Raw genomic sequence first — 72,089 nt, forward strand, 5'->3', positions numbered from 1 at the left:
TTTAATCTTTGACAGATCTAACAGGCTTCACAAAAGTTTTTCCTCTTTCCAAACTTCTTTTCTTATTCACATCATCTCAATGACACCTTGTAAATAGAAATGAAAAAACAGCAGCGGAAAGCCACCTTTACGCAATTTTTTCCTGTCAAGAAGAATTCATTTTTTTTACCGAGGATGTAGAAAATCCAGCAAAAGTGCATTCTTTGAGGTGGGGGTGGGGCTGCAGCGATGGGGCAAAGCAATACAAATTATTTTACTTCTTTTAGGTCATACACGTTAGATTATCAGTCACTGCTAGTTACATTGCATTTGGTTAGGTTCTGGATGAAAAGTCCTTGATTGTGTTTTGAAAAATATACAGCTTTAGCAGCCAGATGTTATCTGGAAAACAAAACCAAATCTCTGCTCTCCTTAGATTGAGTGAATCTTTGACCTTTTTGTAAAAACTGGTTTCATCATGGGAATAATCACCCTGGCAACCAAGCCAATGGACAAAGTTTGTCATTTTCAATGGTAGTTGAATATACTAGAAGCTAATTTATATCTGCATCTACTAATATAGTGTTAATAAGTCATGCCTGTTTATCATTATGTATGTATTTTGTTATACATATTTTAGAGCAATATCCATGTTATCCGTTAAAGCACAGCAATGAGATGAACAAGCAGAGATCCAAAAATGGCATTCCCTCCATTAGTCATCAGCAAATATACACTCAACATGTACATGGCAACATGTGTTTCCACAAAGGGGAAACATATTAAGAGATTTCTCAGCATGCTATCAGTAGAGAGCATGGAGGTGTGGTATTGAGACAAACGCCACACTCCCTGGCCAAGGTTCATACAAAGCATGGCACTATGAACCTATCAGGGGTACTGCACATGCAGTTAAAGACAATGAAAACCTCCTCAGAAAGAACAATAAGGGAAGTATTGCTCTCAGTTCTCACACTCTCACTGTCAAGCTAAGGTCCAAATCCTGAACACAAACAAAGGCCAGGGCAGAGCCACCTACTGCAAACACCCACACAACCTGCATAACTCACACAGTCATAATTCACACGGTCACTATCAGCGAGGACAGTCAAAGAAAATGTCCTCTGCACTTTAGCAATACATTTACTGATGTAATGAGATTTGTTTGTGTTGGTCACCAAGTTTTAGCTGATACTGTTTCATGTCAGTTGTCTGTGCTTTCAAATATTTTCTGTTGTATGAAGCAGAATCCTAGTTCTGTCCAAGTTGAGCTTTGAAGTAAATGTGAAACAGCTGCATGTGCATTATCACACGCACACGCCTGCCTGTCATGATTGTGTAACTGGACAAATGATAGACAACATAAGTATCATTCGCTCTCCTGTCTATCTCTCAAAGCTTTATCATAAGATGAGTTAAGTTCACTCGGTTTGTTGAATTAAACTAAGTAGAGGGATTTAAAGGTTTTACTTTACTTTGTTTATTAGGGCTTGACCTATCAAGACAGTGCTGTCAAACAAGCCTTATAGGCAGGGCCCAGCATGGCTAATTGTGGAATTTCACCAAGACAGATATCAGACTTACTGTGTCTGCAGTTTTTGCCTGCTCTGTTCCATCCCCTCCCGCATGTAGAGTTAGCCTGAGGCGTCTGATCCTCCTCTGAAATGCAAACAGGCAAAAGTTAAATAAATGATGTAAGCAAATTAATTTTGCATGATGTCATAGAAAAGACATGAGCTTGTATTAAAATGTTACTGACACTGAATCATTGTGAGGCATCAGTTACGGACAGTCACCAGCACTGCTGATTATTTACAGACAAAGAGCAATAATCAAAGTTTATGTAAATGCTCTGAACTTGTGAAAAGGCTACATCTGCCAGACTATGTACAGGACAGTTGTTGTTTTCTGTTATTTTAATTTCAGAACATTTTTACACATAATTCAGTACAAAAAATAACCTACATAGTTTATAAAATGTTTATAAAAGGGTTGTGTCATGAAACATGAGAGTCGTGGAACATTAGAGAGCTGTTCAAATAAACACTACATCTCTCCCTCTTGCATACTCAGCTTTCATTACACGCTTGAGTAAAAGAGCACATCCACATATCCTCCAACAAACTGCAACTCACAAACTCCAAGATCAGGAGAAACTGAATGTTAGCTGAGAAAATATATCTCACTGTAAGACCTGAGTGGTCACAGAGTTAAAGGGACAAACAACAGGGAGGAGAGAAAACACAGGACTGTTTTCGAGAAGAGAGGGGAATAAAAAGAAAGGGGAGAGAAAGAGGGCTTCTTTGGGACTTCTTACCTCTCTTAAAAACTCTGGAGAGTCCTCTGTGGTGGTGGTGGAAACAGTTCGTCTTGAACCGTTGCGAAGCATGTCTCCTCTTATGTCCACTCCTCGCTTCTCCTTCTCTTCCTCTCCAGCCCTCCTCCCACCCTTCCTCTCACTCTCCTTCCTGAGTTCTGCTCAGGCTCTCAGAGTGACCATCTGCCCCCGGCTCCAGACTGGGAAGAGGAGGGTAAATCCACTTAGTTGAGCCTGCTGGTGTTGAATCCACAAGGCCCTGAGGTTCAGAGGTACCTTCCCTCTCTGTCAGAGAAATGATCAGCTGCAGTCCAGTCCCACACTCAGTAACACTTCTGTGTCATGTTTTTAATTCCAGCCAGACCACTCTGAGTGAAAATCCTCTCGGCTAGCAGGCTTGTCAGTCTCTCAGTTGCCTCCCTGCATCTGCTGACCTGCTTGCTGACTCTCTCTCTCTGTTTTCCTATCAGACCTGTCGGGCTACATTTCACCTGCCTCCCTATTCAGCGCCTCGTGCCCTGAGAGCAGGACTTTCACAGGGCGGGACCTTTTACTGGGGCTGGGACAGGTGGATCACCACTTACTAGGCGGGAGTGGCTAATAGGAGGAGCACATTGTGCACTTTACTGAAAGGAATTTAACATTAATTAAACATTAATAATATCTTATAATGTGCAAAACAATCTTCTTAGTGGTGAACGTACAAATGTTCTTTGTCTAGTTCTACTAGTTCATTTTGATGGGAAATAATTTAGGTTTATTTTATGACTCTGTAGCTACTTTAATTCAGTTAAATTATATGAGATCCTGTACCTCTGCTTGGGACAACATATTTTTGCTACTCAAAATGTCATTAACATGTTTCTACAACAGATGCAGCATGTGACTTGTGGGGTTTTACAGGCGATAAATTATTGATGCTGCTGATAGTTGATATTGATGAAAGAGTATCTCAGCAACCATTACTTTTTAATGCCTTTGCTGCATGCTACCCTACAACTACACATTTTACTTTGTGTTATAATATGAATCAGTGCACATTTAATCATCCTGACAAATATCTTTGAAAATGGACAAACAGGCTTCCTAAAGTTGGATCATAGTGCTACTATGAATAGCCTGCTGTCACTCCCTTTTATTAGAAACTATAGACTCAAGTTGCCTGGCAATAGCTTGTTTGGCTGTGTCTTGTTCTTTATCAAAGCTATGTTGTCACTTAATGTCAAAATACGTCAGTAAATAGGAAAAGAAAGTTGTCAGAGCAATATGAGAGGCATTTTTGTAGGACTGTGTGGTTAATTAGTAACCACACATCAAACAAACTGTGTTTTTGCAATCTGTGAGCCAGTCACTGAGCTGGGCCTCTGTTCTGGCCCAGCATCATGTGGTCATCCATGTGGCTGTCTTCTCTAATAAACATTTGATTTTTATCTGTCAGGTTTGCACTTTCACTGTTTGTGAACAGATGTTGATTGGTTTAGGTTCAAGAGGCTGGTACAACAGAAACAACCAGTTCTCCAAGTTCAGTACAATGTCTTACTCCTGCACGTCAGTCACACCAACAAGCCTTTCATTGTACTTCATTCTTTTACGTTTGTATGATTCAAGAAGAAAAACTGTTCTTTCTTACGTGACTATAATGATCTGACATCTACAGTTTTAAGTTATTTTTTTAGAACAAGATAAATCAGTAATTGATTAATCAGTCAGTGATTCTCTCGTGAGAAGTGCTTACTGAATAATTAAATCATCCTTCATGGTCACAGATTTCTTGTTGAGAGGAGCTGTTTCTTATGTTAAATTATAGTAACCTGATTAATGTGGTATTTGTAATATTCAAAGGTGTCTCTTTTTGGCTCTGGGAAACTGTGAAAGCATGTTTTTGCTCCCCTTTTCCCAGCAATTTCTTGATTGATCAAGTCATTAATAGCTGATTAATCAATAATGATTTTAAATGTTAAATGATGCTCACATACTGTATTGGAACAATCTTTTCGTAACACACCCAGTTGCTACTATCACACTGAGATTTAATCGGGTGATTTTTATTTTGTTTTATTTATTTTTTTACTTTTGGTACATTCTATAAATTTTCTGAACAATCTAAAATTTTACTTGGAATGGCGTTCTTAGCATAACAAGTATCTGAGTATTCTGTGCAGCCCTGGAAGACACTTTCAGTTAGGAGCTGACTTTGCCCCAGTTGTGAGGTAAGTCTATTGTTTGCTGCGTGCAGGTCAGAGTGTGCTTATTTTATCCTGTCTCCTGTTTGGAGTCAATTGTTTGAGCAAGATTTTGTTGTTGATACTGACAACAGGAGTTTGTTGTCTGCTCAGGATCAACCCCTGCAGCTTTGAACTCCAGGTTTTAGCTACTGTTAGAGGAAAGCTTTTAGCAGACAAATGTGCTACGTGATAAAAATGATGCAGCATCATGGCGTATTATTGTCTGCAGAGATGTACAGAAATCTGAAATTAAGATAAAATGTGGTATTCATACACATGGCCTTTTCAGTCATAAGTAGTAAAATATAACACACTGTTATCTACTTCAAGACTCTTCATACATAATTTGTGAGCCCGTTCCTGAAAAGAAAGAGCATTTGACAGTTCTCATATTTGCCAAACTTCATCTTAATAAGTAAAGCTTACTAACTTTTTGAAGTAATGCAGCACACACACTCAAAAAAATCAGTTTGGATCAACAGCTGTGACCTTCTTTACTTTGGTGCATTTTTATAAAGATGCAAACTTTTGCCTAAGCAACAATTGCAATGCTTCTGTGAATCGTGCAGGATAACCTGCTGTAGCTGGAGAAACATATAGGTAGACATTCGAAGGGAAACTTACTGACCAAACTCAGTGATACATAAACAAAATTACTACTGTAATACAATTTATTGAAAGACTCAGTGGCCATGACAACAGTTCTATAAATTATTAAGACTCAGATTAATTACTTATACAGTTAATTAGTGTTCTTTTACTTTTAGTCTTTTTTGTTGTTATTTAATTAACCTCTTCACCATTACCATATTATTTCTTGCCTTTAATGTTGCCACGCCCTTTCCCCAGATGAGCCAAGGTTGTAACAACACTCTTGTTATTACTCACAATCCATGCTGGAAAACATAGGTGACCTCTGCGTTAACAACACTGATGTTTGTCCTACCCTCAAATGAAAGCAAAGTGCAGGTCACATTTATTTGTCTATGTAGTTTGAAAAATTTACAACACCAACATTTTGTGTTTCTAATTTTAATGTCATCATGCAAACGCCTTTTTTTGAATGTTTTTTTTATTTTACGGAACTGGTTCATATGCATTTATCTCTAAAGGTATTTAATCATAGAGATTCTGACCAGCACTGTACCACAACTGCTTCTCTCCTCTCAAAGGATCTGTAAATAATCATTATGGAGACATGGGAGCTAAAACAAATAAATAAATAATAAAGCTCCTTAAACCTTTTAAAAAATCCATGCATGAATAAATGCACAATTACACAAACTGAGAAACAGAAAAAAACAAAAGGGCAATGACAAAACCAGGTGAGAAACTCTACAACTAAATAAAATTCATGTTTATCTTTCCACAGAAAGAAATCTGCATTTTAAGAGGAACTCCATTACCCCATTAAACAAACCACTGATCTTGATAAATAAATAAACATTCATGAAGTTTGCAAAAGACCACTTGGATATTCCACTGCACTTGACAAATGAGACAAAAGTTTAACTATTTTTCCAATTACGAACGCCACCATGTTTGGAACACCGAACCTTTGGAGAGAACGTTATGGTGTGAAGCTGCTCTGATGTCACAGGGCCTGCAAACATTCCTTAAATATGCGGCTCCCGCATTGGCCTTTTTAGCCATCAAAGAACTCACCACTGAAGGACACACGTGTACGTCATCATCAGATTCGATGGAAAACCACTAAAACTATGCTCACTGACTGAATTCAGACAGTGTCAAGAAATTCACGAGGAGAATATCAGGGCAGCAATTCAGAACTTGCAGCTATAAGAGAGGTTATTTGATACAAAAAGACCCCAATAAAAATAACAAAAAAGAGACCAAATTTGTGTAATAGATGTGTATTAGCCAAGTCAGATTCCTGACATTAACTGGGTTTAGAGACTGCAGAATGACTTGGAGAGGATTGTTCAGTCAGGATATGCCGATGAAACATGTCCAGGAAACATCTGATAGTGTTTGCTGCTTCTGAAGGATTTCTGAGTTGAAATTCCAATGTTCAGATGCTGTTTTAAAGCTTTCATTGTGAGTTTTTTTAATATACAATTGATGCCAAACACATCAGTTTATGTATCATCAGCTTACCCAGATTATGTTTCTTTGACTAAGATGGATATCAGATCATGTTTTATAGTCAATCAGTGGAGAAATTCAGACATTCCTGAACATTTACAAACATTTTCTATCATGTGAGTACAGTACTTGATGTCTTTCTCTGGTGACACACAGAAACCTTGAAAACAGGTTTTACTTGCTGCCCTGAGACATTTGACACCTGAGGCATCCGCCGGATGCTTACTGTGGTGTCTTTGATCTGATCCTGAGAAAAACAAAAACACAAAGTATTTTGTGTCAGAAAACATGTAAACCACTGAATCTGAGCATCATATTGATTAAAGAACATGGAGCTTACCTTATCTTTAAGCTGTATTCAATGGACAAGCAGTAAATCACAATCACTCGCAAAACTTTCAACAAAGCTATTAATCATCGGGATGGAGGTATGTGGGACTTAAAGAGTTGCTTCACTGGGAAACTTCCTCCCTTATGTCCCTCTGGGTCTGCAGAGGTCTGACAGCTTGACTAGATGATAAAAAACAGCCACCTCTCCTACTCAAAAAAAAAAAAAAAAAAAAAAAAGCTGGCCTCTGCAGTTTTAAAGCTAAAACCAGTAGATATGGAGCAAAGAAAGAAGTAGGCATTTACTTTTGCACCATTGCACACCCCAAATTCATATTAATTTTTTCTTTTATTATTATTATTTTTATTTTATTAGTTAATATTGATAACTTCTTTGTAAAGCGATTAAATCTGGTGCATTTGCCTGTTTCACAGCTAGGGGGCAGCGTGGCACTGTGACATTTTTCACTATTTTCCAGAGAAAGTTGCTCAAGATTCCTGTCAAACTTGTAAAACTTGCTTGTTTACTAAAAACTGTGAAACACTGATATAGCTGTAAATAAGGTTATACAGCTTCCTGACAGCAAACAGCCACAGCTCCGCTCTGAGACAAACCTCTCAGCTGTCCACTTCTTCATTTCCTTGTCATCACTTGGGCCGAAGTCACTCAAGCACACAAAGGAATCTCAAGAATGATCACCTTGTTAAGCATACACAGCTTTTGCCTCTTAAGCCCTGTAGCTCACAGCCCTCATTCATTTAATGCTTGGCTTGACACAGAGGAGACAGATAATGCTGTGGCGCTCAAAAGGTCAAACTGTTTGTCCCTCAACGAAAGACAACAAATGAAGGTCATGCCCTGTCAACAACAGCCAGTGAGAATAAGAAACTTCCATCTATTTCTCACCTCCTTTCTCAGGCTGTTTAGACAAAGTCCCCTTAATATATATGTAGGGATTTTAACTGAATAACACAATCCATCTGGAAACTTCTTCCTTGCACCAGGATATTTTCTTCTTCACTGCAAAGGGAGGTCAAAGCTCCAGGTTGAAAGGTGATTAGGTCTAAACACAGGACGCATGTGCTTCATATGTTCCAGCAGGAGAAATACTGACCCACTGAGCACAAAATTAAAGATGGAGCTGCTGTTTACGCAGCTGCTCTCAGCCACACAGATTTTATCTGAGGATGAGTGAAGTCAGTGGTGATAATTACATGCAGGACTGATCAAATCATTTCAGTAAAAGGCAGAAGTGAAGTGTGTCTAAAGCGCTGCATGTAGGCTCACAGTTGAGGTACATCTCTCCTACTTCTTTCAGTTCTCTGATATTTTATTTTATGTATACATTGACATGAAAAACAGTGATCTGTTATTCGGCTGGTAGCCCAGTTTACTTTGTAATCACCATTTTAAATATTGTAAGTCATTTAGCTTACCAAGTAATTAATATACAAAGAAAATAGTGAAAAATCTAATAAACTAACTTCTTAACTTTACTTATTTTGAGACTGATTAGATATTGTCAGTTTTATTTTAGCTGTTCACAAATACATCAATGTTACAGTGGCATGATGAATATAAAATGTGTGAACTTTCAACTTCAACTTGAATGAATTTACCACTGAATTGAAGAAAGGTTTCCGGGAACAGAGCTCTTAAAATGGTGAACCTTCTTCTTCATGCTTTTAAATGTAGCTGGATAAACTGACAAAAGCTTTTTGACAGACACGCAGATTTTTCTCAATCATTTCTTAGTCAGTTTAGCAAATAAAACATCCAGACATTATTTTTTTATATTGCTTATGGAAGTTGTCGCCTTGAAACAACAACATGCAATTGATTGTTGCAATCAGTCTCCGTTCAAGTGTAAGACTATATCCACAGAATGGAAAAACAATACAAATCCTTAGAGAGCTGGTAAACTCGCCAAATCAACAGTTTGGTCAATTCTGAGAAAAATGTATAAAGAACTGATGAGTTCAGCATTATCTAAAGGTCTTAGACATTTAAGCATGACAGCAGAGGTGGATGATTACAGGATCCTTTTCACGATAAAGAGAAAAACACTCCATGGGAATCATACACATAGTTGCACAAATACAAACATAGTAGAGTTCATGAAAGCAAATACAGATTCACCAAACGTTCCAAACCCTTCAGATGCTTCATGAGCACAAATTCCAGGTTGGACTTTGTCACAAAACATCTTAAAAAACAGATCAAACTAATATCAACCTGTACCTGAATGAAAAGAAAGAAGAAGCACATGGAAACTGTTTGGCATCAGCATGCATAGCTTCCAGTGGTTTCAGACTGTTGATTAATGATGAGACAGATGACAGAAGCAGCTGGATTCAGTCTAAAATCTAACAGCAGAGCATCGCAGAACATGACAAAACATAGTGAAAACGCAACTTGGGAGCTTTTGAAGGTGAAGAAGTAGAATATTTAGCAATCGTGGAGACAATCTTGGTGATGCATTACACGTATACACACATGCAAACATACATACACACACACACACATACATACATACATACATACATACATAAATGATGAACACTACATTAAAGGCCCAGCATTTCAACAGAAGTAAATCTTTATTTGGTGATTTCAGAATGCAAATACATGGGCTTCTTAAGTTTGCTGGTTATAATCTGCATCACTTTACAAAAAAAAAAAAAAATTGAATATTTCTTAAACCACAGATAAAAACTACATTATTTGTTTTTAATTTTTAACTAAATTTTAACTATGTTTTGCCAGTTATTTTATTATAAAACGTGAGCTTCTTTGCTCCGAATATTGTTTGATATTAGAAGATATTACAAATTTGATTTAACACTTGTACATATAAACTTGATTTTTGAGAGATGGAAACTACACAAAACATTTTACTCTTTAATTTTCTGAAGCCTGATACTAAGACTTTCAGTCTTCAGTAAAAATATGACTTTACAGTAAAAGACAGGGCATTTTTGTGGGTCTTAAATATAAGTTGCTAAAGGATATTAACCAAGCAAACAGCCCATTAGAGTAACTAAAATGAACTTTATTTTCATCTCAGCAGGATTTATGAGAATACAGTTGAGTACAGAGAGGCAGTGGCAGGAAACAGTGTCCTTCACCAGGCATCAGATTTCAGCGCAGAGCCAACAAAGAGTGCAAATTATCGATTGTCAGTTTATCTCATTCATTTACTTCATTCGGTTAAAGAAAAGGATGCAGTGGGCTTTAATGTGAACTGCGCACAATTTAAAAACACGTTTAAGGTTAAACTGTACGACTTAAACCATGTTCAGTATTAAGGCTTTCCTTAGCTGACAGAGAAATAATCAGAGACAAAAGTTAAATCAAAAATTTCCAGTATAAAAACGTCTGTGAAGACAAAATTGTCTTAATATTTACAGCTTTGTTCGATTATTTAAGCGATACACAGCTCATTCAGCATCAGTCTCAATTCAACAGAAAAAGGACTCCAGAAAACATACAAGGAATTCTGTGAAGCCTCTTGTATTAAAAGACATCTTGGATAAGTCAATAACAAAAGTCTTGAGGTGATTACAAACAAATTGATAAGCTAAAACTGTTCATCAAAGATATAAAACTGTATAAAAACATATGTATACAAAGTCCCTCATTTACTGCTCCCTAAAATAAAAAAAATCTCATTAAGCAAAGACTTTGCAAATTCAGCTATGAATAAATTAAAGAAGCTTCCTGGAAAAATTCACTTCATATATTCGGATTCATTGTTCATTTAGTGATTTTAAAAAAAAGTATATATTTATTCATATAACTGGACAATACAAAAGGTATATTCAAGAATCATTTGTGTGATTAAAATATGATAGGCAGAGTAAGTTACTTCATATTACTGATATGGGAAGTACTGGTTGTACGGCTTTACTGGGCAATCAAGAATCTGTATTGAAGTTCACTACAGCTAGAATATTTATTCACAAGCAAAATCCACTTAGAACAGAAATTGTAATGCTGGAGAGTAGAAATGAATGAGCAAATGAAGAGTTATCAAATTAAAGAGTACAGACAATTTCTTGAGCGCAGGCTTCACCAAAATTGTTTTGATTTTATCCATTAATAAAAGCTGCTCAAATAATACTGTGTGAATTAATTCAAATCAAGACGACACGCAGAATTAAAATCCAGGAGGTGATGAGCACGGCTTGACACAAGATTAAGATGGGGGGGGGAGTAATAATATTGACTGAGCTGGAAAGTCTCAATATTTACCCAGATAAACGCACTGATATCTACAAAAGAACGATATGAATGTCCCACATTTGGTCCAACATTGGCACATTAAAAGAAGCTTTATTATATATATTTTTACCGAGGAAACGTCAACAAGAGGTTGTCTTGACTTGAGGAACGCTTGTATCCCGAGGACGAGCTGAAGTATGTCTCCCCATCAGTGCTGACGTCATCATCATCGTCATCGTCCAGATTGTTGAGTAGTGGAGCAGAGGAGCTCTTACGCCTTGATCAGAGATTAAATGATTATAATAAAGACACTGACAATGCAGTTTTTAACAGTGTTTTATATCAAAGTACTGCTCTACTTATGATGAATGATGGGTTGGGTCTCATGTGTTCACCTGATCTCACTCCTCAGAGCTTTGAGCTGGCTCTGGAGCTGCTCATTGGCCTCCTGTTGCTCATCCAGGTCTCTCTGCAGCTTCTTCTTGCTGTGCTCCAGTTGATCAATCTCCTCTTCAGCCTCATTCATCTGCCTCTTCAGGGCTTTTAGACGTAAATTCAACTAAAAAAAAAATTTTTAAAAATGTCCCGGGGGTTCAACAAAGTTCAGCTAACTTTGCTGTTTGGTCAGCAGACTCATCAGGTTATTATTCAATCCACTGATTTAATTCAATCTATGATCTATAGAAAATTGAGTTAAATAACTCTATGAGGGTGTGTTTTACATACCTGGTCTTTTTGATCTTGCATTGTCTGATGTTCCTCTTCGACTTGCATCATCATCTCTTTTACCTTTCTCTCTAGTCTGCGGTTTGCCAGCTGCAGATTAGCTCGCTCCCTGAAACACATGCATCATCATCCTTTAAATGCAGTGCCGCATTCTGCCGTGTATTCAGTTTTTTCATTCAAATAATGAAGAGCTGGTCAGATTTTTTCCTTGGTTTTATTACTGAGATTCAAATTAGTTCCCTTTGCTCAATAAGTACCAACTCTGACTCCTAAATAGTGTCCAAGTACAAATACCGTCAACCCCAGTTGAATGAAACTTGCTACTTTTCAGCAAAAGCATTTCAAATCCTCTCCCAGCTGGACTCTCCTCACCTTTCCTCCCCCTCCAGTCTCTCTTCCAGCTCCTGTATGCGAGTCTCAAGCTGGGACACCAGTCCCTCTTTGTTGGACTTGTGGGAACCCTCTAGATGAGTCACTCTGGCCTTCAAATCTTTATTCTAGAGAGCATGAAGAGGGAGGTAGTAAGCGGTTTCACAAAAGTACACTTTTAACACAGTATCTCTGCACAAAAAACAAACAATGAAATTGAAGGGAGAATGGATACAACCAATAAAAATGATGAGAAAATGGATGGAACGAGTATGTGATTTGATCCAAGTAACACAGTGTGTAGTTGTTATGTTCCAGACAGGTGAGTGTGTACCTGTCTCTCCAGAGCCATCTTGTCACACTCCAGGTCCTGTCTGCTAGCCCTCTCCTGCAGGAGTTCATTCCTCATCTGCTCCACCTGTCAAGCCGAGTCCAGAATCTATCATCGCTACAGTCCCACACAGTCTGGCTACAATTATCTGCAGACTCTCAGAGTCTCGCCCACAACAGGAACCACTGTAACAGTCAGTGAGTCAATGTGCTGCACAATAGAAGCATGAATCCTGTAAGAGGTCTTCTAATTGGTGAGCTGGATTTTCTTACTTGACTGCATTCCACCTTTTGTTTCTACCATCATGCCTAATCTCAGGGTTGTAGCAAACAGTGGCTTCTCTCAAGAATATGTGAATGTGGGCTTTCAAAGTTAGATTAAAGGCTGTCGGTTGTATATAGTCTGATGTTTCGAGTGGAACTTAAAAATTGTCTAGTTCATTTGATCGCATATGATTTCTGTTAATAAGTTTATTGTTACAACAGCTGATCCATACACGGGCAGAAAACCTGTTTCTGTTTGCTGAGGTCATGAGGCCGATAATTCTGTATGGAAAGTTGAGTGGCTGACTCACTTCCCTGCCTCAGTCACTCACATAAATGCAAAAATAACAACATAACTAGTTATCACAACACAACAAGTTTTGTATTTTGGGTAAGAAAATAATTAACTCTTGATCTACGTAACAATATAAAAATTTAATTTTGATCATAGCTGTTCTCCATATCAATATACCAAATCCTGATAGCATAATGACATATTATTTAATTGGTTTAGTCATTTGAGTTCAGTTAAGCAAGCATGTGAGGGTAATTATACTTTGTAATGTATCAATACAAAGTCATCACCTGTAAACTGCTAGTTTTATGGGAAAAAACAACAGCTATCCTTGCCCTACCCTAAAATAGTAAAATGCACCTATTACCACCTGGTTTACATTGTGTCTTTGGAAAAAACATTAAGATCGATTGATAGTGTCATTTTTTTATCTTTTTTATGTACAGAAAATTTACAAACCTATTTTTTATTTACAAAGAATCATATCATCTAGGTCTCAAAAATATGCTAAAATTAATTTCCCAAATGTCAAACTGCTCCTATAATACTGGTGGCATCGCGTATCAGCTCAGAGAGTCATGACTCCACAAGCATGACTGCTCAGTGATAGCCTGGTCCAAAAGAGTGGAGAATGAAAACTAATCGATACAACAGTGATGGTTCTTTCTTGGTGAAAGGAGCTTAGAATTGGTGATATTTTATGCCAATTAGTGGGTGACAGTGGGCTGCTCTGATGAACGATGTCTCCTATAACTGGTGCAGCCAGCACAGTGCTTGAGGGAGCTGAATCAGCAGACTGGAACATGCAGCGAAACTAATCTGCTTTGTGAGAGACGGCAGGAGAGGAGAGGGGAGATTACTCTCATTTAGACAGGAGAGGAGCACCTGGTGCCAGGAGAGACGCAGGTGTTCTTCCTGCTGCCTCTGCTGCAACCCCACCACTCCGCCACCCAATAGCCATACACCCCCCACCATCTCCTCCCCACAGACATTAGAGTGCACACACTTGCACACACCCGCAAGGCATGTGTGCACATGCACATTCACAAACATGCACCACTAGGACTCAATCCATTCCTCTCTGACTGCACAAAGCTAAGCGTTGCCTTGACAACCAACCTCAGCCTCGTGCTGAACCAATGCCACTTTGTCACATTGCCACCCTTTCTTTCTAAAGTGTTTTTGTTTGTTTTGGTTTTTTTTTAAGAAGGGACACATCTAAGAATATTTTAATACTCCATTCTATCACACTAAGGCTATACACTTGGGAATCCAAAGGTTGTTTTAACCCTAACTCGAGAGGAACTTGTAACTAATTATTTACTATTAGGACATTGCAAAAGAAACTGAGACTAAACAAACTGTACACACTTGCATAAAAGCATGATGGACACAAGGAAGCAAAACTCCAAAGCTAAAATCCAATCTTTTACTAGCAAGAGCCTTCCCATGAACAAACATTCCTAAAAGCACATGTACCTTATTGAAATCCTACTTCACAGTGCCTCTGTCAGCAGCTTTGTAACAGAGGAAGGAAAACTGGAGCATTTTCTTTGCAAGTAAAACTAAACTAGTTTGTTCCCAAGCTGAAGTTACTGAACGCAATTTCCAAGTGAACTCCACAAGCTGAAAACTTGAGACATTTGGCAGCCTGCAAATTTTGGCTCTGGCGGTGCATTAAGAAGGGTCTTTTTGTGACTGATGCATGAAAATTGGATAGACGCTCTCAGACCATGCTGGCAAGCCACCAACCTGAATGATTACGCAATATCATCTTACGAAGCAATAAACCTGTAAACTTTATCCAAACTTGAGAAAAAAAAGGAATTTTAAGTGTGGACAACACATGAGACACAGACTGCTGAGAGTGACCACATGCAGACATTTACACCTGCACGAGAATCGCATGCAGCAACTCTTGCAGGGCATATCTGTTTCATGAAGATTCCTTTCATTTGGAGATTAGTAGCTGTACTCATGATGTTAGAGGTGGAAGACAAAGCAACAGGAGCTCTAGATATAATTTACAGACCAAGACAGAACAGAGACACATCTGTGTGAACAAGAACAACAGGTCAGTGAGACAAGTGACCACTGATAATGACTGTGTGTGAAGTGTGTGCGTGTACCTGCTCTCTTCCTCTATCTATCCTGTCCATAAGCTGAACCTCACTTTGATGCTCCTCACTGAGGTTCAGCTCCAGCTGAGCGATCCTGTCCTGCAGAAAGAGGTATCTGTATCTGTCATTTTTGTTCTCCAAAAATATTTAGTTTTGTCATTGGCAGGTGAGGATACACTAATAGAGTGTTTCTTAAATTATGAAGACCTTTTGCAATAATTTTACATTAAAACCTTTGTTGTGGCTTTGTTTGGCATCATTATGTACCTCCATGAGTTTGATGTGTCTGGATTTGTCGTCTTTAGCTTGTGCATTTGTCTCAGCTTCCACCTCCAGATCATGGACCTTTTTCTCCAGCATCTTCTCCCTGACAACAGCCTCGTCCCGTTCCCTCTCACTCTGCCGCAGGTCCTCCTCTCGCAGTGACAGCTAAAAAGAAGAACTGTGTATGATTATATTAGCTTTTTACTTACACATTTTAATGTCTGACTCCATGCCTACCTCATATCTGTTTAGAAATAATATTTCTGGTCTCTGGACTTAGAAACTGGTTTAGTGTGGGCTCATCGCCTCATTAAGGAACCCCCTGCATGCTATAGAGACTTCTGCAGTAGGTGTGGCATCTGACCTAATTTCTAACACAAATATTTATCCATTGTTGCAAGATTGTTCAATTCTTCATCATGTAAATATATATAAAAAAGAAAAATACCATACTTTAATCTAAGCTGAAGCTTAGTAACAAGTGTATATGGATAATCATGCATCCTGTGGCAAAAAGGTCTGAAGTGGAAAATGAACACTGTTATAACATTGTTTTCATTGCCAGATATCTTTAAAAAGAGATTTCAATCTAAGGCAGCTTCATGCTTCTTTGGTAAATCAATGGGAAAAGTTCAGATGGGTGGACTTGAAAAGAAAGCTTTCTAGACCAGTCCTCATATTCTCAGAAGAGCTGGTGCACAAGGAGGATGTGAATCAGTCAACATGGCTTTCACAACAGTGATACCACAGAGCCGACATCCTCCTCTTCCTGTACGCCAGCTGAATAAAGACACATCAGCAGGGATGCAGACAGGACAAGAGGAAGAATCTGGACACTGACCTTTACCTGATATATGAACTTTACTGTCCATCACATGACAGCTGAAAAGTCACATAAGAAACATCCAGAGCAGTTTATCATGGAGTCGCAGGCAGCTCTGCTCAGGAAATAAAATCTAAGAGCAGTTTTAACAAAATCCTTTGATTAAGAAACTGATGGCCTTTTTATAAGCTAAAGTGTAGAGCCTGCCAGCCTCTCTGCTGACAAGGTACTCACTGGAGATCTCATCATGAACAGAGCCAGTCTTATTTTACAAGGTTACTTGGGTAAACTGAGTGCCTCTGTAAGGTCTATCAAACACAATTCTTTTATATGACCAAAAACGTCTTTCTATGATTTAAATTTCTTCTCTAAAAAAATTCTCTAAACCAGGCAGGTGTACTTGTGAGTATTACAATGTCCTTTTCACTGGTGTTTTTTTTTTTCTTAATCTGTCCTCTTTTTGAAATAGTCATTTAAAAACTCAAAGTGAGCTATTTAACACAGTACAAACTGTTACTATTATAACAGTGTATATAAAAGTGGTCCCTAAAGCACAAGAATCTGCCAGATCTTTGTAGATGACTGCTTAAGCGGGAGTTCTGAAAACAGAGATATTTAATGTAGCACTAAATCCATTTCTGCTTTGATGTTATGCCTATGCACCATTACATCTCACACCCCCTTGAAGCATTTTTCTTACACTTAGCTGTAAAATTGCTTCTGTGTGGCCACCATGAAGATTATCTGGGCTGGCTGACCTCCTTCAGTAAATGTTTGGTGTATAAATAAAACTATATATACCACCTTCTTTCTAACATAACCACATTCATCTATTCCTATTTTCAACTAAAACAGTCTTTATATTCCAAAGTGCTGAAAAAGATTAACTCCCTGACCAATAATAACACAGAGGGGTCATGTGTGGCTTCATGGCCAAACATTATAGATTACAAAGTAAAGCACCGTGTTTCTATTAATTCTAGAACTAGGTAAACGTTCATTTAAATAATTCAGAAATCCTGTACGATTTGACTATAATATTTTACTTTAACACAATGTTTTGTGTTTTGACACTAAAATTCCCAGAGCTATGAAAATGTTCATAAGGCTGAAGTCCCCTGCGGCTCATCAACACCTCATCAACTACTTGTTCGCATGTAAATGAACGCCATTAACGCTCTCCTGGAAGAACCGCACCCCCCTTCAGATCTAACTTCCAGCTACGGTCTGTTGTAGGTTTTTACTGAGGGCACTAAAGGAAATAATATTTGATACGAAATATACTCTTGTATCTACGGTTTTTAGATCTCTGATAGCGGAATGATTTTACACAGCAGCTGATCGATCAGAGTGATCAGCTAACAAAACAGGCAAGCAAGTCGATGTTCACTGATCTGTGAAGTCAAATAGACTTTCAGTAGAGTAAAAACTCCAATGAGTTAAAAACCCCCATGTTTTATTCTATGAAGTCTGGAAGTGGGCTGCAGCAAAAATAACAAAGCACAGAGGTGCTGATGCATGCCTTTATTTCAAGTAGATTAAATTAATCTAATGCCCTGCTCTCTGGTCTTCCTAAAAAGTCAATCTCAAACCTACAGCTACTGACGAGGACCAGAGGGCGGGAACACATCACACTAGTTTTAAAATCGCTGCATTGGCTCCCCGTGAGTTTCAGGATTGATTTAAAGGTTCTTTTAGTAGTTTATAAATGTCTTAATGGTCTTGGGCCTTTTTATTTATCTGATCTTCTTTTAAGTCATGAACCCTCGCGGACCCTGAGGTCCTCTGGTACTGGCCTTTTAGTTGTACCAAGGGTGAGGACCAAGACATACGGCGAGGCCTCTTTCCACTGTTACAGCCCTCGTCTGTGGAACAGTCTGGCAGAGGGCCTCAGGGCTGCAGAGAACGTTGATGTTTTTAAACAGGCTTAAGACCTACCTTTTTAGCTTAGCTTTTAACTAAATTTTATTTGATCTTAATTTATTTTACATAATTTTATTTCACGTTATTTTATTTTCATTTTATTGAACAGTACTTCTTATTTATTTATTCATTTACTTATTTATTCATTCATTCTTAGCTGTTCCTATTGTTTCTTAATGCCGTTTAATTTTAATTGTAACTCCAGTGTTTTCCTCGTAGGGATCCTCCGCGCCGGGGGTTTTGCCTACTCGGTCTGGGGGCTGCTGCCGCGGTCATTGCAACAATAGGGGTGGCAGGGGCCCTGCACTGCAGCCATTTGGCTGTGGTGTGGGCTCCGGTCTGTCCTGATGTGGGTGGTTGCCACTGTTAGACATGGGTGGACTGGCCCCCGGTGTGGATGGATCCCCATGACAGCAGCATCAGGCCAGATGATTATCACTTTTAGTATTTTATAATAACATTCAGTTCAAGACAGAAATAAGAGAATCATGTTTGTATAGAATGGGGAAGGGGGGCTGCTTGGTGTGCGTGTGTGTGTACATATGTGTGCGTCTATGTGAAATATTTTGGTGAGTGTATCTTATTTTGGTGAGTGTTTCTATTATGTATTTCCATTTTGTTTTGTTTTTAATATGCATAAATGTTTTTAATCATGTAAAGCACTTTGTGTTGCCTGTGGTAAGAAAGGTGCTTTATAAATAAAGTTTTGATTTGATTTGATGACATTACTCTCTGAAAGGAGAAAATTAAGTCAAAGGGAGAGCTCAGCTGGTTGAGTAAGAACAATACCATCCTACATGGGAGGACCTCGCTGGACTGACTAATGATGACCATATTCTGACCACAGTCTCACACTACGAAAGCAGTGTCAGCATTCGAGTCAGCATCTGATCTCTGAATGCCTGCTATGTTAGAGGACTTGCTGTCCTCTTTACCTCTTCTTGGAGGGTTTTGATGGCCAGCTGGTACTTCTCCAGCTCCTGCCCTCGCTCTTTTAGAAGCCTCTTCAGCTCGGTCAGCTCCAGTCGGTTCTTCTCTTTGTAAATGTCAATCTGCTCCTGCAGCTCGCGAGTGGACGACTGAGACGCCTCCACGATATCACTCATCTGTGTGCAGAGTGGGGGTAAAAGCAAGTTAAAGAAAATAAGGAATGTGGGGAAAAGTAGGAAAGTATAATAATGGAGGGCCAGATTTGATTTGACAGGATTTTATTGAAATGTTGAATTGAATCTACAAATCAAAACAGTCTCCTTCAAAGAAAATGTGTTAGAAATTATTATTTTCTTAGGCAGAATCTCTTTCTCGAGGTGCTGTTTTTTACAATTTAATTTAATACCTTTCGGTTAGGATTTTATTTGACTCACAGATTTTTTGAGGCACTTTGACATCTAAGAATCAGATCTAAACTTCAACCATGTGAGATGAGCACTTTTCCTGTTGTTACCACTTACTTAATGTACTAAAGACTGAGCGATACTCACTTCTCTCTGGAGTTTCTCTACGGTACAGTCCAGCAGCCTCCTCTCATCCTCTATGTTGTTCTTCATGCTCTTAAACTGCTCTTTCTGAGTCCTCTCTTCTTGTAACCTCTCCTCCAGCTCTTTGTGTTCACTGCTTAGTTTTGCCAAATTCCTCTACAGGCAGAAACAACAAAAATGGTGAAGAGGAGTTTATCAGGGATGGCGTGAAGCATAATTTCTAATCTTACCTGTACATCTTCCAGCCGGACAGTCAGCACCCTGTTGGCACGTGACATCTCTTCTTCTTGCTCCTTAATTTCAGCCAAAGACTCTTCCAGTTGCTTTTTCTCTCTCTGTTTATAACATCATGAACATATACGACTTCCATTTAGTGACAGAGCAGAACAAAACCAACAATAAAATAAATAAGACATCTTTGGCACTTCTACACCTCAAACTCTCTTAATTGATTTTGACTACTCACCTGTAGCCGGCCAAGTTTGTCTCCCAGCTTGCTCTCCTGTAACTTGGCTTCGTCAATAATTCGGTTGAGCTTGGCCACCTCATTTTCAAGCTCGTGTGCATGCTTGCGCAGTCGCTCAGTTTCTTGGGTCAGCCTTCCTGCTTGGCCCTCTGCTGCACCCTTGGCTGCCTCCACTTCGGCCTTCTCTCGGACCACTGCTGTGCTGCTCTGCAGATCAGAAGGCGGCACATGGCTTCAGTTCAAAGGAAGCAGGAGTCTGTGACACTCAACAGAAAGTGGAACAATGATGCATGATGGTACATCTCAAATGCCTCATATAACAAAAGGTATTTGTAGTGCTCTGTTTCTCTTTGTTGGTGTGGAGGCATAGAGTAACAACGGCTTCATGTAATTCTTTCACACTTCATAATAAAGCACAGTTGAAGGCAACTAAATTTGAGCTTTCATTAATGTCTGCTGAGTGAAGGCCACAAAGAGCCAGCAGGCTAAGGGGGAAACATGCTAGTCTTATATGACGCTGTGACTACTACCTATTTTTACCTGTTTTATTATTATTATTATTAAAGGGTGCTAGCTTGCACTTGTGCCAGTGTTGAAGAAGGAGTCTTATGAGCTCTCCAATGGCAAAATCTATTAATTAAAAGTGTGCTTTAACTCATGTCAGAATGAAATGCTGTGCAAGAGATAAGATGGCAGTACACACAAAACAATGAGGCAGAGACAAAGAAAACTTACCACACAACTTGATCTGTATAATAGATGACAGATAGGCCTCATTTGTAACCCCCTTTCTAGTTACTACCATCATCAGTAAGCAGAAAATTTGCAAAGGTTAGTTTACAAACAAGAATTTTTTGACGTGGAGATGGAATGTCATGTAACTGGTTTGACAATTCCCTGTTTGCATCTCAGTGGCGGCTGGTTTCCACACACCCTTATATACAGAACACACCTTCAAACTATATTGTTACATGTTAATGACAATAAAACAGAGCTGAAACCAGTAAAATTTGATCTTAAATCAAATAAAGAATGAAAATTTAAAGTTCAATGCTGTTTATATGCAAACACAGGTTCCTCTTTGTTATGCATACAAACATTGGTCATACCATAGCCACATTACATGTGTGAGAGTGCACAAATGCAGCAAAGCACACACACATACACACACAAACACAAACACATACACACCCTTCTGACATAAAGACACAACTGATTAAGTTGTAATCCACCTGCTGACACACTAATGAAAAAGAAAGATGTTTCCAAACACACAGCTGTGCTAAAAACTGTTTTGTTCTCACAGACATACAAAGGAGCAACAAAAACCACTATCACAGACATCTTCATACCAAGACACGTTTTTATGCTTATTCATCAGGTGAAGCCAACATGTGAATTAGAAAAGAAAAAAAAAAACACCACAAGGAAACAAGGAATTTTTTTTAATCCACATCCAGAAAACAAGTAAAGACACTGTAATGTCAATGGGCATTACTGTAATGTACACACTTTTAAAGTGGAAACTTACTCATTCACATACCAAATAGAGATACTGCTTGACTCGTCAGGCTACAACTTCTTAAATGTTTGCTGGTCAGCTCATCTCGTTATCGTTGGCCATGAACACAGATGCCTCTTGCATAAGAAAATGATGGGTGCCTCCCTGCCTGCAGGCCAGTCAGACCTGTTTCTAATGTCACTACAGAGCTGCCCTCATCACTGCTTCACTGTCATTTAGTTTGTTAAGGACAGCTCAACACTGCCAACTCAGGAGGTAGAACTGTCTCACTGCTTTAGATTACCCAAACAATTGACAGTTCATGTTAGATAACTACCTTGCTGAGAAAAACTTAAAGAGAAGCAGCGATTTTATAGATACGATGCCTTGAATTAATTATTGCTGCCAGGCATACTCTCTTAAACTGGCACAATTACACAAACTACAGATTGATTCAGCTGCTCTCTAAGCCCAGCAGATCTTTCCAGCAAATTCCTTGCATAGCTTTGAAAATGTGTATACCATAAACTAATGGAATGCTGCCAACTAAACTTGAAAAGAAAAAAGGAAAAGAGGTTGTAGAGGGAGTAACACAGCTTCCACTGTAATACTAAAGCACTGATAGTGTCTGTCAGAATTGTGTTTGTGCTCCAGCCTAACAACACACAACAGTTCCTGCCCCAATACTTCTCTGCCTGTCCCACTTCCCACATTGGCTCGCATGTGTTAAAACTATGAACAAAGCCATCCAGCCAGAGAGAGAGATAACACTCTCCCGTCTATAAGAGGAAGCAGGATGGGGATGCAGTGACGTTAACCTGTTTTTTTTTTTGTTTTTGTTTTTTTTTTGGCAACATTAATTTATAATGAGGTGGTTTACCATAATGCATACTGATGTAGAAAGATCAGCTTTTGTAATATGTTAGAAAAGCATGAAGGGAAAATGCATTCCACAGTTTCACTTATTGTTTTTTTTTTTTTGTTCTTCAAAATTAAAAAGGGTTAATCATTCTTTAAAATGTAATAAAGCATTATTTAAGTTTAGCCAGTGGCAACAAATGACTTTATTTGTTATTAGATAATGATTTGTTTAATTAATCTCTTCTGCAGAATTCTTTGTGATCCTCATATATATATAGACTAACAATGCAAACCTACTTAAGTGTGTTAGTACAGTGTCATAAAAGAATATATATTAATATTATGCTGAACGGTCCATTTGTCCCCCTCTTCCTTAAACTCAAAAGTTTAACTTGGGTCCTCACGTGTGCTCGAACTGTTTATTCAGAGTTGCACATTAACTTCCTGGAGTCTTTGAAGCGCAGCAGAAAGTGCTGAAGTGATGTGGGTGTCCCAGGTTGTGTGCTGTGGCTTGAGACAAACAAAGAACTTAAATCAAACACAACTACAAGAAACCTGCAACCGTCAAACTGACTGCTTCATCCTGCATGTTCGACTCCCCAGTAACTTCTATGGACTTTATATCAAAGATAAGTTACTTTATAAGATATAAGAGATTCATCTTAAAAAACACAGTAGCTACAAAAGGCATTATAGAGGTACACACACTCCAGAGTCACATAATTTCCACACCGCCTACTATTAACAAGATAATTTCTTTCCCCTCCCCATTACTGAGGTTGTTCTGCTTGCATTTTGCTATGTTTTATTTCTTTTTCTTTTATTTACAACAGAGGATGAAGATGTTTTTTCCAATTTGTTGTATCTGCAAAACCAACGGAAAAATGCACAACACAGCATGCAACACACATGCTGCCAATAGAACTGCTGATTAGTTCTTTACTTTCTTGTCACTTAAAATTCATGTAAAAATAATAAGCAATCTATAATAAATATGATGAAGTTAAAGTACCTTAGAAACCTTATATTAATAAACTTAATATCTGTTTGTTAAACTTAATTGAGTAAACTAATATTCTGGATGCAGCCATCACAACGCCTCTAGACAAATTGCAAAACGATATCTACACTTCATGACCTGCTGCACAATAAGTATCTGCAGACTCCTGTTTTTATTTATTTATTTTGTATTCAGATTCATTCAATGGCCTCTACACTATGAAGATGCATCAACTGGAGTTGATGCTAGTTTGAGTTTCACATAAACTTTTAGTTTCCGTCTTTAGTTGACTTTTCACTAAACATATTAGTTTTAGCTCCAGTCTGGACAAAGAACTTAAAGCTTTGCAAATATATGTGGCTGGTTCTTGTCAGCCTTCTAACTCTCCTGTACTGTCAGTGCACAAGACAGCCAAAGATAAGTGTATGACATATACTGTGTATTTGCTGGCTTTACAACTACTAAATCATTGGGTAATACAAGATAGTCAAAGATCCATTCAAGGAAAAAAATGGATATAAGAGAGAAGGGATAAGAAAAGACATAAAAAAAACTGACAAAAAAACTTTGCTTCACCAACTAAAAGACGATGTGTTACAAATACAAAAGCATCTCTAAAACAAAGTAATAAAAAGTATAAATAAAACAGAAAAAAAGTATCCAGACCTGAGGTTTCAAGCAAAGGGAGGTCTGCTGTGGCCTGAATGGAAGGATTGATGCAAAAATTAAAATGTGACAGCTGATGAGCCCTGGCTTCTCTTTGGTCTAGGGTGTAATCAAATCTTGTCCTCCCCTCTAGGAAATAGAAAACAGACACCAGCTTTTAAAAGAATCTCTGTGCACAGCCAAACTGCACATTTGCAGGGGAATAATGGAATTACAGAGACCAAATTATGCCAATTAAGGATCGACTGATGCATCAGCTAGCCGATATATCGGGCCGATAATTGCATTTTTTTTTTTACAAGTATCGGCATCAACCAATACGTGGCTGCGCATCGGCGTGATTTTTAAAAAAAGGCAGCTCTGCGCTCTTGAAGACGCTGCAGTCTTGAGCAGAGTATGCATTACTCCTCCCCCACTAGCAGAGTGCTGGTGGAAAGCCTGCTGCATCAGCTTCAAAACAATGGTAAGTTTTAAACTTTCAGCACTGAGTGCTCTAAAGGAAATTAAATTTGTTATGAAATAATCTTGTACGCCATCAGCGTTTTCAGAGCTCTGACAGCAAAGTGATTTCATGCAGCAGCTGATCGATCAGAGTGATCAGCTGATATAACAGATAAGTTACTTTCCACTGATCTATATAGTGAAATAGAAGTTTCAGTAGAGTCAAAACTACATTGAGTTACAAACCATCTTGTTTTATTCTATGACGTCTAGAAGTGGCTGCAGCGCATTACTAGGGAGAAAAAAAAAGCAAAAAAAAAACACATGCATGTGGTTGATGCGACTGCGATGCAGAAAGAAGGCAAAAATATTTCTGGCTCATAATCTGTGCTGCACGTTCTTCTGCCAGCTAACTAAACCCCTCTGAGCTGCTGGGTTTCAGTGCAAGGTCCAGTATGATGTAAAATACAGCATTGATTCATCTCTGCATCCCACCTTTTACAGAATACTTCCACATGATCTGATCCAGAATGCCGGGAGTTTAAAAATAGAGCAGCGCAAAGTCCCCTGTGATGAAAATATCCTGTGGCCAGAAAATGATTATACTTCTTCTGTCCCTTACATACTAATTATTAAAACTTGTTTTAATGAAAATTACGTAGTTTTAGGAAAAGTCAGGGACTATTTTTTATTTGACAGTTATTGAATATGCACTTTTCAAAATGGTCAAAATGACTATCTTGGCCATTCTTTTGTTAATTGCATCTAATGACGAAACAAAGATTTAGCACAGAGGTATATTCATCAGAACAGTTTTATTCTGAAGGTAAAGTCAAACAGGACAATTTTTGTGAGTTGCAGATGAGAGAACAGCAGCTGTTCACCCATCGGTGGTTCCTCATACTTGTTATTCATGTTATTTAATAGGAATTCGTTGGCACACAGGCCAACTTCTGAGGAGACTTATAAGGAGGAAGAGCAGTTCATGCAGCCAGATCATTACCTACGGGAGCCAGTACAGGCTGACGGGAGAAAAAGCAGAGTGTCTCTGTATCCTCCATTATAACCTATAGCTTCTAAACTGGGAGGATTAAGAACTTTAATTTTTAATAAATGTTAAAAAAAAAAAAAACGAGACTTCTAATATATTATTGTCATTTTATGATGTAAATTGAGGGCACAAAAGCAGTTAATGTTTTAAATATTCGCTCAAGAAAATCAGCAGCCTGTATCAGCCATTGTCTAAGTCCATTATGAAAAAGAAAAAAAAATAATAATCCATCGGCCGATCCCTAATGCCAATATTTGGGCTGCCAAGATTTGTTGATTAGTCATGATTACATCGACTACCAAAATAGCTGGCAACTAATTTCATATTCAACATCACTGTTTATTTTTTGAAGCTTTGTTTTTCTCTCAAAGCTGCCGTTATACCTTCCGCTGCCTTGTCTGTCTTTCACGCACATGCACAGTAGTGGCAATCAGGGTCAGCTGCGACATCACTGGAAAAGTCACACCCAAACAACAGTATTATGGCGAGACGGCAACGGAGCTCCAGAGTTTGGGAGCATTTTGAAAAAATGAACGATGTGCAATGCAAAATCTGCAAGGTAGAACTTGCCTTCCATGGCAGACAACGGTGATGCACGAGCATCTTAAAAGGAAGTATATGGTAGCTGATTCAGTTTCTGACAAGAGGTACAGTCATCTCGGTAAGCTGATTGGCTAGTTAGCTGCTAACATTAACGTCAACAGTGAGCTACTTACTTGTAATAATAGCTGTAATGTTAACAGTACTGATGGCAATTTCATTACCCTTAGCACATGTGCCATGTGTTTGCTGTAAAGTTTTAACAGCAGTCATGTTTGACTAACAAATTATGATGGTTATATAAGAGCAGATAAGCTACAATTTACATACGATCCAATTAGTCTAGACTAATCAAAATAATTAGTGACTAGTTGATTATCAAAATAATCATTTGTTATAGCCCTAGCCAATATAAACCCAAGACTTAGAAAAGATGCAGGAAAACAGTTTTCTAAGATCACTTTTTTTGTCCTTTAATCATCCCCCTGACTTGATTTAATCATTGTCACCACAAGTCATAGCGACAATCATCATACTACGCCCTCTTTACTGTGAATAAGTACGGAAACATGAGGCTGCCACCCTAAGTAAAAAATATTGGGATCTTATGATGTTATAACATGATAAGTTTTATTGTAAAAATGTGAAACTTACTATGTTACAATGTGATATGTTTTGTGGCGAAAATGTGGAATATAAATTAGTCTTTGAATGAGGAAATGTGAATGCAGTAGATCACAGAAATGTCTTATTTTCCAAATGGGATAAAGTTGTACTTCATACTATGCTGATAGAAGTAGAGAATGGACAACGGTGAAGCCTGGAGGACACTGCACAAAATGTATTTCTGTCAGTATAATCAGTTAGTGTGCCGTTAGAATACTGTTTCTAAGTCAATATTCTAATGAAATATAAAGAAAAATGTGTTAAAAACAATGTATTCCTACTATATGAAAATCAATCATACAGTCTAAAAGGTGAGCACTGTACTAAATGAACCAATTTAAAGCCCGACCCAAAGTAAAAGGGAAGAAAATTCTAGTCTTTATTTGGCCCTTTAAGAAAATGTTTAAAAAATTCAACAAAAATAATATATAAGGGCCAGGCACATTAACACGTTATCAAGTTAATGCATTATTTAATTAACGCTGTTCGTTTGGTTTTTTTTTTTAAACCAGGGGGCAGACGACAAGTATCATATTGTGCACAACAGGGTTTTAAGCAAAGTTTTTACCATAAAGTGATGCAAAAGTTCTCAAAAGCTGTATGTGTCAAATATGATATATACGGCAATAAAAGGTTATAATAATGTCATAAACTACAGTGCATTTATCATATTTAAGAATGTTAGCTCAGAGATGCTGCTTTCTTTTATGCCTCAGAGAGTCAATTCATTGGAGCATCACTTTTATCCTGGCCATACCACAGAGCAGAGAGGACAAAACTATGTTCCAGTTTCTGGGCCAATGGCCAAAGCGAAGTGAGTGAAACCCATGAGCAAGACAAGAAATACCCAAAATACAGATCCCACTCAGCAGTTCAAGTCTGAAGATTAACAGCTCAAACAGATCTCAGCCAACACACCAGTTTAGTCATAATCATGTCATGAACAAGACACTGAGTTGAATAAAAGATCTATTTTGACTCATTGCCTCATTGCCAGATAAAAGAGTGAACAGGATTACAAAAATGTGAAAAAAAATTTGTGCACAGCTTCACATGAAAACAGACAATGTTACAGAAAACTGCTTTGTGAACACAGGTTCAACTCAAGGCTTAACTTTCTGGCAAAACTCCTATTTGTAAGAGTGTTTAAAGCCATCAATCTACAAAGTGATCAATGCAGCTTTTAAAGACTTATAAGAAGTAATATTTTAACAAGGATAAACTGCTAATTCCTCGCTGTGCCTGTTAAGATCATCATTTCCTTTCTCACTTACTGGCCTGCTTCTTATTCCTTCTCTTTCCAGTTAGCTGATAAATCAGCTCCTGCAGCTATACTTGGAAATAAAGTGCTATCATCAAATACACAGACTCATGCTGGAGTCTTTACTTTCAAAACAAGCCTGAGGGAGAACTCTTCTCTGGTCTATGAAAGTTTGATGATCAGACAGAGAGACGTCAGTTCACACACTGGCAGAGATTAGTGGAGAGGCAGGCTGAATGGCTCGGGCCATAAAATGAACTGCATTTAGGTGAGCCGGGGATCACTTTGGAGTCTTGTGTGGAAACTGTGGAGTTAGGAAATGGAAAAAATAGAGCATTTGGAATTGAGGTTACAGATGAGAGCATGATAACAATGTAGGTGTGTTACACACTGTGGCTTAGGTCTGTAGGTGAAATATAACAAGAGCTGGAAATATTGTGATAAGCAGAAAGCTTAGTCTTTACAGTTTAGAAGGGGTGAGACTTATTAAAGTCTCCAACACTGAGAATCTGGAGTGCTGCAGGGATGGAGATGCAACTACTGCACCCTGAAGAGGAAAAAATGAAAAGATTTGACCCTCTCCCGCAGATCGAAGAGGGTACACTGTAACAGAGCTGGAGCTGAGTAAAGAAGGCAGTCTGCAGGGTGCACATTCTCCAGTCTGACCCCAACATTCCTGAAATGGAAACATCTCTTCTACCAGCACTTCATCTATTTACATTTTAAATCAGTCTGACCAAGATCTTTCTACGGTGGCCCAGAAGTGTCACAGCAATACAAAAGCCACAACACAACATAATTAGCAACAACACAACACAATTAGCCACAATGAAAGTGGGCAGCAGTCGGGTCCTGGCATACGGAAAGATCAAGGTCTGGAGACGTGTCAAAGGTAGAGATGGCGCAAAGAGGGGAAAAAAATACAAAGTACTCCCTACATAGTGCCCTATATAGCGGTCACGCCATTTTGTCAGTGTCCGAATGTCCAGAGAGAAAAAAGTAGGGCACTCAAAATTACCCACAATGCATCTTGAAAAGCAGCGAGCATCGATGGTCACTACACAGGTCAATATAGACCACAATGCATTGCGGGCAGAAGCTCAACATGGCGCAAGGAGGCGGAAAAATTGAGCTGCGTGAAATTACCTATAAGCAAACAAACAAAGAATAAACTACAACATAAGGAATAAAAATAAAAATATTTACACACAACTTTGGATTGGATTTGAAATGACATCTGGATGCAGGTTGTGGCTGCCGTGGTGACAGCGGTAGTCACGTGGTTTACGGCGAGGAAAAAATAGACAGCTTCCTATCCGAATCGCCAAAAGAATGAGTCACTATGTAGTGTGCTATGTAATGCATACCTATGTAGTGAACGAGGGGTTAGGGAGTAGGGTGGACATTCGGACACAGCCATCGTCTTCTTTTTTTATCTCTGCTGCGAGTTGCACATGCACAATAAAGTCAGCCAGGGGAAAAATATGGTGGCGGACTAGGGAGCAAAATGGCGGCAGAGAACGTCAAAAGTCTGGGATAACTTCACGTTAAACTTACAAAATAAATTACATACATGTGAGATTTGTAAAACGCACCTTGTGTACCACGGAAGTACGTCGGCAATGCTCGAACACTTAAAGAGGAGGCACATCGGACTTACATAAGAAGATAATATGCAAGATTTCGAAGCTGAAAGTGAAATAAGATCCATTTATAATATATGTTATAAATCATGAGATACATAATCAGACTGGTCGACTAGTCGTTTTAATAGTCGGTGACTAATCGACCATCAGAATTCAAACTTACACATCCCACAAATATATACTCTGTTCTGTTGGTGGGGATTATTCTGAAATATTGGTTATAATTTTATTTGGCTTGTATTTTCATTGTAACCTTTCATAAGATGGCTCCATATCCCCATGCTGCGAGATCACTAAATTTAGATTTTCCCTCACCAAAAAACTTTGTGGAACAATAAAAACTAAGAAGGCTACAATTAACTTCCATGCAAAACAATTTTACTCCAAAGTTCTCTACTTCACAATATAAAATAATAATAATAAAGAAATATGTACTAAAATATGTGCATCTACTGCAAGTTTTTTTAAAAGTGACAACAGTGCAAATTTTAGTAAACATTTTTACTGAACTCACAGTATTTGTTTCCACACAATACTTTCTGCCCTTGGATGCATCCTTGTGAATGGGATGTGTTGGCCATCAGACGCCCACAATGGCACATACGTGTCACATGAAGGCATCGTGAATAATTTGTATATAAAAAAGAAACAAAGGTGTGTGTTGTGGTTTATAGTGTTGTTTGTGGCTTATTAGGTTTTGTCGTTGCTTATTCCATTGTGTTGCAGTTTATTGCGTTGTGTTGTGGCTTACTGTGTTGTGTTGTGGCTTACTGTGTTGTGTTGTGGCTTATTGTGTTGCACCAAATTGTGTTGTGGCTAATTGTGTTGTGGCTTTTGTATTGCTGTGACACTTTTGGGCCACTGTCTTCTTTCAACCCAGATAAAATTCCACAGATTTCACTACATCAAAAACACAATGCAGCTTTCAAGACAGACAAAAAACAGGACCCCAGCTCCTTTAATGGGGGTCAGCCATGCACCCCCGTTCCTACAGCATACTGACCCACTTATTCAGCATGTCCCAACCCCCACTGCTATTACTGTGTGAAACAAACTCATCATTCATTATTTACCGAGGTCCACAATCACCCCCAATTTTCAGGGCACAGAAAGAAGAGGGGGCATGATGCGACTCAAAAACGGCAGCTCATTAGATTAGTTATGGCTTGCCACTGCAATTAACTAGTATACAAAGCAATACAATGCTCTACTTTCCAGCATTTTTGCCCACATGGGCAGATTGGATTACCCAAAACATCAGTGCCACACAATAAGAAAGGCAGCACTTTGACTGGAGATGAGGTTAAAATATAAAGACCTGCACACAATGCTGGGACTATTTTATCCTTGTCAGATGCCCCTGCACAAATAGAAATGTACATGCGATAATAAAATTTTCCATTTTGCTATATATTTAGTCTTCCTGCATATTTCCATTTCTTGGCAAGCCATAAGATATGATGAATGTCTAGAAATTCTGTTTATGAGTTACATCCTTAAAGAAAGTTTTGCAGCTATGACTGCAAAATAATTTGCCAAAAAATGTAATTTATATCAACTGCACACTGGCCCACCACGGCTAGCACATAAAAAAGGTGACGCATAATATGAACTAGTTTTTCTTTTCAGTTTACAGATTTGAACCACAAATGAGTCTTAAGAACAAAGAATGGCTTTGAGGACTCACCAAAAGCCCTGATGAGTAAGAACTTATTTATATCTTGAAATATAAACAAACAATAACTTCAACTTGCCAGGTGTTTACAAAGCACCGAGGGCAAACCTCCAATGACAAACTCTCTCTAGGGAGCAGTAAGTGTTCAGCAAAGGGAAATGTCATCATAGACCTCTGTTGCAAAGCTTTGTGGTGGACCCCTGCCAGGCCTGCAGGAAGCTAAGAACAAGGACAGCTTCCACTCTTTCAGGCAAACAGGACACACATGAGCCGTATGGCGACCTACTGACAACAATGTGTCTTCAGTCCTTGTGCTGTCTCCTGCCAACTACCACCACTCATCCCATCTTAAATCACCTTCATCCTTTTTGTTGTTTTTTTTAAACAGCTCACAATTTCTCTCTGCTATAGTTTCCTAAATTCTGATGTGTAGTTTCCACAAGCTGAGTTTTCTGCCACTTTAACAAAATACAACTCTAACTAAATACAATGGTGGCCTTGCGTTCAAAGAAACAGTTACAGAAATAAATAAGTTAAATTAAAACGTGATCTCAGACATCTCTTCCTGTAAAAAGTTAATTCGTAGAGGAATAGGCTGAGATAGAAAACAAGTCTACTTTTAAATGGCTAAGATGATTTTCTAATGAAAACTATGGATAGCTAACTGTTTTAACTTCATTTAATTTGTTTGGTCTGTTGAGGCAGGTCAAGTGTGCAAAGATCAATTTCTACTTCATTTAAAAAAACTTCTTACAGACTGTGTATAAAGTGCTTTACCTGGAAAGTACCAAAGATGATAAAAAAGTAAGAATTGCATTACTCTGCAAGGACACAAAACAAATAAGAACAAAATGCACTGCTTTTTACATATAAAATTAATGCTAATACAAGTGCCATCAGAAGGTTTAATGGAAGTTAATTGTCTGCTTCTCTTTCATCTTGTAGATAAGACTACCACTGTGGCATCTAATGTTTTGAGAAACTATAATTAACTTACATGAACTAAGAAAAACTTTTGAATACTTGGTGCAACAACTGTGAAACAAAAGAAAAGGTGTAAATAATGTCACTCCAATGCAGGGCACCAGCCTTTGATGGCGAACATATGGTGGAACTTAAAATACAAAACAAGCACACAATTACAATTTCCCTGATGAGCTTATCTCCACACTTCTCTCTAACAGTGTGAGTTCCTGGAATGGGGGTGGGGGGCATAAAGGAAATAAGGGGGAGGGATTGCTGGGAGTCAAACTGGAGGAGAAGATAGAAAGGAAAGGGGGCAAATTAAAAGGCAGACTGATTACCTGCTTGGCCTCTTCTAACAATGTCTGCAATCTGCTTAATTCTTTCTCGTACTGCTCCTTCATCTTGTCCACCTCCTGATCGTGAGCAGCCACTTCCTCCTTCAAGGCACCTTTCAGAGCTGTTAGCTCCCTTTCTCGCCTCCTTAGGACATCCTCCTGATCCTCTTTAGCCAGGAGAACTTCCTGCATCTCCACCTTCAGTTGCATCATGTCCTGTGGAAAAATAAGGCAGTTTGGCAACTTTATCTCAGTTCAGGATTAGAGGAAAAAAAGTTGGATCTGGAAAGTTTAACTTAACTCTTAAATTTGCTCTTATCTTTGCTAAAACATATTAGTCTTCATTTCCATCATTTGTAAAGGCAGAACTGAAAAAAGAATGTGTATCTTTTGCAAATACCATCACTAATGTGACCATTTTGGCAGTACTATTTAGAATTTATCAAATCACTGACCAGATAGTGACCGCTATGCCTGCACTGAAGCTTAAAATACCAGCTTCAGTTACACTGAAACAGAACCATATTGTGCAGATGAAAACCCCCACATGTTCTAACTTACAGAATTTTGTTTTATGCAACAATGAACACTGTGACTTACTGCCATAATGATGTCTTTCTCTCCATCTCCAGCTAACCTCTTGGCCGAGTCAAGTTCGTCATGCATCTCGGACAGCTGGTCCTGCAGGTCTCTGATCTCTGTCTGGTGCTGCTCCCTTTCCATCTTCACCTGGAAAAGTCTGACAGAGTCCACAGCATGTCACAATGCAGTGCAGTTCCTCTTCACACAGGACTCAGGCAAATATGAACCTGCACACCTGCACCTTCATTCATACACATCAATGAGAGCTCCTGTGCCATGACTGAATATGAGGCCTGCAGAGCACAGAAGTTAAACCAAATACTTGAATGATGGAAAACCAATAATGTCAAACCTCCACCTGTATGGCAACACCAAGGGGGAGGGTGATAAGTGATGTAGGTCACCTTAAACAAATTATTACGTAGTCTTGTAGGTTAAAGCACAACATCAACTCCTGCTGAGAAAGTTTACTTAAGAGGTTGCTCAATAGTTTTTGTGCATGCCAAAGACAAAAATCCCTGATTCATTTTTAAACAAGAGTCAATGCTGATTTTCAAAGAAAACCTTTGATTTTAGGCTATTTCATTTCTGCTCCCACTTGGCACATACAGAGCCAAAAAAAGAAACCAGCAAGCTATGAAAAACTGGAAAACTTTGGATATCAAACTGAAATCAATCACAACTATTGGATCATACAATATAAAGAGGCAGAAATTGAGCGGGAAAGTAAATGTTGTCAGAGTGAATCAGTCAGCAACAACACAATAATAGGGACAATGAAAGCTGAAACTAGCAAAACATTAGAGACACAAAGGCTTATACAATAAGACAAAGGAGCTGTATGGTTATAATTTCATCAACATATGTCCTACATCAGTACTTCCTGCATCATTTCAACTGAAACAAAGAGCTTCATCAGCAGGCCTGGTGTCTAAAAGGTTTGTGTTATTGCTAGCTGTTCCCACCTCCTTCCTTGCAGACAAGATTAGCTGGAATCAAAAACAAAGCAACACAAATCCTATTCCTCATCAGCTTTCTAAAACACAATTTAATGGAGCACAACCAATAAAACTGAAAATGGAGATAAAAGGTGAATACATCAGGGTGTTTTTACATCTGTGTCGGCCAAGTCTACCAAAGTTTAACAGAAGGAAAATGACAAGATGCCCAAAAAAAAAAAAATCACAAAAATGCTAAACTAGCTCATTAATCATTATTGACTCTGCACTTACTCTTCCACTGTGGTCTGCAGGTCAGCCTCCATTTTAGCTAGTTTTTCCTTCAGATGCTTGCACTCCTCCAGGCTCCACTGTAGCTCCTGCTGCAGCTCCTTCAAACTTGCTGATTCCTTCTTATCAGCCTGGTTCTTCTGGTGATAAAACACAAAATGTATTGTCATTGATATTGTTTGCAGATGGCCTTCTGGTGGAATCAACAGAGCTGACAATTTTTGATAAAAGCTTTTTTAAAAGTCACTTTGTCATAAAAGAAGAAGATAACAACAGATGCTGCTGCGAAAAAGGACAATTAAATGTTAAAGAAATACAGTTTGTGTATGCGGTAACAAGTGTTGTAACTGCCATAATTTAAGGTTTTTTTGGAGGTAGTCTGCTGGTCAACTGTTACCGTCAATTGTTCCTCCAGCTGTTTCTTTAGTTCAACTATCTCTTTCTCCAGTTCAGCATTTTCCTCCTGCAGAGCTTTGGTCTGTGCAGCGAGGTCCAAGGTCTGAAAGAGGACAACCGATATTTAGAGTTGGGGATTTCTTCGTCATCCCCAATGAAAAAAAAAAAACAAAACAGTCTGAATATATGAATCCGGTATTAACAACCTGTTGTTCAGTACCAGTTACATATTCAACAGCTGAAAACATCTGCTCTTAAAAGCAAACAGCTTCCAATGCTTACGGCTAAGAATATTCATACAGTTGTATCTCTTGCTACTTTGCTGGAGAATAACTTAATCTAAAGATGTCTTTTACACATGTAGCTGGGACAAGATGCAGCATAAGAGACTTTAACCCTACACTGGTATGTGCATACAAGCAATGATGCAACAAAAGCTCACTTTGTTGTCGCCTTGTGCACTGGCTGTGGCTCGAGACTTCAACGTCTGTATCTTCTCAAAGACAAGGTTGACCTTTTTCTTCGTCATTTCATCACTATCATTGCTTCTGTAGACACACACAAACCCACAAAATGTTATTATTCTGGTTATCAAAGTTTAGAAAAAGTCCTCTCTGTGTTTTGAGGAATCAGGCATGAAATCCAGAGTGTTCTGGGAACAGAGTAGTTCAATCCTGGCTTAGAAGGGGTCAGGAAGGATCATACTGCTTTGATGTGTCACCTTACAGCACAAACAGCTTCATTACACTTGAATTTTAGCCACATGTACACCAAGAAACCATACACATACTACCACATTCTCTAATGCAATATGGATTTAATTCATTACTGAAAGAAAAAGGATGCATATATTGTTAATCAGATTTGATTATCATGTGTTTGGTTACTGAATAGCCACGTCTACAAATTGTACACCTCAGCCTAAGCCTCTCAGAATTTAACAGTTTAACTCATCAGTACATTGTTTTGGTCCTTATAAAATACTAATTAGCTTCAACATCTCGAGTTAAAAGCAGCTCCATCTTTGACTTTTAGCCATCTCCATTTATGACTTTATCAAGAATTTTGCCCTAAAATGAGAAGATTTTTCTGACTCAGAACACTTAATCTATCAGCTACAGTGAAAAAAAAATCTGAATCAGCAAATCAAAGTTACACCACTTTTACATAACAACCATATATTATCTCAATAAATTTCACGGCTGACACAGAAAGCCAAACTCTCCCAACCTCCTCTTGACTCTCTTCAAACAGATGATTTTCATTAAACCCGTATAAGCCCTGCTGGTGAATGTTTGTCTTCTGAGTCTTGGGAATGTGGCTCAGTTTCAGCCCCTGCACTTCCATCTGTGTTTCCTCCCCTTTGTCCAGTGACTCCTGACCTGTGGCCTGACACACCCAAGCAGTTTCCTGTTCTCTCTCTATAATGCCCCGGGCCAGTAAAACGTGCAAACACTGTAGCAACCTGCATACTGTTTCTAAATGTAAAATCATGGACAAATAATGAAGACAGGAGAAGTAATAATGTTGGTTTGTCAATCATCTAGTAAACGTAATATTTGCCATGAAACTGACACGCAACATATGAAAATAAATCTTTTCTACATGTTTAAATTTGCCTTTAAGGAACTCCAATTAGTTTTAAAGATTTGACGACACCAATAATAACGACCATAGTTATTCAAGAAAAAAAAAATACATGTCACCTTTGCCGTCTAAAATGCAAAAATAGCCCATTTATGCTTGAGGAAACATTAAACATGGTTTTTGTTGTTTATTTTTATCAGGTACTAGGATTAAAAACAGGGGCCTAGAAAAACCATGCAGAAAGAAAATTAGGTTAGGCCATTATTTATTTTTTTAAAGACAAGCTCTGTGGGATTCCTCTGAAAAATGATCATGTGCCAGATTAACCCACCCAACATGTGTGTGTCTGTTAATCTGTAGTTCAGTTTAGTGCCTTGTTCAAAGTGATTTCAAGTCCAATCTAGTAATAAACCTTTACAAAAAAGTAACCCGAGGGCTCATTCAGGCATTATGCTTAATAAAGTTTCACTTTAGATTAATGGAAAGGGATGCACATATGAAAAGGATTTAACTCAAACATTCTCTATAAAAACTACTTGCCTGAATAAAATATTGTACAATAAGTGTCTGATTACAGAAACAAACAGAACCTTTTCACATTTGTTTACACTGCATCATGGAGAAAGAGTAAAAAAGTGGGATTCTGTAAGAAAACAAATTCCAGACAACTGGATCACACAGTCTGGATGGGAGGGTAGAACAGCACATTCCTTTACTTTTATCACCAACAGCCCAGCTCAGATAAAAGAAAAAATAAATATGTGCTCAACAGAGCAGCTAGGTTCACGAAGCATTGTCTAACATGTTGAATTTGGGCTTAAAGCTCATTATTCAAGACATTTTCACATCATTTGATCATAAATAACAAGAATAAATAAGTTCTTTTCTATATAACTTACCCATCTTTCAGGTAATTAAACAATATTTGCTTTGCTGTCTCTTCGTGTGTTTGTTGTGAAAGCTCCTGCTGACCTTTCAGGAGATCAGGTGTCGCCTTGATATGACAGGAAATGAGAGGGAGAGTTTAACAAAATAAATTAGGTTGAAGAAAAAAAGGGCTCTTTCACAAATCAATGTAACCCTTCAAATCACAATCTTATCATAATGTTACACATTTGACTTTTTTACCTGAACATCCGTTCCTGTACTTGGTTTTTTGTCTGACGTGGAAGAGGGCTTAGACAGAGATGTTGACAGCGATGTTGTTGAAACTTTTACAGCTGATGAGGCACTTTCCTTATCCTCTTTATTTTGAAAAGGTAGTGAAGAGGAGGTTGGCTGTGCCTTTTTGTAACCCTGTATGGAGCCAGCACCTTTAGAGATGGTGCTGTGTGGGGAACCAGGAGCACTGCTCACACAAGATGAAGCCCCAGGGTCAACCTTTCCATCTACACCCATGAACCAGGACTCCTGACCACCTTCTGTCTTCTGCAGCCGCAGCTGTGAGGGCCGCAGGACATGCTCCATTGATGTACCTCGATAACGGCTAAACTCATCCATGTAGCTAGAGCCATTCCTCAGACCAAGGGCACTATCAACACTGCGCGAACGTTTCCTGTCCTCTGGATTGATCCTGTTTCTGCGACCCATCCTGCCCCTGCGCTGATGACTTCCATCTTTCCCATCAAACTTCTCAATGAGCTCATCAACAGCAGGAATGGAGCCTGTGTCAATATCTCTGCCTGAACCAGGGAGGAAGGGGATGTACCGACGATTCTTATGGCGGTTTATGGTGTCTGCATACAGAGCCTCCATCTGTTCATCCATCAGAGTCTTAGTTGTGGAAGATGAGGAAGAGTGACGGGAGAGAGAAGAGGACTTTAGAACTGGCCCACTGGAGTCAGTCCTGCGCAGGGGAAGGACATCAGGCTCACGATGGGTACGCTCAAGGCTGGAGTTGGCACTGCTCATAGAACTGGGGGATTTACATGTCTTGCTCTGCTCATTTGAGGGACTTGACACAGTAGAAGCCTGAGGCTGGGCTGCTGACATTGGTTGAGTTTTAGAAGCTGGCTTAGACTGAGGTGGATTTAGGTTGGTAAGAAAAGGTTTGGACTGTGGCTGAGCCAGTTGAGATTGTGGCCTGGTCTGAGGCTGAGCCAGCTGGGCTGTAGGCGAAGACTGAGACTGTGGTTTCACTTTAGGAAGAGGGGTCTCAGGGTCAGGTGGCTTCAGGCTTGGGGATGGCTGCCTTTTATCTGGTTGCACAGGATGTTTGTTCCTGTCCAGGCTCAGTGACCTACCATGGGAGGGGACATTTGCAGCTGTTTTGACACTTGGATATGGGTTTTCTATCTCAACCTGAGGCAGAGGCCTTGAAGGGAGGCTATGGAAACCTTCAAGGTTTAGGGAGTTGGTCTCTGGATCATATGGCTGTAGGATCTCAGGATGCTTCTGATAATTCAGAAGGGTTGGGGGTTTCTTTCCTTGTGATTCAGTAACACCATTCTGAGGACCAGTGTAATGCATCATCTTCTGTGTCCTGTACTCCATGAAGGGACTGTTAGAGCCACTGTCTTTTCCTCCTCTAAAGTCATACTCCTGGTAGTTCTCAATAAAGGAGCTTTCTGTGTCGATGTACCCATTAATGTTAGGGTCAATATAGGGCTGAGCACCCCTGTCCTGGTTGTTGAGAACAACATAGGGATGTCCATCTATACCCTGGACTCTGATGCTGAGACCATATGTACCAGCTCCATTACTATGGGGCCTGGAAGGGCGGGATGGCTGAGTATAGCCCCGCTGTGGTCCACTGTTAGGAATGTCAGTCACTCTGTAGGACTCCATAAGGAATGTGGAAGGAAAATAAATCCCTCTCCCTGGATCAGGTGGCCCACCTATGCAAGCAAAGATTAAAACCAGCTGGGTTAGTCAAAGATGACACATTACATAATTAAATAATGGCAGCAAAGGTTCCTTATTCATTCAATAATGAAACATTGAAGCTTTGTTGCATTTAACTCTGCCTTTCTTTTTCTCCCACTTTCTTTTCATCTCTTGATTTGCATTCCAGTTAATGTGTTTATATCTCCACAGTGATATTCTCTATGAGACTGCTCTGCTAATGCACTCTGGCCAAATGAACCATGAGACAAAAAGTTCTCTCTTTGACTGCAACATCTTAGAAACCATAATATCTCTGAGGATCGGACTCAAAACCTGCTACATTATTTTCAGCAAAAATAACCAGGTACTTTTTAGAGGGGCCTGAGATTTACTTATTTTGTTTTTTTGTTTGTTTTTGCAAGAGCGTAAATAAGAAGTATGACAGAACAAAATTACTGTGTGATGTAACTAACAAAAACCACAGGCTAAATGGTCAAAGATGAACGGTATCAACAGAAGGATTATATGTCACCGTGAGTCAGTTATACCTGAGAATAACCTGGGAGTTGTACGTTTGTGTGTGTAAATAGTAAAACTGTTCCTTGCTATTGATATTTACAGCCATCATTCTTGCTCAATGTTCATCAGATATATTTGTAACTGGGAAGCGGGTAGAAACAAAGCCATCAGCAGCCACCATGTGCTTTATTAAACAAAAGTCCAGTTTCAGCAGGTTACTGTTTGTCTTGCTGACAGTGTCCCATTCTACCTCATGTTACAATACAAAGATGGAACAAAGCGGGCCTAGAGAAAGGACACTGATAAGACTGACACCAAAGGCAAAGGCAGGATATATCACATCATCATCAGATAGGTCAAGACAGACCAAATAAAAAGCAATGACCTGTTTAAAGAAGACATATAGCCTGACGTAGAGCTGCCTGATAAGGACATTTTCACACTGACAAAACATACAGATGTAGGTGTACTCTTTGCCTTTGGTTGCATTCAGCTTAAATAACAATAGCAATGGATGTTTTGTTTTTATCAATGTATAATATGATGGAGTATCCTGGTTTTTCTTGTACTCAGTGTGCTGAATTGATCAAAAGGTATGGCTATTTCAAATTGCAAAGGATTTCAGGAATTCACTGCATCAAGTTTAACCAGAAAGATGGTAAGTGTTAAGCAGAAAAGATACAAGAGTTTGTTGCTTGTGATGACAGTTTACTTTATAAACTGCACCCCAAACAGCCACCACACCCGTTAAACATTAGGCAATTCTGCTACTCCCATTCCAGAGTGATATTTTATTTTATGAAACTATATTTATTTATTTTTTTGAAGCCATAAAACAAAGCGAAGAAAACCCCATGTCAGCCACTCCTTGCACAACATGAGTATGATTCAGCTCCAGTTGGTTTTCATAAGTCAGTGAGTTTCGTTGTGACTGGTTGGTACTGAAGCTTCAATTATCTAGAATTAGTCAGCTTAAAATTTCAGTCTTCACAGGAGGGAGGAAAAAAGGTATGCAAGGTGAAGCGTCCCGTTCAAGAGTGCTGTCAAGGACGGATTAAAGCTAAAAGACAACACAATAGACCCTTTCATGCTCACTATTACATGTGTTTGATACATGAGTGCTCCAACAAGTGTGCAACATTTTTTTCCTTTCATTGTTTTTCCATTGCAAATTGGAAAAAATCATTGCCAAGCATTCCTGCTGCCTTCACTGACCCCAGTGCTGCAAAGCTGAGAGGTCAGCAGAGAGCACTGGCTTGGATGTCCAGGCACAGGCTTTGATCTGGGCAGAGGGGAGAATGCAATGATTTAACATCATGAGTTTTATCTGCTAGTGTGAGCTGATTACCTTCATTGTCATAGAGAATTCTGACACTTTGTGAACAGCTTGTCAAACTCATAATTAAAACATGTCAGGTAAGTAGCATAAAATTTAAGAAAATACTTCAGTGTCAAAAAAATCTCAGAAATGAAAACCAATTAATACATACAATAATGTAGAAAAAGAAAGGTTTCACAAAACAAACATCAAAAAATATGTTTTGTTAAAATATCTTTTTGTAAAACACTGTCTATACTGTTCTCACACTTAGTGTTTTATGTAATGTTTTGTGTTGGGGCTTTGCTTTGTTTTTTGCACCTCTGAGCCACCGTAGATAAGAGCAGTCTAGGGCGAACATTGAAGAAGTGAATGTACAGTTAATAGGTGAACTAAATCATTCCAGACAACCATGATTTACACTGTGGGAAAATATGGCAAAGCTACGTATGCCGAACCCGAGCATCAGGTTGTGAAGGGGACAGAAGTAACAGAAACACAATAAAAACCACAATTACAACATGTGGAGCTACAAACGGGACTTAAAGCTAAAGTCTCGCCATAGCTTGTTGGCTAAAGTGGGGAAACAACGGTTAATTTGATGCTGTTTCGGAGTATTTTGATGCTCAGTGCAACAGGTGGAAACGCGCCCCTCAGCCCGAGATTCGCTGGTAAAAGTTAGGACTTACCTCTCACCTGTCTCACCTCAACAAGTCACTAATAATTAAAAAGCTATAGCAGGTGAATCTGCCCCTTAATATGTTAAAGGTTTAATTTTGTCCTGCTGTTTGTGGTCATTGGCTATCAAACAGCTGTGAAGACGGCGCAGACAGTTAGTGCTGTTACTCACCAGCGTCGTTTCTCTTTCTCGTTCACTTGTCGCAGGTTTGAAACGTTTGTTTGGAGGGGAACAAACTATTAAGCAGAGTGCCCCGCGCCAAACTTTGCTAACTTATTTGCTCCTGTGTTGTCTCTCCCGAGTGTGAAGGAGAGTTGTTCCAGAAGGACGTCCGACCCTCCGCCCGCTCCGCCTCCTGGAACAAGCGCGCAAACCCGCCCACCTACTCAAAACTCTAGTCCGGCTGGTCCAGAAGCAGATATTAGACCCGACAATACACCTCTTTCCTAGGCCCGATTTATTTCAACATGACTTTTCACACGCGTGAAACCAGAAGAAAGTTATGTAGTTAGAGGTTAGACCTGCCAAACAATTAGTAATTCTGTCCTATGAGCTCATAATTTAAAAAGAGCAATTTGGATTGAATAAATGTTTTCCCTGAGCAAAAATTAGCCAACAAGAGTTGTAGTCATTTTAGTTGTTTTGGAGAAATTCTATGCAAACACACCAAAACAATCTATTAAAATATCTCAGAAATATTTTGAGTTTATGAGAAAAAATAACAAGCTACACACTGAAAGTTCACAAATGTATATAGATGATCATTTTTTTCCCACCCACTAATACTTTTACAAATTATTTAATGGATTTTGGGATTTATTTATTTTCGTTCTCATACTTGACATTACATTCATTATTTGAACTCTGCATAATTTGTAACTGCATGACTTTAAAAACCTTTAGCGTCATCTAGTGGATAATAAATTGACTTCATTTAAGTCCGTTATTGACGACTTGCGCAAAGTTAAAAATTTAAAGCGTCATAATTTTGTTAAACAGCTATACTGAAAAAATGAGCATTGCTCAGAGTGAATATAGTTCCTGTGTACTGTTTGTAGTGAGCGTGTTTTTGTAGAGTGAGGAGCAGGACTAAACCAGCACCACTGAACAGTGATGAATAACATCCAGAATGCCTTGTAACACTTCTGAGACTTTCCACTGTCGCACCCAACTGTAGTCTACATATGAAATAAACCTCAAAAGCAACATTCATCCAAGAATAATGTGACGTTTCTCCTTTCCATGAATTATTGTAAGACAGAATAGAAAATAATGACAAATGTTTCTCATTCATTCCCAGAGCCTCAGGTGACAGTAATGCCTGAATGTTTATAATGCTTCAGCATTCAATATCTGCTTAAAAATTACCTAAATAGAAACTGATTTTTGCCCTATTTCAAAAAAAGAAGTAGGTAAAGGGAATGCAGTTAAACAAATATGTTTGATTTTATTTATTTGTTTATTTAGTGGAGAAAATGATCCAATTTATATTGCAATATTAGGCTTCAGACCCCCATGACCCTGCATTGGAATAAGAAGGTAAAGAAAATGGATGGATGGAGATTACAATATTACATATCTGTGAGAGGCACAAGCATAGGTACTCCTTGGATTAATAGGTAATGTGAAATTAGAGTCTGGTGTTTTTGATTGATCATCAGCTGTGAGTGGGAGCTCAGTTTTATTCACATAACAGTGATTTTTCCAAGTCTGAGTGCTACATGATGCAGTTACACACTTTATTTGTGTAACTGGCATAAACAGAACATATTTCTTAGTATCTAAAAAAGGACTTATTACCACTACAGTTTGTAAAAGCTATAATCTAAGCTATATCTCTTTAAGGAGTTTGGACTCCACTACTCCACAGTCAGTCAAATTTGTGTACAGATTGATGAAATTCAAGCCCATGATTATCCTCCTCAGGAGTAATCAACCAATTTAGTTTGAGTTTACAAAGAAACCTAGATTTTCTTCCAAGCAACTAAAAGTATTACTCGAATTGTTTAATGTTTATGTTCATGAATCCACCACCAGGAGAACACTGAATAATGGCATGCATGGCAGCTTTGCATGAAAAAAGTCTGTCTTCCCCAGAACATTCCCTCTCATCTACAGTTTGCAAAAAAAAAATTACATGGTCAATCAACAAGGTTGATGAACAAAGCAAAACATATTTTTAATTAAATTTGAATCATTATGTTTAAAGAGAGGGAAGCATAACATTCCAGCCTAAGAACACTATTTTTACCTATGAAACATGGTGGTGGTGGGATCATGATTCTGATCTGGTTTGCAGCATCTGGGCAAGGATGGCCTGGCAGATGAAAAGATGAGGACAAACTCCATCTGTCAACTGGTTCTTAGGTTAAAGTGGGTCTTGCAACAGGAGAACTAAAACTAAAGGTGCAGTTGTATTAAAGATTTTTTTTAAGTTGTTTTGAAGTTGTGAGGTCAGACACGTGGCTTTACTGTAACAGAACAATTGTAAAGCTACAGGAGGTTCATTAAAGCAAACCAATAAGTTCTCCAAGTTGAAGCAGTTCTAGAGGAATGGGATAAAAAAAAATTGCACCAATGACCATTTTATTGGAATACACACTCTATAGATCTTTTTCTTTTCTCTCCAACTCCTCTCCAATAAATTTTTAATTCCTAAATAACAGATCAGACTGACTGTTCTTTATAATAAAGGCAGCCACTGCAGTATAAACTGCATTAAACTGGAGGCCCAGCTGCCACCTCGCCTTTGTAGTAGCTCACTGTTTATATTTGTGTCTGTAGAGACTTTGCAGTACCACAGCCCTTAATCTGAGACATTGCGTTGGGTTACAGCAGTACACAATGGAAGCTCTGTTTTCAGCTGAGGTGCTACAGCTGGGATCTCTGTGCATGCTTAGTGCACTGCCCTGTTTTATCCTAACTAAACAAAAAAATTAAAAAAAGACCTTTTCTAAAGGATGTAGATATTCAGCTCTTAGATGAGGGAAAGGCTTTTAGTATTTAGGTATTTCAGTAATAAAAAAGAAAAAAAAAGAAAACCTGGCAGAAATGTGATCAATCAATCAATGTGATCTTTTAACTCATCAACCAATGTGTTGATGACATCAGCCAACATCAGTTGTAGTGTGCATTTCATAATATGTGTTATTTATTATAAAACATTTCACAGCATCTATCATACACAGAGTGATGCTGACAGCAGTCCATGTGGGAGCACATGCCTGTATTATTTCATTATGGGCATGTGCTATCATTTCATTTGTCACATAACAACCTTATTTTATGTGTGTGTGTGTGTGTCTGTGTGTGTGTAGTGGGGTGTGGGTCGTCTGTCTGAAATCAACTAATCAAAGATTTGATCCATCACACTGTGGTTGTGAATCTTGTCAATCTGAGACAAGAGGCATGTTCAGTGCAGCGTGCATGTTGAAAGCAGCAGAGGCGGATGATCTCACTGTTGGAGCAGGAGGAGCGTCAGACTCTTTGGTCCAGTTTCAAGGATGTGAGCCAAGGACCTTCTGTCAGCTTGCCCAGCCAGCAGCCATGACAGGAAGTCAGCTTTCAAACATGGTGGTCCCACTCCTACAAAAAACATGCACACCCTACACCTTCACACACTCTGCTCATTCCTGCAAGCAATGCTGTGAGATGACAGCTATGATTTACATTGTATCTCTGAGCTCACCACAGACAGAAACAGCAGTCAGCACTTTTCCACTGAGCATCACCTCTGTCAGAAAACTGAACTGAGATCATTCCTCACAGGATGCGATGAGTACTGTCAAGCTCATTTCTGCATGAATATAATTCTGTGCAGATGTACAGGTCCTGAGATTTATAGCACATTACTACTCCAGGTTCAGAGAATGTTTGACAATATTTCTGGAATTCATTATAGAAAGTCACAGCACGAGTTGCAGCCTGAATACACAAAGACAGTTCAGGGACATTTTATTCAAACTGTTTAGCTTCATAATTTTCATAATGCTGACTCAGTTTAATTCCAGTTAATCAGTTTGTTACTAAAAAAAAAAAAAAAAAAAAAAAAGCCTAAGAACTGACTCCAAAGATGGAAAAAATGATAAAGGATGATTCAAATATAAATTAATACTAAATAGGTACTAATTTAATTTTCCCATTCATGCATCCGAACAGAAACTATCTCTTCATCCTGCACAAATCAAGATGCAAAGAAAAAGTAGAACCACAAAACATGTATAGCACGCTGCTATCACATTTTATTAAAAATAGAAACATATATTCATAGTACTTTTCATACAGACTACAATGGTCCACTGGTATTATTTCTCAATAAGAGTTACATACTATAAAACACTCATTTGGCCTAAATCCACTGTAGAAACATCTCAAAAACAAAAAACAATAATGATGTGTAAATTAACCTCCTTGTTTCTGAGCCCATAGTATTCCCTTTTGCTGTGTTTAATACAAAGCAAAATATATGTATGTACGTGGAAATTAAAGTATGAAGATGGAACAGCAACATGTTTGTCCAGAGAAATAAATGCACATACAATTGAATTTAAAAAAGATGGCACATTTATTGCAACATAAATGTTATATACAGTTTTTTTTCTGCTGAAAAAGACAGAAAATTCAAATTTTTGCTGGCGCAGTTTTTCTTTTTTCTTTGAATGTGCATCAACAACACCTTTAATTTGACACAAGAACAAATTTTTATCAATTGACAACGGACTGAAAAGTAAGGCGGATGTCGCCTTTCAGTAATCTGAAGCCTGTATGAAGCCTTTTTTAAGAACTAGACTACGAGTTCAGCTGTATTCAGATTCCATTTGTAAATATCTTGTCATAATGGACATGTTATGGTAAATAACCGTACATTTTACTATCTAATATAGTAAAATAAAGTAAGAAACTTTTTACTCAAAACTTTTGCTTTCAAAAATCTAGAAAGAGCAATATTTTAGAATTCAAGAAATATTCTTACAGTATTATTGTATAAAAGACTAACTACAGTGAAAAATAAGCCAAATTTTTTTTTTTGTTTTTTTTTTCCTTTTTTCCACATAATATACAAGGGAAAGCATCAGGAAATACAGCAAAGTCTAACTTGGCAAACAGAGGAGCAAAGAAATAGAAGAACAGGAATATTAAAAAAAAGAAAGAAAGAAAAGGAAACAGAGCTGGAAGTGACATACATTACACCCTCAATTGAAGTCTGCAAACATGAATACAAGATCATGAAATACTGAAATGAACAAGGCCACATTCAGTCAGAGAAAATGCAGAAACTGATTAGTTTTCATTTGTCACTAAAATAAAGTTGTTAACTCATACATGCTGAATGTAGACTCCTATTGTGGCATCCTTTATTCTAACTGAAGTCCCTTAATTGTACAGAATACTCATTCTGAATGTGGCAGCCTTGTTTAAAGTGTAAATAATGATAGAACACAATATACAAAGAAATATATGGAATATAAAGCAAGTCTTAAGACCAAAGATTTCATAAAAGGAGAAACGTAAAGCATGCACACTGATAGGGAAAACAAAATAAAGCCATGGTCAATGTGTTGAAAAATGAAAAAAATATCCAGTTTTTTTTCTTTTTGTCTTTTTGTTCATTATCACGCTAAAGTTCAATGATATCCAAAAAAATCCATGATATACAAAGTCTGGCAGACTGTATTTAGTGGATCAGGGCTTTGATCAAAACATCATTGAAAAATAACCTCGATGCTGTCTCTGCTAACTAAACTGGACATTATTATAATGCTTAAAGTCAAAAGAAAGGACTTGTTACACAAATAAGCATAACTAAACATTACTTTGAATAACTGTGCTTGAAATTTAATGTCTTGAAATATTAACAGAAGGAAAACTGATATGTTCATCAGGCCAGGAGAAAGTGTGGTCATCGTTTAATATTTGTACTTTTTCACTACTTTGTTAAGCAATCTCTGGTTTGCTGACAAAAACAGAAACAAAACAAAAACTAAACAGAACAAGCCATCCCTGTGCTCGCATCAGGATGTAACTGTCAGGAGGCTAAATGTAGACAAGAATCTGCCAAAATATGTAACTACTTACATGTAACACTATATGGCAAGGAGTGACGGGGCAGTGACGTCCCCTCTTCCTTTAGTTAAGACACTAAAAATGCAGGGAATGCTAAGGTCTGCAAACAGTTTGCTCTCTGTATTTTCACTGCTCACTACCAAGGGAAGGGGAAAAAAAACTAAAAACACTTAACCTGAGCTTTCAGTAAAACTACAGTTTGCCATTCATCTGTCACCTTTGTAGACAACATTGTTGATGCTAATGTAGTTGGACCTGTTTTTGTGATGCTCAGTAATGCAGAAACTGATCTAAACTGCACGGAAACCAACAGAAGGTAGTTTTGGTTGCACATGTGGCCAGTAACAAAATGAAAAAACATATAAATATAAATAATATATCTTCTTTTTTTAAAAGAAAAAGGAAAAAAGATGGGGCAATTTAGGTTTCACTTCTGACAGCTAATGATAATTTTCATTTGAATATAAATATCACTCTGAACTGGCCAATAAATTAATCTCAATCCTTTCAATGCCCAAATCTTTTTCTCCTCATCTTGGACTCGCCAAAGACTTACCAGGGCGGAGTGCTCCGTTTTAATGATGACATCGGCAAACTATAGATCAACTGAAAAGCTACCTGCTTCTCATTGAAATTACCAAACGTTCCCTTTAGACATACACTTTATAGCTCAATAACATAATAAATAGAAAAAAAAAGAAACAGACAAACAGAAACAGTTGCTGTTACAATGCATTCGTCAATTCAGTTTAGGCACATGGCAATTTCCACATACGGTTGGAGGAGATTGCAAAGTCTCTGATTGTTCAGAAGCAACACACTTCCTGCAGACAGTGATATGTGCGGAGGATTTTTCTTGGGGTGAGAAATTTGCAGATGGAAACTGGTCGCAGGGAGCTGGATGCTTGGCTGTTCTTCAATCTTAGTATTGGATTGTGTTAGACTCGTAGTTTTGCTTCAAGTGGTCTGTCTCCTCCAATTGATGTCACGAACTGTGAGTTCTGTCTGTCACTGGGAAGCAAGGTCACCGACTCAAACAGAACAGAAACGGTCTGCATCAAGCTGAAAGAAAGGAGTGGGAAAGATGTAGCCATTAGAAGGGCGTTGCAGCAACAATTTACATCACTAAAGGCTGATGTTTTGCTCACCACAAAAAAAAACAAAAAAAAAAAGAGTGACGCTTCAGATTTAGGAAATTGTGATTGTTCTTTTGCTTCACATTATACAGTGTTTCAGCACTTTAAAGAGCTAATAGATAAAATTAGTTTTAAGGAGAGATGAAAAAATATTTTGACTTTCCCTTCCTAAATGTTAGTTGAGGTGAGACTACCTGTTTCCTCTCAGAGGTGGCCCATAGGGTTGGGTGTGTCAGTCAAGCCCGGATGAACTCCTGTGTGAGCTTGTTGGGCATCACTGGAGCTCCCAGATACTTTTTCTTCCTCACGTCTCTTAAGGCAGGCTGCTTTGGGGTTCAAATTCCGCTCTGTAAGTGCAGAGAGACTGAAATCAAACTTTTTTGCCTTTTTACGACTTTTATTTGAAGAAAATAATGAGAAAATAAACAAATCAATGAAAAAACGGCCATTTTTTCAATCAAAATAGACCAAAAAACAATGTCAGAGTTTGAGAACCTAAACTGTTAGCATCACGTTCTGCCTCTATTATCAACACAGTCAGTGAATAAAAACAGTACTGTAAAACTAGAGAGCCATTCCATGCCAGGATAAGCAGCCGTTCCTCACGTTCAAATTTTGCATTTTGCTCACATTCTTTATTGATAGAAGTTAAATAAGTAATTAGTGTTACAAGTACAACCTAATACTTAATAAACAATCACATAATCAAACAATACATTTCAGAACACTAATATTAAAAAGATTTATTTTTAGATGTAATTAACCAACTGAAAGGAATTATCTCCAACATTTTTTCAAAAAGTCCTTTTCTTTTTTCAAAACAACTTTATATTTCCTGGTAAGTGCTGAAATGTTTTTGCATTAAATGCAGCTTTTTACTATCAGGTTGTTTTACCCATAAACACGTTACATCAACATAATGTAAGGTGTTCTTAGCCAGAATTAAATTTTGGGTTTTTCACATAAAAACAAAGGTTTTTGTTTGTTTTTGAACTGGTCAAACTAAAATTTTTGCTTTCTTGTATCATTGTTGCAGACATATTTCTGCCAATCACCTGGAGACTTGAAATAGACTGCTGTGAAAGATTTACAAGTACAAATCTGGTATTTCACTGACTAATGAAAGTACACACTCTCTCTACATATGCAATATGCTAATCTTCTTGACCCGTATTTCTAAACCCATAAAATTGCTAAATAATTAGAATAAACGTGTAAATGTGAACAACCCTTTGTAATAGTGGCAGTACAAGTTCCTCCATGGCTCTAATAATTGGACATATAGATTCACCTTTCACAAGAAAAACTGATACAGGAACATTTAAAAGCTGGTTGAGCTGAAAAGGAATAGCACAAGTGTTTTAAGTAATCTGCTGACTTGCTGTGAGGTTGCGGTGACATTTCACTTAGTTGCAGCAATGCTACAACACTGACCTCTGACTTGCTGCTCCAAGCTAAGAATGACGGCCACAGCCTGATGGAGGATGAGCAGTTTAGTCTGGGGCTTCTCGCTTTTCAGGTGCAGCTGGCACATACGACCCAGCTCCTTGAAGGCCTCGTTGATGTCTCGCACCCTCAGGCGTTCACGGGCATTATTAGCCATTCTCCTCTCCCGTTCACGTTCAGCCTTCTGCTCTGGATTCAGATCCTCATCTTCAGTGATGCTGCTACAAAAAGAGACAAGAGATCCATCTCAAATCAAAACAGCTTTTAACGTGGAGAAAGAAAAAAAAAAAAACAACACACCGCTATAACCTCTTATTAACTGTGTCCTATAATAAGTGACACATCAGTGCACTATTATCAACTGCATTACATTTTGTAAACCAATATTCCCACGATAAGCCATAACTGTCGGTCATAATAGGTTAAAATTAATGAAAATTCACTTCACATTTATGTAAAAATACACAATTACACATATTACCTTTTCATTAGCAGCAAATTTCAGTCCAAACTATCTGCTTTTCTACTTGTTGCTGCAGAAAATTAAAAACAAACCACCTTATACTGCACCTGCATGAGTTCAAGTGTCGTCTCATTTTTCTGTATTAGATTATTTGAACATAACAAAAATAAAAACAAAAATAAAATACATAACAAAAAAAAAAGTTCAGAAGGAGTGGGTGGAAGCATAAGCATATATAATCCCACCCCATTAATTTACAACAATCTTCAGGTATTATAACATCATCACAACCACTACCAGGTACTGGATTATAGTCTACACAATCAATATCTCCTTATAGAATACGTTTTTATCATCAAACTATATAATAATGATAGTAGTGCTGACAACAATACAGTAATAATAATACTACTGATACCCATATAGTAATATTATCCTTAAGTTACATAATTTATAAGCTCTCAAAAATCAATTAAAATGACAGAGTTATGCAGTAATAATAATAATAATAATAATAATAATGATAATAGAAATACTCAGTCTATATAATACTTCTTCTTTCCAGACCATTTCTGTACTGTTCGAATACCATCTCTTTACATGTTGATTTAAATATTTGGATATTGCACAAAACCTAAAGTATCTCTTCACCAGTTCAATATTTCATTACTTTTCAGTTATATTATAATTTTGTAACACTGAGTCATCTTAATACATAACGCTTGTAAAAAGAAGTAAACTGCTTAGTCAGAGCTGGTTCTCAGTAGTTGGACTACTTAAAACATATTTTTATCACCAAACATTGATTTAACTCTAAATTATTTATCTTTTTAAAAGGATTTCTTTGGATTTAAAAATGTTCTTACCTTGTGCGTTGGCCTACTCTGGGTGTCTTCATATCTCTTGTGTCGCTTTCTTCATCTGACTTTGCATCCGTGGAAAGGCTGTCATGCATGTCATCCTTATCCTGTTTCTCAACCTTCAGCTCCAGAGTGGCAGGCACCTGGCCTGACAACCCTGAAGTAAGAGCTGTTGCCAGTGAAGTAAAATGTGGAGGTAAGACATCTTACATACACTCATCCATGTCAGATATGCAAATTTGTTGACAGTAGAGTGCATCTGACCTCTGAACGCCTCCACTTGGTGGTTGAGTTCTGTGCTGGATGTAGAGCCAGCGCTGGTCAGTCCTCCATGGCTGTTGTTCAGGCTAGCGGCGTCATCACCACCCTGCTGCAACACAGACAGGAAGGACATGTGACAAAAGGAAGCAGACAGCCTTTGGAGACACAGAACAATACTCAGCAAGAAAATACAACTTGTTAAAAGCCTAAAATAGTTGTGGAATAGTTTTCAATGTTAAAACGACAGTGTTAAAAAAGCTGTTTATATGTTTATGCAACATCTTGTCACTGCTTGCTGCTGTTCTCAGATGAAGTTCTTTTTAAACACAACTGAAAACATCTGTCTCTTGTCTGAAACTTTTCCGTGTATCTTCTAAACCAACTTCAAAGTATGAACATTTCTTTCTTATTTTGTCCAAATTCATAACATAAAAATGGTCAACTCCCACCATGTTGTACCACAAAGTCCTTCCTTTACCACATTTGATTTCCCCTTTGATGACCAAGGAAAGGCAGACAAATCGTCACTGAGGGTGGAGAATCTCCCCATTTTCTTGTGGAATGTGATCCCCAGTCACTGTTGGCCTCTGTTATCCTGACCACACTGAGATCCTTCCCTTCCCCAGCACTACGCTAATCTTTGCTGTGCTCTCAACAGGTGTCCAAACAACTCTTTGTCTGGAGGAGGAGGAGGGAAGCTGGGGCTCTGGCGAGAAAATAACGCTGCCATTTTCATGGCTGGGCCTGATTACCATACAGCTGAGGACTTCTATTTCGGTGGAGGCCGTGGGTTCAGACACACGTTTCCAACGATCCAGATTTCCTGGGTTGTTAAAAAGAAGTGATGAAAAGGGGTGTATAAGGGCGGGGGTGTCAGCCGGAGTAAAAAGCCTGTGGCTGTGCCGTGCCGAGGCTGTAGAGCCTTGTCTGAAGGGACCTCTTCCCACACAGGAAGTGCTGTGTTAGTGCAGACACAGTATGTTCTATCTCACAGTCGCAGTTGGTCAACATCACTGCCACAAGCCAGCTCTCTGTAACAAATACATCACACTGAGCCCCTCTGACAACCACAGGAAAATTATTGTTCAGGGACAAAACAAGCTACCCAAAATCTTCAGCATCAGGGTGTAAACACCCACTGACAGAAAACACACCGACTTAAGACATACCAAAACCTCAACAGCACATGAAATAAATTAATGTCAAAATAAATACAGCTTTATTGATTAAACTATTAATTGAAAAAGACAATAATAGCTGTTGTAAAAAAACAAGCAAAATAAAAATATTTATTTCTACTGATCCTGCCATTACAAAATTTACAAAACGTTTATATTTTTGTAAAAAAAAAAAAAGCAAAGATAGTAAAACATATAATTTTATTACTTTAATTGTATGAAAAATGATCAACTTAGAGCATAATATAAAAAGCACTGTTAATCACTGAGCCATGTGATTGGTCATCAGAAGAGCAGAACTTCAAATGAGTGAAATAAAGAAAAAAAAAAAAAAACATAAAACACATATGAGAAAGTGTTCATGGGTCTGTCTCTTCCCCTCATTTGGATCCTTCTTGCCACAAGTAATCTGAACTTTTATCTGCATTTAAACTGATTCAGCACAGTATTTGTTTTTTTTTTCTTTTCTTTTTTTTTATTTAGTGTGTGACCCAAATTATTTCCAAACACCTTCAGATTACAGTCGGAGGAGCCGCCCCATTTCAATTTCTACTGCAGATGTCTAAAAATCTTTTGGCTCTATAAAATGAAATACCTTGGATGGAGGATGGGTGAACATGTCCTGATTTATACTGAGGCTTGCATTCCCCTGCTCCTCATGAGGCTTTGACTTAACTCTGAGGAGCGCAAGACACAAATACATCTCACAACTTTGCTTTACTGCGTCTGTTTTTCTCATTTTTCCTTCACCCTTGTGTATACAGCCGCTCTCAAGAGGAGGGTGAGCTTTAGGCCAGGCATTACACTTATGGAAAATATGTCAGTATAAATTCAACGGTTGATGTGTGGAAAATGTCTAGTTTTTACACATGGCAGCACACCAGTGTTGAGCAGGTGGCTCAGACTCTTTTCACAAACTCCATACAGGAATACTCAAAAGGAACATTAAAGGTCTAAATACTTATATGAAGTTATCATACCATCGCTGCAGTCCGACTTGAAACCAGCGCAGAGGCAGGGAAGTTTGGTCCAATGGCTGCTATTGGCCCGTTTTGTGCCTGTCCCAGCAGACTGTGTATGTCACTGGGCAGACTGGTGGTGGAGCCCACTGCATGGTTCCTCAGAACGAGGATTGCATCATCCAATCTGTCCAGACGATCCTCCATTCGAGACTGAGAGGACCAAAGAGATTGAGAAAGGAAGAGTTAGGGAGAGGGAGAGGAAAAGAAGGACAGAGCAGCTTAGTATAAGCACATTAGGACAAAAATTGAAAACAGTGATTGTATGGTGTGGACTTGGAGAGAAAAAAAAAATCTTAAACATATGATAAAGAAAGCAATTCAAATGTAAGATCAACCGAGCCATTTCAGCTTGAGCTGTCAAAGATATCATCTGTCCTCATTTATTTTTAACTAAATATTTGAAGCAGTGTACACCTTTAGGACATTTAGAATTTAGCACCTGTACTGGAGCTGATTACAACAAGCTGGAAAGGCTGTAGAAGACAATATGATATGACAAAAAGGTAACAAAAGCAGAAAAAATTTAACTGTTATACTAAAAATGAATGTCGAACTGGTGCAAGAAAACAAAAAATGTAAGGATGCATGGAACACCTAATGAGTAAAGACTATCTGAAAAGTACCTCACAGACATCCTTTAAGAAAGACATGGCATCCTGGAGATGCTCATGTAACTGCTGATGAACTCTGTTTTTCTGGCAAAATCAAATGAGAATAAGAAAGAATTATGAGAGAAGATCAGAGTCTATAAATACTACACATCCACTGAGGATAAAGATTGTTTTTGTGAAGTCACCCAGACAAAAAAAAAAATAGAGGGATTTGGAGGGAAGCACACAGCTGCTGACCAATCACTTTGTAAAGATGAAAATGTTTTGATGTTTGCACATTTAATAGTTCCTTCTGCAGCTTTGGTCACATCTTCTTCTTTGCATTGAATAAGATGCACTGAAGTTTCTAAATGTTTTTAGTTTGTTTGTTTACAATAAATAATTTTATTGTGTCATTACTGACCTCTGATTCATCTCTAAAGCCCTGAGACTTTTCATTGTTCCTCGTAGTTTTGATACAACTATCAGGGAAATCTGGTCTAGGAGTTTTTCCAAACCCATTGTTGAGCATATTCCAGCAATACACCATAATGTGAGCTTTCCTTTACCCCCTACCAGTGATAGTATTTGCTCAATTAAAACTGTAATGGAAACTTTTTAACCACTTATGATCCAAACTGCTGCAGGAGTTCATGGACAAATAATTAAAGGCTCAGCTTTTTCCATATTTTCATTCATCATCATTTTATGCAGATTTTATGTTGCCATGTTCCCAAATAACTTTCCAAATAACATTTGACAGCAACAGGAGAGAATTTTGCAAATATATAAAAGGTAACATCCACCATATCACACCTGTGGACCATCGTTTCTCAGAAGGTTTGCCAGAAGACATCAAGCTTAACAAGTTGTTCTGCCTATTCAATAAATAAGAACCTACTTTCTGTAACTCTACTCCAGCTGTTACTCTCTATAAAGAAAAACAGAAAAGCTGCATACCATAGTGCTGATTTATCATGTCAAACTGCAGAACAAATACAAGTTTAAATGGTTATAGTTTAAATAATAATAATTTATTAGACACTACATGTTCACCAATGACACAATGCATTTAACTGCTGCTTATCTTTGGAAGCCATGTGGAGACTAAACAAAGTTGGAGGCAGAGTTTGAGGTCACGTCTAGATGGACATTTTCAACATCCTTACACAGTTGGATGATTGAATGGATTCTATTATACGTTTGCAACTTAAATGATTGTGATCTCTTCGTCATATTCTGAGCAACATTAAACAAATCGTTCAAGATGTCTTTATCTGATGCCTGATTCAGGCTGTTTTTGCATCAGGACGTTGTGGATTATCTGCTTAATTTGGCTGTAAAACAGGATATATGCTGGTCACAGATCAGCTGTAGTTTGTATATGATGCCTTCAAGAAAGTGTTGTCAAGTACCAACAACTGGAAGCAAAAGTGTGGAAAAAAATGGACAAAAGTAATCATGAGAAAATATTTCTAATTAATCATTAGAGTCTTCAAGTTTTTCACCGACCAAGCTTTGATGATTATGTGCAAACTATGTTTTGCATCACCATTTGCATTTGTTAAAAAAAAAATTTTACACCTCTTTGTAACAAGCGGTTTATGTTTAAATATAATGTATTCAACCTTCCAGTTGAACATAACCACATGACATGTGCATCAGGTAGTGGGGTTGGGTGAAATGTGATCCTTAGCTGTGGTCACATGGCAGCGAAGGAATTCTGGTGAAGTGGCTCAGCAAACAGCTGCCACCCCCCACACCAGCCCCGCTTAACTCAACCCATCCCCCAACTATCATCCCCATCCTGGCCCACAGAGTAGAGGACAGATGGCAAGCCCCAAGGGACAGGTATTGTTCAGTTTGGTTATCCATCGACCCCCACCATCCTCAGCTAAACATTTGTCAGACAGGAATCTTCCTGTAATGCTAGCTCAGTCCTTCATGTGTAGCCAATCTTAAAGTGAGCATCCATCATATCATGTGCTCACTGGAGGACGAGGGCATTAGGGAAGCTTACCAGTGAGTGAAGAGAGTTTTCATAATTTGGAGAGGAGGGGCTCTGTCCACTCGCACGGGGCCACTGGTTGGTACCTGATGAGAAAGAAAGGGGTAAAGAGAAGGTCAGAGTTAGTGATCCTCTGCTCCAGAAGCTGCTGAAATGCGTACAAAGACACAAAAGCTAACCAACACTCAACATGAAGTCATAGCATGCTGATATCCCGGTTTTCTAGTTTTTTGTTGTTCTGTAGGAGATATTTCTACCTTTCATGAATCAGCTATATCACTTCCTGATGGCTGGACTGCATCCTGACGTTAAAGCCATCAGAGTTCAACAAGAACCTACCCTGAAATGAACGCCGCATCACAGCATCAACAAGTGAAGCTAAAAGGGAATGGAAACTCTAAGTTGAAGCACTAGTTTTTATCCATGTTGGGTTTTTTCTCTCAAAAATTCAGGGTCACTGAAAGCAAATAGGGATTAAACAAGGGTTTTGGGCTCATGGTCCTCATCAGGGTTTGATGAAGAAAATATACCAAATATCTTAATTAAAATTAATTTCAATCACATGGAATAATCTAAGATCTTCTCCACTACAGATTACAACTTTCCTTTGGCTGGTAAAAGTTTGCACTGGATTTTGTACATGTATACAAGCCAAAAATTTAATCTGCAGATCAGTACAGGAAAACAAATCAAGCTAATTTCAACCAGAGAAGAAATCCACATCTGCTCATCACATATCCAGCTCCACTCAACATTTTTCTTTAATTCTTCTAAAGTTCAATTATCTAAGTAACCTACCTGCCATAAACAACAGGATGTAAAGTATTACCATATAATCAATTTACCTTAACTTGTTTAGAAAACAATTAACTCTTTCCGATTACTCAAAGGATGGAGTGTCTGTGGCTTTTCCGGCTCAACACAGTCAGTGATCCTGTAGTGTCTATTAATGCTGAAGGATGCCCCATCTAACCTACACGCTTGTAAATGGAGTCTGCTGTTTCTCAATCTACAAATGGAGACTTTGTTTCCGTTAGCCATCATTTGGTTTGAATCCAGAAATTCATTTCAGTACTGTTCTCCACTTCTTTTATTAGCAAAGTAATGAAAAATGCAGAGCGGATGAGGGAATCATTTATAACAGAGATGCCTGGGGAATGCTGATGGATTTTTTTCTATCTCAATTTAAAGAGTAATTTAAAAAGTGTAGCACAACGCAAAAAAATTTCTGCATCTATCTGTCAACAGAACAACATATTGTTTCAAATCATGATTATTCTGTTTGTTTTTATGCAAATCAAGACTTGCATGATCAGACCAGGTAATAATAAACAACTGCTGTATCTACAATTGTTTTCAAAAACAACTAAACTGCAATGAAAGGGAGGAACTAAAATCCTTCAATTTTAGGAAACTGTTCAGACTGTTTTCCATTACTAATTCCAGTAAAATGTGTGATTAAACGTCTGTGGTCTTCTGTACTTGGAGTTTCATGTTTCCTTGCACACTCAAGCTTTGAAAAATCAGACTTTAATTAACAGACTATTAAAAGTGAAGGAAATGGAAAAAGTCTCTGCTCTGCCTCAGCTTTCTCCCAGGTGAGTGAGAAAGGAACTTCACATGATCCACTGCTGGCTGACGGCTATGAAAAATTAGCCTGAGGCTCTTTTCCCCACATGCACCAGAGAGGGCTAATTGAACAAACCAGTCTTGAGTAATGTGCTGTATGTTGGTGTAATCCCAATGATGAATGTATTTTGCAACCAACATCAACAGCAAGCCAAATTTTGGGCTGTTTTCAAAGTATCGCTCTTTCTCCAGCCCCAGAAGCATGATAAGAGTGAATAATTAAGGAAACAATATTCTTTCTCTATGATCCCTGATGTAAACTTTTGACATTAGTATTTTATGTTTCTTATATATATTAAGAGTTCCATTACTCATCACTGCCACGCTGCCAGGTGTGTCTTGCTGCACTTTAAATAGGTCAAAAAAAGCTGTCATAGTCCTCATTAGCTGAGTCAGAGCCACCTTCCCTCACCCACTGGCAAATAAACAGAGCCTTTTGCAGGCTGGTGTGTGTTTGGGGAAACAGCTGTCCATAGGGCAGGGCAACAGCTGAGGATGAGGGAAGGGGGGCATACGTAGAGACAGCTGTCGCCACTCCATTACAACACACAACACAACTGCCTGCTAAACCAACACACTAGGCTTTCCCTTACTGTCCATCCTCATTCTCTTTCTATAACTTTCTCCCTTCTGTCAACACATCTTACAGTCCATATTTTTTTATACACATCTCCATTTTCTGTCCTTAGAAACACAGCACACTATAAACAGGAACCTCTTTTGGTGTTTTCTCAACTGTGAGAAGATAGGCTGTGTCGTTCTTATCCTGCGTTTGTTCTCTGCATGTGTTACACAAAATAATTACATCTCAGAGAGAGGTTTGTGTGGCCACCCTCAAAAATTAAAATGACATAAAAACACAAACAACTTCAAAGCATTTGTCAGGAAAAACAGGATTATGTAACAACAAACCCCCTTTATAAAATTCTTTCGTTTTACAAACTGACTGAATCTCATGAGCTACAATTGAAAGCCATAAGATAAACTCTGCCCAAGCTATAATCTAAGACCCACTATAAACACTTTCATTACAAGATTTCTTTAATCTATCAGCAATCGGAAAGCCACATTTTTTTATTTACACCGTCATTCCAGAGCTTGTCTGAAATTTTCCATCACTTGAATATAGTTTCCAGGATAAGGCATAGCATAAATGTTATTCTTACTGTGCTTGTTAGAGAAATCTAAATTTATGAACATGAACAGACCCTCCCAAAGCTGAGAGCCAAAACTAGAAGGTGATGTCACTGGAAGTCAATGTAGAAAACTTCTTGAAGCCAAGAAAATAGAACACATGTTGTTAACACTGTACTAGCAAGCCAAGCACTGCATGAAAGTGCAGGTGTATTGTTAAATAAACTAAACAATGACCTAATGGTTTTAATGCAAATCACGTTATTGTTGTCGCCACAGATGTTGTTCTGGTCAATATTTGTTGTACACGTTCACTTAAAGGACATTCTTTCATTTGTATAATTTCAAAGACTCATCAGAGCTGTTGATTATATGGATGTAAAGCTGTTTGCAGAACTAAACTAAGTTTCTTTAAGGATAGATACAAATGGAAATACCTGTAAAGGCTTAGATAACAAGTGGAAATGATTAGCTGAAATGGATATGAACATGAAGTTTCAAAGAAACTTCACTGTTCATTCTCTATTTAATGTGGCATGGGGTAAAAGTAATATATTCACCTACATTCAAAGTGCTGTATTTTTGTAAAAGTGTAATCAACAAGTGCAAGGAGATCTACAATAATTTGGCAACTTCTAGACATTGAAATGAGTCTAATCTGTTTGGTGTTTTTATGCCAAGTACAGAGAACACAGCACATACAGTAGGTGGGAGGATCATTCAAATGAGGCAGGATTAAATTACTTGTTTTTTGTTTTATTTATTTTTTTGTAGTAGAAAATTTGTCCTTGTGCTGAGAAACAGGGACAGTTTTAAAGCTGATCTTAGTGATCTTCAAATATAATTAATAGCATTACTTGTCGAATTATCCTAAGCTGCTTTATAATGTATGAACGTTTCCTGCAGTCTCCTGAAGGTAGCAGAACACATATCTTTATAGATACACACCTTCTGATTTGAAAGTCACCACGCCAACCATCGTATACTACTGTCCAGTGTGTTTGCCTTAAATAAACCGTATGCAAATGACACCAGGCTGCACCAAAGTCACCCAATCACAGACAGGCCTGCTGTGACCGAGTGTTCTAGTGTTTTTTTACAGGAGAATACATGATTACAGCAGCTGGTCAATCATGTGTTACTACATCCAATCCATCTTTATTTTAGCAAAAGCAGCATTTTACCTTGTTCTTTGTTTTGTTTGTTATTAATCAGTGACAGAGTCACATTTAGAGTAGAATGTAAATAAAATGAGCAGCAATAAAGCTTGACTATTGTACAAGCTGAATAAAAACCCATCCTGTCTTTGTTTTTTTTTTTACCACAGATTTGAAGTGTTGCGTTTTTATGGGGTGCTGCTCTACACCATCCAGACAAAAACACATTAATAACCTGGGGAAACCTTCTAGCTTTTATAGTTTCTTAGAGTTTAAAGGGAGCCTCAGGTCTGATCTGGTTAATTGTCCCACACTTTCAAATAACACTCTTAAACTGCCACACTATTAAAATTGGGCCCATATAAAGCTTTGCCTCTTAATGATGACAATGTCTAATTTTAACTGAAATAACTGAGTGTCTCTTACTGCTTTTGAACCTATAAAATTGTCTAATAAGGCAGTTTTAGAGCAGGTTTATTTCTATCCTATCGCTGGAATCTAGGATAAGTGTAAAGTAGGTGAGAATGCAATAAAAATCCAAAGACTGGTTTTATACCTGGCCTTCCAGACGGGGTACCAGCAGCAGTCACCACAGTACCTGCTGAGGCAACACCTGCTGTGGCTGTCAGAGGGGAAGGAGAACCCACAGGTGTCGATGGATTGGATGGAAAACTACTGCTAGTGTGGTCAGGTGAGTAAATCTGAAAGAACAGAGGAAGAGATAGAGAAGATTCATCATTCAAAGATATACAATATATAAATATCAGGCTGCTCTTCCTACATGTCTTTTTTAGCCATTTTTTTACAGCCAAGAATATCATAAAAATACTTGGCGCGTACAAATGAGCCATTAATAGTCATCTGTACTCAAAGTACTGCACTGACCAAATGAATCATAAACAACATTCACTTGGATGTCTGATGTTAGTATCCTGCTCTGTATCAGCTCCAGTAAATCTGTAAATTCTGTAAGAAAAATGTTAAAGCACCAGTTAATGATTACATGTCTAGTCTTGTTAAATTTGACCATTTTTTCTCTAAATGTTTTAATTTACAACTTTATTGAATCATCAGATTCAGAAAATTAATCTCCCCATAAACAGATCTGCACCAATATATTAGATTTATTTCAGGGATTTAAAGAATCATGCACAGGCAGACTGAACTGAGATCTCTCTCTACTTCAGCTTCTGTCCAAATGTATATATATAACTTTAAGAACATCATGCCCTGGTTCCCCTTTGTGCTTTTAGAAATAGCACAATTTGAAATAAAGAATAATTCAGAAACAAAATTAAAACTAATTAACTATGGCAAACTTTTTTAAGTTTTACAGAAGAGCAGGTTGTATCTTTCCTTATATTTAGATTCTTGTGTTTGTACGAGTCTCTTATTATTCCACTTTGACTTTAAGAAGTGCAGAAGACCAACCTGGAAAGCCTGTTTAGCCAAAAACAGAAAATCTCAAGGGCCACATTTCAGCCTGCAGCCAGAGAATATACCGTGAACTATACATCAAAATCTAGAAGTGTTCAACTGTTGCTTATGTTTGCATCTTTTTATAAACTTTATTGCAGTCTCCACAAAGAGGACAACTAAGATAAAAATGCCTGGGTGCATCTGCATGTCACAACCTCTGGATTAAATCACAATCACATCCCAACGTTTTTTTTTCTATAATAAGAGCATATAGGCGCCACAATGGAACATGTCTCAGAGATTCAGGGTATTACTGATGGATCCTGACTAATTAGTGGAGAGAGAAACAGAAACAAAACAGAAACAGTAGCTCCACAGAGATTTCTCTACCAGTTCAAGATCAAATTGAGCTTCCAGGCACCGTTTGACTTGTGTGCCTATGACAGAATGGACTCATTGTTAATAATCTCCTTATTTAATCTTAATCTCAGGGCTTTAGTTTTTCAATCAACTTGGAATATCAGGATAACGGTTTCACTGAAATGTGTCAGTGTAGGAGGATTGGCCGTCATCTAAAGGGAAGAATTACTATTTATGCTTTTCTACACATTGAAAGCACTAATATTTTTCACAGTTCAGCATTTTTACTCAGAGACAAGCAGTTTAGTCAAAAACTAAGTAGGATTAATAGTGTGGTTATCACTGTGGCAGAAACCAATAGAACGCAAACCAAATCTCTAAATGTCTTTTAGTTTCTCAACAGCAAGCTGTTTATAACCATGACATTTGACCAGACAATATATGACTTTCTATTCTTTTCCCTCCCTGGCTACTAACGCTGCATTCAAAGTGAAACATGGCTCATTTTACTGGGATAAATGAAGCCCCACCTCATCATCAGTTACGCTCCCGCAGGCGGCATGGGGCCAATAAGCACGGCCAATTTAAAAGGGCAGAGAACAAAAGCTCTAAAAGGGGAGGGGGGCATGGAGTTGAGCCACAGCAGTTATAAACTCCCCTGTGCACCACGATTCATCCACCCACCCCCACCCTGGTCCAGCCGTGTCCATTTCAGTCCAGCTTTGTCATGCTAATGGAATTGAGTCTGCAAATATAAAGGACTTAATTTGTTATTACCATCCCTGAACGCTTATATTTAGGACTCACAAGAAATAAGAAATATTTCCGTTAAAGGAACAGCTTGTGCTGTAAGTAAACTGTATTTTTAGCTGATGATAAAACGTTAAAGCTCACATGGTGCCTATGCAACAAGTTACACACCATTTGAGAAGTTTTCATTTATTTTTTTCCTTCCATTTTCACTCACTTCAAATTGTGATATTCTCTATCAGTGACTCATTTCTTGTTTCAGATTAAGAATACATTTTCCACATGTGAATGCGTCACCATGTTTTTGTAGTGCAGTAGAAATAATTTAAAGGACTGAAGCATTAAAGGGCCTCACAGATTTCAGGGTTTCTTTTTTCCAAAATTGTGCTGTCCACTGGCTTTACAATAATTTTAAATATACAGTTGCCTTTCTTAAATACTCTTAGTTTAAGTCAACAATTATCCAGGTTTAAGGCTATAAAAAAAGTACAAATGTTTCCTTTAGGCTTTTTAATCAGCTGTCAGTATAACATTTAATTCCCTGCATGATTACTGAGGTCACCTTCTTTACAAAAAAAAAAATCTACTTTGATTTAAAGAATTGTCTAAATCTTTAAGCAAGAGACTGAACACTAGTTAGACATAAGTCATCCAAAGTAGAGAAGCAAAGATTTCTTAGAAGTAGATAGAAACACTTAAACCATTGATGTTTCCCAGAAAATAATCCAATACTGATGTGGAACAAATTTCCATCACAAATAACAACTGATTCCTTGTCTTGTGTAATTCTCTTTTATTACGTATGTGTAGCAGAATGAACTGGATGAAATCTTAAAACTGGGGTTGTAACTCACCGAAGCTAAAGCCTTGCCTAGCGCATCTCCAGTCTGTGAGCTTCCAGCAGTCCCCCGATTTGCAGCAACTAAGAAAACACAGAGGAAAGTTTTGTGACAACAACCTCAGACAAATCAGGAGTGGTAATTGTACACAAAGCTGCTGTCTAACCGACTCACCCATTACCTTTACAGAATAGCTTGGCTATGATTATACTGAGGACCAGTGAATTAGTCATTCTGAGAAGAGAGCTGAATATATAAGAGCATACCCATAACCCCATCGGCTGAGTTAACTGACGGGGTGTGTGCTGCAGTGACGAATGGTGAAGTGCTGGTGTTGCTTCGGTGGAAGCTCGACATTGGAGGAAGACTGGCATTGATGTCCGGAGAGACTGAGTGTGCAGGGTAATTCTGGAAGATATATATTTAAAAAAAAAAGTTTTATATATGGCATGTGTGTAGGACAGAAATAGCTTATTTGCTCTCTAAATTGTAATTGTCCTTTGACATCTTCCAGGCTGCGGTGGAGCAAAAGTTAATGGGGGGAGGGACAGTGATAAAGAGAGGGCAGGCAGCATCTGCACGCTCCCTGTGATGCACTGCCAGCTGAAGCAGGCAGGCAGACGAGGCCAGATCAAACACTGACAAAAAGAGGGTCAACAGTGTCTTCACTGATAATAACCAGACAACAATTTAATACGCATGTACCCACTACAAGTGGGGGGAGCTCTGCAAAGTGCAGAACTAAGATAGAATTTAAAAGGTGAGCATACACATTGAATCTCTTACACACATGCGATGGCAAAAACTGAGTTACTGACAATCTTTCATTATATATCTATCTGGTTAAGAGTTGCACAGGCAATGTTGTGCTTCTTACCAAACGCTCGTGTGAGTGCAGGCTGCTGTAGTTTCCAGACTGTGGCATGTGCGATGAAGATCCTGCGAGCATTCCACCATAACCAGGCTGACCAATCCCACTGGACGAATTCCATGGGTCAGATGAACTGTGGGTACCATCTAACACAATGAAAAAGAAGACCTTTTTTGTATACATAGTTTATAATTCAAGGCAGCAACATGTTTTGACACAATTTCAGACAACAGATAACCTCCTTCTACTTAATACCTTGGGGTCATTTTCAAGTAGAGCTTTTTACGATTTTTTTTTTTTTTTTAAATTGGGGCTGAAACGTGATACCTGTCCAGAACACAGCTGAGATAACACAAAAGCTAAAAACAGAAAGAAGTCTTTAAATGCCTGGAAGTCAGCCACACTTAAATTTAACTTAAGAAAATGCTGCCAAAACTACTGAATCTATCAGAGAGACTATATAATAGATTATACAGAACTTATTAGCAAAAAAAGATTTAAATTTTTTTTGTTAACTTCCATTCATCAAAGTGATAATTAACAAAAAGGAAAAAATAGATTTAACATAGTCAATAGCTGCTTTTGTAATGTAATGTGTATTTAGTGTGTGTTTATAGTGAGCAATGGATGGTTCCTCTTAGTGTAAACTATTGAGTAAGCTTTGAACTTACCAAAAAAAGTGCTTGCAAACATACTGCTGGAGGGTTTTGGAGAAGCATAAGAAGGAGGATCTCTGTTGAAGTCCTCTGAGTTTGGAGACGGTGCGTACACCTGCCAGGAGAACATACAAGTTACAACCACAGACCGCTGCACTTCAAAAAATTGCGGTATTATCAAAAATGCTCCCTCGCTTAGTTAAAATGTGATATAAATGTTTTTTACTCATAATGCAAAGCACAATCACTCTGTAACCTTATGCACATGTACATGAGCACAAGTAAAAACCAGTAATGTAGTTTCAGCCCTAAACCTACAAATACACACATACACACACACTTTAATGACTACCAAGCAATCAAGCTCATGAAGGGAGGAGTGGATTATCAGGAGTATTTGCATTTCAGATCAACTCAGCCTCTAATGGAAGTATAATGATACCGCTTACACGCATAGACTAAAAGCCTGGCAAATTACAGCATTCCCACAGTGGCAGAAATCAAATAAGGTGTACAAAAACAGCCTGGTTTGCTTTCTTTTTATGTGTACCTGCAAGCTGGTGGTAGGAAAGAGAGGCACAATGGGCATGCTGTTGTACAGCTGTGAGTGTGTACCAAGCTGGGCGGTGTGATCAAAAAGACTGGAGGCCAAACACCAGTGATGTGGTCTCTGACTTCATCCACTCCAGATGGAGGGAGCGAGGGTGAGATGGGGAAGAAGGGAGAAAAGGTTTGGATGAATTCTCCCTCCCACAGACAGGACTGGATCATCATCATGTAACACTAATCAGAGCCAGACCAGCCACATAGATCCACCTGCACATTTCCAGCTTGTGTCCCCTCTCTGCATATTAAATCCCTCCTCTAATGGCCTCATTTCATTCTAATGCTGACAGCTCTCTCCTCAAAACTGTGTTCTAAGGCATATGCATGTGATGACGGCCACAAAGGTTGGTTGCCTACAGTATGTCATTGCTTTACAACAGAGTGACAGTGGAATATATGCATTGCAGCCCATGTAAATAAATTTGATTAAAACACATGTGAATATGTTATCAAGGCAGAATGTGAGACTCAGTGCTGTTGGGCTTTGCTGAGTGAGCAGGACTCCAGCATGCTGTTGTCTGGAGGTGTAATTAAAGTGCTCTGGGAGGGGAGGAGCTCTCATGGGTTTTCTGGCTTACACATGTGACCAGGGTTGATAGTAGCTCTGCGGAGATCTCAGGTTAGCTTCACACAGGAGACCTGGCTTTGTTTCTTTCCTCTGTCAGACACTCTGCGGGCAGCATATGGCAGTGGATAATGCTAATTGTTCTTTTTACCCTGGGCTAACCAGTCAAAGCATTAATAAACCATCGGAAACACCGGGTGCTTCATTCTGTTGGCCTATGGAAGAGAGGGCCCGCCTGGGTTTCCTTTTACAAGACCATTAATTAAAAGCAGTCACTCACACAGATCAGCACACTAACACAGGTTATTTGAGCTGAAGTCTGTATCATAAAATAACTGTAATGGTGACAGAGTTCACAGCATTTGTTTTTTAAATAAGATATCGTCTGGAAGGATAACGGGAGAAAAGATCTTACATTGACGCAAACCTGAGTGTTTGTAAAAAAAAAAAATCTTTTATTGATTACAACTATAGTCGTAGGTCAAACAGTCTTAAATTCAGTACATGACAAATGAACAATAAAAAAATCAACCCTAAGATACCAAGTGTAATATTTCGTAACCCAGCTGCGACTCTAAGCAGTGTTCATTCCCAAGTAATGGAAGATAGCCAGCACACCTTCCCACATGCCTCTAAGCATACCTGCCTGTGCTACCTCTCTTTGAGGTTCATGCCACACCAATCAAAACATCACATGTTAAAACACAATCTGTCAACTACTACAAAGGATGTAACATAACAACATGAAGGCCAATTTAAGACAAAAAGACCAAGTTAAAGTTGGGCAAATAGCCAAAATAGCTCAAAGAGAAGTTCAAACACACTCTTAATGGCGTGTCCTGTTTTTATACAGTATGACATTAGGTGGAATTGAACCAAATCTCTGGGGGCATTTTGTTTCAAGTCCAAATCTTACACACTTACAAGGCTTAGTATGCTTGAAAGATTCAATGTCTTTTCAAACAACTTGCACAGCTTAACCTGCTCAGAGGGATATTGTGTAATATTTGTGCGTGATAACTGCAAATGGATTTTGAATAATAAAATTGCTCTGTATTTCTATGATAAAACTTTGACACATGATGTACACAAAGACCAACATTCAGTTTTTACGATGATTTGACAAATGAAGTTAGTTGATCAATTACGATGTACCACAACTTAAGTGAGCACACACACCACACATGAAAATTTTATAAAAAGTCTGATCAATCCACTCAAGTAGAACTGGAGTACTTTACATATAAACCAAAGAATTCTTAAACCAACCATATGTGTAATCTGTTGTCGAGCCCATTGAACAACCTTAAAACATTTTACTGAACAAACTCAAAACACTTAAACTGTATAAAAGCAAATATCTTAAATTCATGTGTAGACATAAAAACATAACAGAGTAGTAGAAGACAGGTTCTCTTAGGTTCTCTTTAAAAAAGAAAAGAAAACGAAAGCCCACAGCAGAATAACACTGTCCACTTATTAGTGCTCGGGACGAAAAAAGGTTTTGAATCAACACGTCTTTATCACATGCTAATCAGAGCATGTGCATCCTAACATAAAGTACATAATAGGCCAACACAGACAAACACACCACCCCCACTCTGACTTTGTGTTGGGCATGCCGTGAGGCAAGCAAGCTTCAGAACATGTGCACAATGTGAGGGGGTGGGGGGGGGGATTAGCTTCTAGAAAAGTGATGTAACCTGTTGCATGACAAAAACAACAGGTAAAATCCATCATTAAATAAAATACATCCAAGTTTAGCATTTTTATTTGTTTTACTATTTAGTTAATACGTGTTATACTTGTTCCTGAGCAGGGAAAAAATGTCAAAAAAGAAAATTGGTGCTAGATTTTATATTTTTCTTTTATCCACTCATAAGCAACCAAAGAAAGATCAGCGGCTCCATCTGTATTGGTACCATGCCACCAGCTCACAAGCCAATGGCCCACTGTGAATTCTCCAAGTGCTCCAGATGGTGAGTCTGCTATGCAACTCTGCATTGCAACAAATGAATGTGGATCAAGATGATTCAAAGAGTGAACAGCATCTTTCTTTTTCCTTGCATGAAAAAGAGAGAAAAAAAAGTGGTGCTGGATGTTTAACAACTGCTTTCGATCATAAAATGTCACCGTTCTGTCCACATGCTATCAATTTTCTCCCCATCACAACTGTAACACAAGCCTGTTAATACTTAATATGAAAAAGATCAAAGTCATCTTTTGTGCAGTGGGAAGAAAAAGGGAAATGCTGTAATGGGCTGGAAGGAAAGTTGCAACACAAGTCTAAGTAAGATGACCTTTTGGATATAATACCATAAAACAATGCAAATCCCTTTATTTTTTTTCCTTTGAACCTATGTGCCCTATATAAAAGCAAAAACAGCACAAGAAATGACAGGTGGAAATGTGCCTGTGTAATTTCCAGCATAGTTACTGAAGGATTACTGAAATGCATTACAGAGCCCATTCTGTCATTGTCAGACAACGTCCTTGAGAGAGCATACGTTCACTGGATTGGTTTTATAATAAAAACTGGCTGAACACTCTAAAATCTGTCTGCAACACAAGCACAACCAATTTTTATATCTACAAATTTACTCAAAACTGTGGAAACTCAGTCCAACAGTTCCATCAACTCCAAGTGCAGAAAACACAAACATACACACTCCGTTCTGCATGTATTGAAAAAAAAAGCACAAACACTCCAACAGAAAACTGTTTTCAGAGCAACAAAAATCAAAGCGGTCATTACAGAGAAGTTCAGAAATCACATTAGGCTCCCTGTGGCGTCAAGAATGCCAAAGTGATTAAAAACAGATGGAATAACAGCAACACTGGTGCTTGGAGCTCAATCTGCAAACAGGAAAGTCTAACCTCAACAGGCAGGCTCTTTTCCTTAATCATTCCCAGACTCCCACTTGTTATTATTTCAACCCAGTCTCAGAGCTGAAGCAACTAGCCAGTAAAAATAAATTCAAGACTGCAAGAAACTTTCTGCCACACCGTTTCACTCTGTGCATGAGAAAGAGGTTTATAATGACAGAACTTTTTTTCATGTGCAGCCTTAAATATTTACTTACACAGAGCAGCAGTACAAAGTAGAATTAGGCTGAAACAAGTTTAAAGCACAGTTAACACACTCAATGCACATTATATAAATTGTCACACAGCTTTAATTGATGTTATGGAAAAAAAAATCACACACTCAGGCATTCACACATAGAAAGTGACATGGTGCTTTGATCTAAAATGGAAAAAAAAAAAAGCAGAGACTGACAGTCTGACGCAAACACACATGCACACTTCTTACAGCTCTTCTATGTCTCAGACACACACATTCCCAAAGGGACTACTCACCGATTTCCCGTTGTAGTAATACATTAAAGAGTTACTGCCCATTCCAGGGACAGGGTAGGCGCAATACATTATAGCTTTAACAATTTAAGTGATAAAGGTATAGAACAGCGGCACACTAGCTTTCTCTCTAGACATACATCCAAACCGTTCAAATGGGAGTAATAATTCTTTCAGTACTGGCCTCCACACATGACCCACTCAGAGGAAACTTATGCAAAGCAGGATTGTACCATTCCACACTGGGGAAGGGGAGATTGTAAGAAGGGAGTGGCTCATGTGGTACATCCCTCTCTTAAGCCTCTAAATGCTGAGGCAAAGAGGAAGAGGGGAGGGAGGGAAAGAGAGGGGAGGGGGGCGAAAGCGAGGAGGTGGGGAGAGAAAAGATAAAGGGAAGTGGGTGGGACAGAAAACAAATGTGAGAGCGGATTTAGAGAGAGAGAACGAAACGTTTAATTCCAGGCATAAAAATGCAGATTTTTAGCAAGGGGAACCCCAACAAACTGGAGCTAAAATAATGGCACTGTAAGCAGGATTTCATTAATATGTGTAGCGATCAAATGAGTGTCTAAATAAGTGCAGCCTGCCTGTTCTCTTCTCCACGCTTTAATCCTGAGTGTCTAATCTTTTTGTTTTTGTGATGATGAAATGAGTCTACACACAGCGAGGTGAATTTTGCCTTTTGTAAGAACACAGCCATCTGGCATTTTACCTGCTCCCCACACATGCCACCTCTCTACAGCACATAGCAATTAGAAGCCATTAGTGAGCGAAAGTGAGGACTCAGCATGTCTTTGAAAAAATCCATACATCAAAACCCATGCAATAAGTGTGTGTGTGTGTGTGTTGGGGGGGGATAGTCTTTCCTGTATGGGATGTTAAATGTGGAAGTTTTGGCGTTATCTGAGACCTTACGTTGTAAAGCATGCAACAGCTGCAAAGGGGCTGGCTTGTGACGTCGAAGAGGAAAATAATGCTCCATTTCCTAAACCCTGGGGGCCTCAGACGGGCGAGAGCAAAACATTGACAGCCATTTTACCATGGTTTACTGTCACTGGAAGCCACACAGATCCCCATTACCTTTTCATGTGGGAGGAGGTGGGGGGAGTAAAGGAGATGAGAAGAAAGGAGAGGATAGATACCATATTCCAGTAAGAGCCAGGTCTAACTGGAGTCTTTCATGTGAACCACTCAAAGCTCACTGGACTAAACACAGGCCTGAAGACTCATTGAGAACATTACTGTTATAGAAAGATGAAAGCCTCCACTTCCATAACAAAACTAGGCCTTTATTATGCTTTTCCTTTTAGCACTGTTATTATTTATCCCTCTTTCTTCTTTGAATCTCTTTTAAACTCATCCAAAACACTGGCTCTGCATGTTGTTACCATTTTATATCTGGCGCTGTTTCAAGTTGATGCTTTAAGGAAAACGGTCATGATAAAAGTGTTTTAAGGGATCTAAAACAAGTCCAGACACAGCATAATGTTTCAAGGAAAACACATAAAAGCAGCAACAAATAGGCATTAATTTGGAAAATTAAGCACACACATCAGTGCCTGCTGATTCAGGATACAGCTTATCTATTTGTTTCCCTACAGACTCTGCAGGAGTGCTGAAAATGACTAAATGGTTTTATTTGGTTAAACTTAACAAATCAACAAAACACACTATTCACAGACTTGATTCAATCGAAAAACATTCATATCAGTGTGAGAGGTGAAGCTCAGCTCCACC

General features: G+C 38.4%; 3 protein-coding genes across 16 annotated transcripts in view; all 3 read right to left on the bottom strand.

Moving 5' to 3' along the window:
• The window catches only part of LOC121640776 (myocardial zonula adherens protein), a 14,950-nt gene extending 12,151 nt beyond the window's left edge, over positions 1–2,799 (bottom strand). For both annotated transcript variants that reach the window (XM_041986654.1, XM_041986644.1), the window contains exons 1-2: positions 2,297–2,799; positions 1,564–1,638 (exon numbers count right to left, since the gene is read on the bottom strand). In XM_041986654.1, the coding sequence (XP_041842588.1) occupies positions 1,564–1,638; positions 2,297–2,368 (147 nt within the window). In that variant the 5' untranslated portion in view covers positions 2,369–2,799. The remainder of the gene's footprint in view (positions 1–1,563; positions 1,639–2,296) is intronic.
• A 7,187-nt stretch (positions 2,800–9,986) lies between these two features.
• On the bottom strand, positions 9,987–42,330 carry cgnl1 (cingulin-like 1). Of its 2 annotated transcripts, none has more exons than XM_041984383.1 (19): positions 42,154–42,330; positions 37,769–39,477; positions 37,540–37,634; positions 35,496–35,601; positions 35,055–35,156; positions 34,661–34,794; positions 33,447–33,585; positions 32,850–33,062; positions 20,238–20,444; positions 20,002–20,106; positions 19,775–19,927; positions 19,229–19,399; positions 15,551–15,712; positions 15,293–15,382; positions 12,609–12,692; positions 12,278–12,402; positions 11,906–12,014; positions 11,575–11,738; positions 9,987–11,456 (listed from the first exon to the last, which is right to left on the bottom strand). In XM_041984383.1, the coding sequence occupies exons 2-19, from the start codon at positions 39,425–39,427 to the stop codon at positions 11,306–11,308; spliced, it is 3,969 nt and encodes a 1,322-aa protein (XP_041840317.1). In that variant the 5' UTR covers positions 39,428–39,477; positions 42,154–42,330; the 3' UTR covers positions 9,987–11,305. The 2 variants fall into 2 exon arrangements, with proteins under 2 accessions (XP_041840317.1, XP_041840316.1); XM_041984382.1 differs by having other exon boundaries at positions 34,661–34,797.
• A 4,197-nt stretch (positions 42,331–46,527) lies between these two features.
• The window catches only part of tcf12 (transcription factor 12), an 84,982-nt gene continuing 59,420 nt past the window's right edge, over positions 46,528–72,089 (bottom strand). For 5 of the 12 annotated variants that reach the window (XM_041988678.1, XM_041988688.1, XM_041988729.1 and 2 more), the window contains 13 exons: positions 65,840–65,939; positions 65,175–65,314; positions 64,564–64,705; positions 64,313–64,380; positions 61,486–61,630; positions 57,022–57,095; positions 55,035–55,106; positions 54,370–54,561; positions 52,215–52,320; positions 51,957–52,119; positions 50,616–50,848; positions 49,376–49,528; positions 46,528–49,107 (listed from right to left, as the gene is read on the bottom strand). In XM_041988678.1, coding sequence (XP_041844612.1) covers positions 49,386–49,528; positions 50,616–50,848; positions 51,957–52,119; positions 52,215–52,320; positions 54,370–54,561; positions 55,035–55,106; positions 57,022–57,095; positions 61,486–61,630; positions 64,313–64,380; positions 64,564–64,705; positions 65,175–65,314; positions 65,840–65,939 — 1,578 coding nt within the window. In that variant the 3' untranslated portion in view covers positions 46,528–49,107; positions 49,376–49,385. Of the gene's footprint in view, positions 49,108–49,375; positions 49,529–50,615; positions 50,849–51,956; positions 52,120–52,214; positions 52,321–54,369; positions 54,562–55,034; positions 55,107–57,021; positions 57,096–61,485; positions 61,631–64,312; positions 64,381–64,563; positions 64,706–65,174; positions 65,315–65,839; positions 65,940–70,355; positions 70,559–72,089 lie in introns of those variants that run through there. The other 7 variants (XM_041988771.1, XM_041988695.1, XM_041988713.1 and 4 more) reach the window with 7 other exon arrangements.

This window comes from Melanotaenia boesemani, chromosome 1 (assembly GCF_017639745.1).
Source record: "Melanotaenia boesemani isolate fMelBoe1 chromosome 1, fMelBoe1.pri, whole genome shotgun sequence".
NCBI lineage: Eukaryota > Metazoa > Chordata > Actinopteri > Atheriniformes > Melanotaeniidae > Melanotaenia > Melanotaenia boesemani.

Bases quoted from the DNA above. Each gene is read 5' to 3' on its own strand.
- cgnl1 (XM_041984382.1), bottom strand. From the start codon at position 39,427: ATGGAGTCCTACAGAGTGACTGACATTCCTAACAGTGGACCACAGCGG. The intron at 34,798-35,054 runs GTAACAGTTGAC...TTTTATCACCAG, and splicing joins AGCTGGAGGAACAATTGACG to AAGAACCAGGCTGATAAGAA. The intron at 33,586-34,660 runs GTAAGTGCAGAG...GGACTCTGTCAG, and splicing joins CTGCAGACCACAGTGGAAGA to ACTTTTCCAGGTGAAGATGG.